This window comes from Silene latifolia, chromosome Y (genome assembly GCF_048544455.1).
Source record: "Silene latifolia isolate original U9 population chromosome Y, ASM4854445v1, whole genome shotgun sequence".
Classification (NCBI taxonomy): Eukaryota; Viridiplantae; Streptophyta; class Magnoliopsida; order Caryophyllales; family Caryophyllaceae; genus Silene; species Silene latifolia.
The window spans coordinates 471,438,898-471,510,986 of NC_133538.1; the positions used below are offsets into that span (position 1 = coordinate 471,438,898).

Genomic DNA, 72,089 nt, shown 5'->3' on the forward strand with positions numbered 1-72,089 from the left:
AGTCCATTTATTCCAGACCATTGTGCACCATTTAACTTTCTCACCCTTCTTACGGATGTATTCATATCCTTTTGCTATAGAGTAGTCTTGTTCTATATGAGGGTCCCAAAGCTTATTCTGATATGCCTCTGCAAAGTGGTCTTTTGTTTGACACACTTTCCTCCAATACCAACTGGCGGCATTTAAGGAGGAATAAGTGTGCCAATTTTTGTGTTTAATGTAGGTATGGTTAACCCATTTAACCCATAAGTGATCGGACTTTGAGGCAATTCATCAGACCAACTTACCCACTGCTGTCCTATTCCATAGTATATCATTTTTTAGGCCTAATCCCCCTTCCTCCTTAGGTTTGCAGGCCTTATCCAACGAGGCCAGTGGGGTTTTAGTATAATCCACTCCCCCATCCCATAGAAAATTCCTACAAATAGCTTCAACCCTGTGAATGACTCCACTGGGCAGAATAAACATAGAAACCCAGTAATTATGTAAGGTCTTTAAATCATACTCCCTCCTATTCTACATAAACTTCCCTCTTTCCTTTTTCATCTATTCACAATAACTTCTCTATTTCCTTATTTAGTAAAGTTTTATACTTATTTTAATCACCTTACCCCACAACAATACCCCACCTCAACCCACAACAATACTTATTTTAATCAACTTACCCCACAACGATACTTATTTTAATCACCTCACCCACAATAATACCCTACAATACCTTCCCTCTCTCCAATTACCAAACCCCACAATAATTCTTTACCTTATTTTAATCCCACTCCTTAATTCTAGTGCCCCCCATGAATAGGGAGGTTTATCTAGAATAGGAAGGAGTATTTGTATTTGATTCAACTATTAACAACCCACCCTTAAATTTATAAGGGTTTTTCTAACATATGCCCAAGAAAACCAAAAAAAGAAACAATTTAATGATGTCTTTATTGAAAATTGTAATATACAATTACTTTTACTTTTTTTTCAAGGAAAACATTTAAATCTTTCTATTTTTGCTTTCTTAATCTATGCCCACTGGGCATAGGATAGAAAACCCGAATTTATAATCATCATTGCAATTTCCAATTTCCGAGATGACAAATTAAAATCAGCAACCCGTAGACCTTGTCATTATTGCATAATTGTAGAAATGCTTCTTTTTCATGAATAACAAATACTCTTACCTTTTCCTAGTAAAATTATTCTTTAATAATGGTTCAGTAAGGACCGGAAAATAAAGAGCAGATATCAAAAGTACCCTCCAATTACCCCAATAACCGTCGCTCTGGGTTTCACTGTGAGCGGTTATTTTGTCCTGTTTTCCTGGTAATTCGTCCTCTTTTCGAGGTGGTGTTTTTCAGCAATCTCAGTAGTTTTTCATCTTGCCTTTTGCTTGAATGGCTGGGGAGGGCTCTGAGAATGAGTGTGTCGTGGAGGAGAGCTCTGCTTTTGTATGTGAAGTAGGAGAGGATGAAGAGAACACACAACCATCTAAGTCCACGCTAATAGGTAGATTATGGGGACCAAAGTCAGTCAACGTTAACGCTACGATCGAGACTGTGAAAATTGTGGAGTGCGAAGAAAGAAGTTAGAGGTAATATTCTTGATGCTAATTCTAAAACTTTTATGTTCCATTTTGAAGATCAGAAAGATAAGGAACGGGTGTTAGAAGGTCAACCGTGGCATTTTGATTCCTATGTTTGGTGCCTGAACGATCCTAATTCGAACGGTAACTTATGGGATGTTCCCCTATCTTTTGCACCGTTCTGGGTTCGGGTATATGATTTACCTCTTGAGGGGAGAGGTTTGGAGGATAACTGTCGAGAATTGGGAAACTTGATCGGTGTTTACGTGAGTAAGGACTCCTCCAGTTTCCCTGAACTGGACCGTGCTATCAGAATTCGTGTGTTGCTTGATGTGCGGACTAAATTAAAAAAGTCGGTAACGATTCGGATGAAGGGAGGTAAAATGGTGGAGTTTCCTGTCAAATATGAGTGCCTTCCACTCTTCTGCTATGGATGTGGTTTATTAGGGCACGGGGAAAAGGATTGTGAAGATGGGCCGTATGAGGAAGGAAGCCACTGTTATGGGGCTTGGATAAGGGCATCACCTTGGAAACCAGTTCGAAGAGAGGCTACTAACTCGATGCATTCAGGAGTGGCGAGAAACCTATGTAAATCTTTTGATAGGGTTGGTGCAAATGAGGAGTTGTTAGCTATTGAAAATATGGTCAGGAAGTTGCAAGATGTTTCGATACAACCGAAAGGAAAATTCCTGGTGAAATGTTCAGAGGGAAATAATTTGGCGAATCCTAATTCAAGTATTATTGTAAGCTCTCTTTCAAATACACTAGATGGTCTTCCTGGGCAAAGCATTGATGAAAGGGTTGCACTAACTGCTGATGGGAAAGACTGTAGAAAGTGGCGGCGTTTTGAAAGGGAGTCAATCCCAGAAAGTGTTGTTGAGAAGAAGGTAGAGAAGGGGAAACGTGATAGAAGGGATGAAGAGGATGTTATTCAACGAGAAGCTAAACAGATTAATGGAGCCGAGGATCCGTTTGATGTGGTTATGGGAGTAGCTAATAACAGAGTTTTGATGTGGGAGGAAGGAGGAAGAGAGGCAGGTAGTGTGGAGGACGCAGAGGTTGGTGTGCATTTCAATTCGGATATTAATGTTTCATCGGCGGAGGTTGCGACAATGCAGCCCCGCCGGGAGTCATGAGTCTTCTTTCCTACAACCGTCGGGGATTAGGCAACGACCCGGCAGTTGTTAGGTTAAGGGGGTTGCTACGGGGGGTGAGGGCGGATGTGGTGGTGTTGTTGGAGACTAAATTAGGAAGCCAGGAAATGTTAGGAGTAATAAGTAGACTTGGTGGGGATTATGAGGGAATAGGCATTGATTCAATTGGGAGGTCTGCCGGGGTGGCTATTTTATGGAAGGAAGGGATTGAGGTGGAGCTCATTTCTTCGACGGCTCACCATGTGGATGTTGTGATAAGGGGCCTTTTTGGTTTACAGGAATGGAGACTCACTGATGTTTATGGGTGGGCGAGGATAGATGATAAATGGCGGACTTGGCAACTGATGCGGGACATTAAATTGCTATCTGACCTCCCTTGGGTTATGATAGGGGATTTCAATCAAATTTTATTTGAGCATGAAAAACAAGGGGGGGGTTCCAAGAGAACAGAGGGTGATGGACGAATTTTGGGAAGCAATGGATGACTGTGGTTTGGTGGATGTGGGTTACTGTGGTGAATCATATACGTGGTGGAATAGGAGGGGTGGTTCGGAAGCGATACATGAGAGGCTTGACAGGGCTCTTGTGTCTCCGTCTTTTTTGGAAGCGTGTCCAGCTACTACTCTGTTTCATCTTGATTATGACAAGTCGGATCATGTTCCCATAAAATTGGCTATGTTCGTGCCTACCATGCTGAAGAAGGGGAGGCGTTTCCGTTTTGAGGATATGTGGGCTGCTAGTGAAGCGTGTGAGGACGTAGTTCGTGGGGCTTGGGCAGAGGTGGTGGGTCATAACCGTGGCCATGTTTCCCCATACAAGCTGGATGTTTGTGCACGAAAGTTGGGGGAGTGGAGTAGGGTCCAGTTCGGGGATATTCGTAAGCAAATAGATGAGACTCGGAATCGTATGAATTTTCTGGGCTCGTGCTTTCATGACGATGAGGCCGCCGCTGAGAGGAAATTGATGTGTATAAAATTGGATGAGCTGTTGTTAGCTGAGGAGACTTATTGGCGGCAACGATCCCGGGTTAATTATTTAATGGAGGGTGATAAAAACACCAGGTTTTTCCATCTTCGAGCATCGAATCGTAAAAGGAGGAATAATATTACTCGGCTGCAGGATGAAGGAGGAGCATGGGTTACTGATGATAATTCGATGCGGAAAATGGCAATGGAATATTTTGATAAATTATTCACATCCTCTAACCCTGCTAGAATGGAGGATGCTTTGAGCTGTATTGCCCCGTGTGTGACTGATGCAATAAATGGTGAGCTCTTAAAGCCTTTCACGAAGGAGGAAGTTACGCAGGCTCTTTCCCAAATGAAACCGAGTAAGGCGCCGGGTCCGGATGGTTTAAATGCTAATTTTTTTTAGAAAGTTTGGCATATTATAGGAGATGATGTTGCCGATTATGTGATACGATGTCTTGATGGGAGGGAGGATATCTCTAATGTGAACCATACCCATATTGTTCGTATTCCAAAAATCAAGCAGGCGATGAATTTGAATAATTACAGACCTATTTCTCTTTGCAATGTTGTCTATAAATTAATATCAAAGGTTTTGGTGGGTAGGCTTAAGGTTTTTTTGGATGGTTTGATTGAAGCAGAGCAGAGTGCGTTCATCCCGGGCCGTCTAATTTCGGATAATGCGATAATTGCCTTTGAAAGCTTTCATTTCCTTAAGTCACATTCTCACAGCATGAAGGGGTATATGTCTTTAAAGTTGGATATGAGCAAGGCCTATGACAGAGTTGAATGGGCTTTTTTGGAGCGGGTTATGGTCAAGATGGGGTTTGCTCCTCGTTGGGTCGAGATGATTATGGGATGTGTCCGTACTGTAAGGTCGGCTGTAGTGGTAAATGGTGTCCCGTCTGATTACTTTAAGCCTCGACGGGGCCTCCGTCAAGGATATCCGTTATCACCATACCTATTTATTTTATGTGCTAATGTCTTTTCGAGGCTTCTTTCTAGGGAGGTAGAGCGGAAGAATTTACATGGAATACGGATTTGTCGAGCTGCTCCTGTAATATCGCATTTATTTTTTGCTGACGATTCACTTATTTTATGTCGGGCTGATAGGCGAAACGCAGAAACGATTCATGAGGTTATTGATATTTATCAGGCGGCCTCGGGACAACGTTTGAATATGCAGAAATCCGAGCTTTTTTTTAGCCTGAGTACAAGTGATGTGGACCGAAATTTAGTATGTGATATTCTTGATGCTGCGATTGTTGAGCTACCTGGTAAGTATCTTGGACTCCCTGCGGTTGTTGGTCGTAATAAGTCGGTGGCTTTTAATCCCATAAAGGAACGAATTTGGAAAAAGTTAAAGGGGTGGAAAGGAAAATTGCTCTCATATTCGGGTAGAGAAATTCTTATAAAGGCCATTGCCCAATCGATTCCTACCTATCATATAGGACTTTTTTAATTTCCGTCTACTTTCTGCTCTAGGATTGAAGGCGGCCTGGCTCGCTTTTGGTGGGGTCATAGTGGGGAGAAAAGGCAGATTTATTGGGTTTCCTGGGATAAGCTGTGTTGTGCCAAACAAGATGGCGGTCTGGGGTTTCGTCACTTTGAGTCTTTTAACCTTGCAATGTTAACAAAGCAATTATGGAGGTTATATGATAGGCCCCAATCTCTTGTTTCGCGATTACTTTCTGCAAGATATTATCCCTCGGGTGATTTTTTGGAGGCGACTATTGGGCATCATCCGTCTTTCATTTGGAGAAGTCTCATGGATGCTCTTCCTATCTTTCGTAATGGGAGTAGATGGCTTATTGGGGATGGTAGGAAAGTCAGATTTTGGCAGGACCAGTGGTGCATTTCGGAGTCGACGTCTCGGTTAATCTCACCCATTTCCTGAATGCATAATAGTATGGTGGCGGACTGGTTTTTAGCTGACCCGGTTAGATGGAATGAGGAGCTTCTACGGCAACATTTGTATGAGTTTGAGGTACGTGATATCCTCCGAATTCCGTTATGCTCATCCCACGATTCTGATAGGCTGGTGTGGAGTCCTTCGAAAAACGGGTTATATACTGTGAGGTCGGGTTACCACTTTATTCGTGGCCAAGAAGAAATCAGACGGGATAGGGGTGCGACAAGCGACATGCCTGTTTTGTGGTCACATATCTGGGGTCTTAAGCTCCCTCCAAAAATTAAAAACTTCATTTGGAGGGCTTGTAGAGGGGTGTTACCTTGTGGTCTCAATGTGCAAAAACGAGTCAAGGATGCAGACCCGACTTGTAAGCGCTGTCTTTCCTTTATTGAAACCGAGACACATGCTCTTTTGGACTACCCTTTTGCTCGTCAAATATGGGAAGCTGCGAGTGTGGATGAGGAGGTGATCACGGAGTGGATGGGAGCGAATATAGTGGACTGGGTGGACGGAATTCTAAGGAGTGCACGGGGTGGGGTGGAGTGTAAGTTCCTGGTTATCTTATGGGCTAACTGGAATGGTCGAAATGAGGTGTATTATGGGGATGTTAGGGTGGTGCCTCAACGAGTTGTGGAACGTGCATTAAGTTTTTTTAATGCTTGGATGGAAGTTCAGCCGAAGGGTGGAGTGCGCAAAACTGGAGCTAGCGAAGATAGGGTGCGGTGGATTCCGCCTGGGATAGGAGAATGGAAGATCAATGTTGATGCGGGTATTTTAGGGGAGTTGGGGTGTGGTCTCGGGCTGGTTGTGAGGGATAGCATGGGAAGGGTGGAAAGGGTGGGTGTTCAACAAGATCGGGATAGATGGAGTCCGGACATTGCTGAAGCAAAAGCGGCCGAATTCGGGTTAAGATCAGCGTTGCAAATGGGGTTGGATAATGTGGTGCTTGAATCGGATTCATCAATCTTGATTACTATGTTGAAGTCGAAGAGTACCCCGGCTAACTACTTTGGCAGGGTCGGTGATACTATCCTCGAGATTGCTACTTCCTTTGCTTGTATTCGATTTAGTTTTGTTCGTAGGGATGGTAATAGTGTGGCTCATGGGATGGCTCATCTTTTGCCGGTTGATTACTCGACACGGTTTTGGGTGGGTGCGATTCCTGAGCATATTGTTCCTCTTGTAGAATTGGACTCTGCTCTTTCGTTTTAGTAATATTACTATCCTTTTCCTTCAAAAAAAAAATTATTCTTTAATGGGGGCCTCCATCATTCCTTTTAATTAATCAATTAGTCTTGCCGAAGACGGGTCGGAACAAATGACGGGTAATATCACTCACAAAACGGATAGGGGGACAAGGTGGGGGCACTTCCATGTGCTTCCCTCTCTCCCCTATTTGGGTCATTTGTGAGAGGAAATGGTATCCGTCACTCTAAAGTGACGGATACGTGCCGTCTTCAATGAGATTTTGTGTTAATGTTTTGACTAACTGTGCCCACTAATTTAGGTATTTACAAACCCCACTTCACTATCATATACTACCATTATTTGTTGCTTTAAAGGTCTTCCCTACAAACTTCACATTTTCTTTCCTTATATTAAATAAAAATTTAGTTGTTTTGATCTAACTTAATATTTCCTCCATTCAACTCCACTCTACCACTCTACTTTTTCACATTTGTCAACACACATGTTTTACGTAGTAAATATCGTTAGCTACGTACTTGCAAAAATTATAAAAGTTAGATATTTTTAATGTACTCGTAAAGACGGATCAAACAAGATCCCACATGAATGTATTTTCACTTATGTATTGAGAGAAAATCGAAATTGAATGTGCACTTGTGAATAGTGTAGAAAATGGAAATAGGTAGACGGAGTTGCATGGAGGAAGTATTATACATAACCCCATAACATGTGTCAGGAGGTGATTGCTAGCATTATCTCTTCTGATTTTTGTGTCGTAGTATAAAAATATTTACTTTTTTTTCTTTTACTGTTTTTTTAACATGTATCTAGTGGACAATTGAACACATGTTAGAAAGACCTTTTATACCATTGTGGATGACATCGTAAATTAAACGATTAAATTTCGCTCTTTAAAAGTGTCATCTTATTATTAGTAATAGGAAAATGAGTTAGCGCCACCCGGTGGTACCCAATCTCCACAAATAAGATCCTACAACCTGTTGTACATTAGCATTGTACAACAGGCCCATATATAATATATATCAAACTATTTAGGCCCAATAAAAGAAAAATTCTATACAACTCTTTTTCCCCCTAATTTTGGTTTCTCTCCGGTCGAGAAACCCTCCTCTTTCTTTTCTCTAAATTTCTCTTAAACGACAGTCGACAAACCTCTCTTTTCCGTAATTCTGATTCTAATATGATGAAAGGGAAGCAATTAACATCATAATCAAAGAGGAAAAACGCATCTAGCAATATTTTGGTGAACGAGAAGCAATTTAGATCATCATCATCATCAAGAAGGAAAAATCGATCTAACAATACTTTGAGGTAAATTTCTACATCAATCATACGAACTATTATTAGAAGAATACAAGCTAAAAAATACGAGTACATAAGAATACGAGCTATTATGATAAGAATACGAGCTAATGTAAAAAGAATACGAGCTTAAAAGAATCACGAACTTAAAAATACGAGCACATAGGATACGAGCTATTAAGATAAGAATATGAGCTAATGTAAAAAGAAAACGAGCTTAAAAGGATCAAGAGTTTTAAAATACGAGCACATATGAATACGAGCTAATATAAAAAGAATACGAGCTTAAAAGGATCAAGAGCTTTAAAATATGAGCACATAAGAATACGAGCTATTAAGATAAGAATACGAGTAAATGTAAAAAAGAATACGAATTTAAAAGGATCAAGAGCTTTAAAATATGAGCACATAAGAATACGAGCTATAAAGATAAGAATACAAGCTAATGTAAAAAGAATACGAGCTTCAACTATTTTCGTGCATTATAAATTTTGGATAAAAAAATTCCTTTCTCACGAGTCATGTCATATGATTTGTTCCGCATAGTCAATTAATTATAATAATTTAAGGGAGAATATGATTCATTAACTGGATGATAGAGGAAGATGGAGAGGAGTTAGCAGAAAAATATGGAAGCAGTCAAAGGAGAATAAGGGGATTGGATTGAAAATTAGATTACGTTATTTTATTTTTTTTGTAAAAGTATTTAAAAAAAAGACTAAAATATCCTTAGATGTACAATAGCATTGTAAATCCAGTTGTATAGTCTTGGAACTACCCAATCTCGGCGCCACCCTCTCACAAGCAATAAATGTGGACCCCCAAAATAATGGATAAATCCCATAAAATAAGTAGGGACCCCAATAATAAGAGATGTATGTGAGAGGGTGGCGCCGAAATTGAGCGCCACCTGGTAGCGCCATATCATTGTCCTGGCTTTTGTTTTTTCAAGCGTTGATGTCATCTCAACTTTATTCTTCCGTTTCCGTTACACTTTTGAATTATGCCTTTGATTTAAAAAAAAAAAAGTTTTTTCTTTCAAAACAATGTGTCTCTTGATTTGTAATTAGGCATATTCCAAATTTTATACTTTTCAATCATATATTGTAAATTATATTAAAGAGATAAATAAATGAGTTTCTTAAAATTAAAAATGACATAAATAAATAAATAAAATAAAGTTGAAAGACTGGTTCCCATATTTGTCATCTAATAAATGGGGTACATTAACTTTAGAGTCTTCTTGTTATATTAAAAGCAAAGGACCGAAGTTTGTTAAGAAAAAGGGTTAATTCATACAAAAATTCTACCGTCTTCTGAGGACGGTACTCCTCACACACAAACACAATCCACCCAAGTAGAATATTATAATGGCTTGTGTGTGAAAAGTATCGTTCTCCGGGAAGACGGTAGAATCACTTTAATTCATAAGTGTGAGAAGGCTAACTGTCCTTACATGTGTTGTTTTCAACTATAGCCCACATGGTTTCTTAATGGTAGTGATTATGAATTATTTATTATTATTTTATGATAATACCTTTTTCAACTACAAGAAAATCATTTGACTTTTTAGACTAAACATACTCCGTAATATATAAGGAGTGAAGAAAGCATAGGTGTATGTAGCCAACTTAAAAAAATAAATGGAGAGACTAAGGGAATACCTTTGCTTCAAAACCTCGTCATCCCTTCTCTTCCCAACTACAACCATCTTCACTAAGCTACCATCTAGATTATGGCTTAAGGATAAAGGTACCCTTTCTTTTTACCATCTTTAATTTCTTTTTATGACCATTAATACGCTCTTCATCCAGCTAGTAGCAAAGGGTAGCACTTGCTACCCCAAATTTTCGAAAAATGGTTAAGATTATCGATTTTTACTACCCAAAATTCTTATATATAAATCTTAACATAAGTATTAAGCAACATGAGGAAAATTTGCTACCCAAAATTTTAATTCTAGGTTCGTTCATGTGACTTCATCCTTTTCATTTCCATACGTTTGTTAAAAAAACTCATGTAATTTGAACAAACGTATGGAAATGAAATGAATAGACGAAGTATGAAGTAATCCATTTTATTACAATTGAAGGAAACTACTTCTGGAGCCAAGCAAGGTACAAGTTTATATATATTTCTTTGTACATATTGTTTGATTGATTTGTATAATTAAACGCATGGAAATGAAATGAAAAACTTATGTTTTTCCCTTGTTAAACTATGTAGGATATTCTACTTCTGGAGTCAAGCAAGGTACAAGTTCATATATATAATCTTTAATTAAATATTGTTTGATTGTTTGCCGGTACCGAAGTGAGAAAGTAAGGTTCTGGTAAAAAGAGTATGGTTTTACAAAATGGAGAAAGGGCAACCGTCCCTACTAGCCCCCTTGCTCTGTCACTGTTTCCGGTGGTTCTATAGCATAGAATTTGTTTTTTGCACATGTTATTAAATTATAAGAAAATTAAGATGTCTTCCTGTCATAACTTGTGTCACACAGCTACTAAGAAAAAGGAGCTGATAAGCCATACAAAGACAAGGAGTTGTGCGCAGGATATGGTGACGTAGAAATTATGTGGAAAATGATTCATTCAACCTGTACTAGAGATGTTCCTAGAAATGTTAATTGCAAGAGACCTCGCTACTCGATACTCTGCTTCAAGTCTAGATGATGATAACAACAACAACAACAAAGCCTCAGCTGTAAAATGATTTGAGGTCGGCCAACGGGAACCATAAACAGTTGAATGGAACCTTCATTTTGAGCCGGGTATTGGGTTAGTATTTGTTAAATAGGCTAGATGTCGCTTACAATCTTACATGATGTGAAGAAAATAGGTATGCTTGATTAGGTTTGGTCCACAGACACCACAGTGTTTGTGTTTATTAAATCAATGAATGCTTCGAGCTATATGTGCATGTTTATTATTGGACGCGAAAACTTCTAAATTTTGAGATACGGAGGATAATGTGTCACTCCAGAATGAAAGAATTGAAGTAAGATCACCTGATTCTAAACAAGGTTACTCCGTCTAGATAGCGTATCAGGCTGGAGTACCGACATACTGTCGTATTTTCAGGTGGACTGTTGTCTGAGAAAATCATGTTTGATATTCGTATTAATTGAGTGGCAATAAGATTATTATTATTATTATTATTATTAAAGCTTGATATCATAATATGCCGAACATGATTCTACAATTCAAAGTTTTACAGTACTTTCACCCCAATAACTCTAAGCTAAAGGTGAACTTATTCAGAAACAAACGTCATTCATTCATACAGCTGCGAAGAAAATTCCACTTGAGTTCAGTCCCATCCACTCCCCTTGCTTTGGAGCATTTGATCAAAGTGCCATACCCCTGAAAGTAAATTTATCCGATTTTAGAACCCACATTACAACAAGTTAACAGCATTTGAGACTCGAGAGGATACTGCGCTAATGCACTCAACAGCACAGAGGAAGCTAAGTCAATTAGTAAGAGTGTAACTCATACCATATCCTTTGCCAATCATTCTCAATTGACTGACATATTCAGAAATCATCTTGATCGACGTAACCTATGGAAATGGGAAACCAGTATTGATTCATCAGCCACAATAGTACTAGCAGTTTGCCATTTGCATACAAGGTAACTTCATTAAGATTACCTGCTCCGTCAGGAATTCGCCTGCTATAAAACCTTGTAGCTGATGATCATTGTTTTTCTGTGCAACCTGTAATATACATAATCGGTAGCAAAATATAAATGATGGATCATTGTTTTTTTGTGTTGTTTTTTTCCTTTTATTGTTCACGGGCACGGCTTGACGATACCCAACCCGAGAACTATTTTGGAATGAAGGGTTTGTTGTTGTTTAGACAGGGTGTATAACTTACACTGTGCAAGTACAGAAGTTTCTCATGCACAAGCTTCTCCATTGACAATGTGAGCTCCATTGCTGCAACAAGATTCCAGCAAAAGTTTGTCTTAAAAGAAAAGCACTTAGTATATACAGTGTGAGACGGTCTCTTACAGTCAGTCAGAATTTTGGGAAGAGAAGAATGAGAATAAGAGGTATAGTACCATGTAATGCATCTCCTTTTTGAGGATGGTCAAACTCGGACGATGGCATCAAAATGGAGTGCAATTTAACCTTTCCTCCTCTCTTGTTCTAGCAAACATACATTAAGAAGATAAACACTGATAGTAACAGCTCAAGCAAGTCTGTCAGTGTAGAGCGGGCGGCATGGCTATTACCTGATATATCATCAGCCTATCAGCATGGTTCCTTTCTTCCAAACTAGAGTTCTTGAAAAATCTAAACAATGTCAAAGATGAGAGCATGTTACAATGATAAATGAATGCGATACGATCTTCAGATTTAGAAACTTGATGCTACAATAATGTGTACTTACTTGGCAAAGCCTTTGAGACCAATATTGTCCCTGTCAAAGTATGCAAACATAGAATGGTACACATAGGATACACTGTACTCCACACTGAAATTTTAATTACACCAATCAAAACCCGTTAGCGTTGAATAGAATGGCATGAATATTAGTACATAACTCATAAGTCTTAGTTGAACCAGCGATTGAAGATTTAACTCTTAGAGTTATAAGGTCGTAAGGACTTGGTAGATCGTAAAACAACCCAACATAGAACAATAATGAGGATGGAGGCCCGTCCATCATTATTGATGTAGGGAAGTTTAAGCCTCCATTTTCCTACTGTATTAGCTAATCGCACTAAACTACTCTCTACTCTACAACAAATTAACAAACTTATCTCACGCATTTTTCTAAGTACACAAATTATAAAACAAGACGGTTTCTGTAAAACGATCCTGTTCCGGGTGTAATTCCGGAGCAGGATTGTGACCACTTGAGCTTGTTGAATGATGTCGTTGCTCGTCTCTTCCTTTCACTCTTTCCTGTAAAGATGAACAAACTGAGGGCTCGGCTTGGTACCGAGCGTACTCACTCCGACGCTCAAGTCAGTAAACTTAGAGAGATAAGTTGTATGTTAACTTGGCAAAGTATATTGTAAATGTGACACCCTCACTTATCGCGGAAAAGTAAACACGTAATTCTAGAATAAAACTGCATGAATATGTTTGTAATAGGTTCAATTGGGTAAAAACCTGTAATTTTAAAACCTGAACCTGTTATAAAGATATCCAAATTGGAAGGTGTCAAACATACAAGGTCTAACTAGAAGTGTCATAACATAACCATCGCTACAGTCGCGAATAGCAAATTATACAACCAAATGTAAAGAGGGAGACATATGTCCCTAAAATGTATGTGACATAAAAAGTGTATAAGGGTCACAATAAAATAAAACCAATCTAGGTTCCAAGGTTACTTTGCTCGCTAGCTCGTCCATGTACCCCATATATGCATCACCTACCTGTCATTCGCATTTTATACAAATACGAAAGCCACAGTCAGTGGGGAGTAACTCGAGTTCTCCCGACCACGAAATGTCATAATTAATATAACATGTAAACATAAGAATATGAATACGAATCACACAATGCCTTAGCATATAGATGCTAGACAATCGTGCTTATCATGTGAACAACAATATAACAACACATAGTCCTAGCATGTGAATACTAGACCGACTCAAGCTACACTATCATGTGAATCACGTAACATCCGGGAATCCAAACTCTATCAACCATAGCCGGCTTGCATCTCACCTTCTATGATTCATAGAATCATCAAACAAGAAAGGGCAATATATCAAAGACAGGCATAAGTTCTTAGTACGGTCAATAGTCACTCAGAACTCGAGTCTATACCACGAGGTAGGGAAGGTAATCGAACCGGTATCTTGGCTCGGAGGTTCTATCAAAACATGGCCAAGACACAACACAACCCTAGCCTAAAAAATCTGAGACCTAGACATGCAGATACACACCACCGCACCCAAGACCCACAATTGTATAAAACCATGTGAGTACCCTAAGGAGTCCACCAAAGGGTTGGCTAGTACTTAAGCTGACCACTTACTCTCAAAATAAGTAACGAGGTCATGCCCCAACTTGGATATAAACCCACCAAGTCAGGAACACAGAGGCTATTAAGCAGTGAACATACACTCGTCAAAGACTATAATGACCTATCTATGATGAAGGCCGAAATACTCACCTAGGACCTAGTCCCGACTAGTCCCACTTGAATACTTTAGCCCACACCACATAAGACAAGTAGGATACCCAATTAACCATAAGAGGGGCAAAGAGTCCAACTTACCAACATAAATGCTAACATTCTATCATGTGAAAGGCTATATAAATGTCTATTCAACAGACAATCCAACCATATCCTCAATGTCATCAATAACCAAATTATAGCTAACCATCAATATCATAGTCCATGAGAATAAACTACAATGGCTAAAGGCAAACAAGACTCAAGCATAAAGCATCCAAAGCATCCAACAACCAACATGTGAAATGATAATTACAAATATCATGGCATAACATAAAACCTCCAATAACAACCAATCTTACCTCAAAGACAAACCCTCGACCCGAGTCCCGCGACGGGTCATCGGTCAAATCGAGGTTGACCGGTTTAAACCTAGTTTGACCAAACTCGTTCGGGTCAATCCGCCCCCTGACTCGAGTCTTTGCCTACTTTGGCCCAAATCATAAAATTTATCACAATATAATTCTCATGCTATTTCTAATTTCTATCATGTGAAAAACGAAAGTAACACATTATCAATCATCTAAACACTTAACAAACAACAGGCACAACATTAACTACTAATGTGACATTGATTCGTCGAGTAACTCGGAATAGTTACCTTAAACTAGCAAAGAGACGAGCAATAAACTTGAGAAAGCTTCTAAAACCCAAAATTACTCTTCATCTTCAACCACATATGAGTCACCTAAAATAATTATATGAAAGGACGATATTAACGAATTATCTTTATATAAAATATGAGACGGAAATTAATTTAATTATATTTTAAATAAACCAAACTAGCGTCAAAACAATTTATAGACACGGCTCAAAAGTTATTTTGACAACCTCAAACTCGGCCTAACCACCAACTACACATGGCCTCAAACTCGTGACTTAGCTAGGCCACGACCAGGCCACAGCTAGGCCACTGGGAGTCCGACACGACCACCACCCGACTACCCATAGCCACCCTTCACCCTACTTCATAACCTCGACCCAAAAATCGGTCAAAAAGAACCCAAAAGATGCCTAAGTTCGACCCCAACTCCAGTCCTCAAATGCAAAGTGAAAACCCACGATGATGACGGCTCTCGTCCCCGCCAAAACAGAGTACCAATCGTCCCCTTAAGACTCCATTCTCGCGCCTAAAACAGTCTGGAATGAGCCAACTAAGTCGCATTTAAAACGGTTTTAGAGCGGAAATCCACAAGTATAAAGCAACTCAAAAACAGTCCCTAAAGACTACAAAAATTGCCCCAACACAGAGTCCAAATTAGTCCAAAACAATCCCTACATGTCAATATACACCGTCTTAAATATACCACTTACTAGCTAGCATCCCAAATGATCCCTAGAGGTCAGTATACACCGTCTCAATCATCTCCACATATCAGTATACACCGTCTCAACTATACAACCGACTAATTAACATCCATAAGGATCCCTATATATAATTATACACCGTCTTAATTATAAAAAGACTAACCAAAGACATTCGAAATAAACATATTTTACAAGTAATATTGAGTAACCAATCATTGTTACCTTTTTCCGATTGAACTAATCATTTATGACTAACAAATCTTCTACCAAACCCGTCTATCTCAAAGACTTACAACCGTCTTATAATAAATAAAGTGAAAGTATAAATTGGGTTTGTAAAAATACATGACGAAAATGAATGTTACTTACATCGGAATGACGAGAACGACGAAAGGAGCGCTATGGAACAAAAATAGTAGAAAACGGATGAGAAACGGAGGGATGGAATCAATTTAAAATTAAAAAATTAAAAAGCGAACGTAAAAGAAGAAAGAAGAAGGGAGAAGAAGAAATGTTACGTGAGAAATGAGGGAGCGACTTGCTGCACCGCTATTTATTATACGTACGTTTCTTCATCGTTAAGAAACTTCGATAGTTATTAAAACCGTTTTGAGTTAAATTTAACCGGTTTAAGTAAAAGTTTGATAATAAAACGGAATCAATAATAAATAAATTTAATGAGTGAAAACAAAATAAACTCAGCTAGTTAACGTAAATAATAAGAAATCGGCTTGAATCGGAATTATTAGCGATTTTTACAAAACTAACGGATATTAATAAAAATTGCTAATTTAGTGAAATAAGCTCAAAATAGCTAATTGGACGGTTTTGTTCCCCAAAATCCATATCGGGTTCACTTAAAACAACTTTCATAAGGACTCGTAAAGAAACGGAAATTATTAAATAAATAAACTCGAACTACTTCAATAAACTCGAACTAACTTTAAATAAACTTATTAATGATTATTAAAATTAACGTATCGAATTATGATGAAATTAATTAATTAGCTAAGCATAAATATATAAATCGTTAAATGATGTAATTAAATTCAAAATAGCAATTAAAAGAATTTTATCCAACTTAATAAAATACGGGGTGTTACAATCACCCCATCTTTTAAAAAGTTTCGTCCTCGAAACTTGAAAGTATAAATGAAAGGTTATAAAAATAAAACTGAAATTGGAATCGGTAACCAAAACATTTAAAAGGTCACTTATCGTAAGAATCAAAATTCTTTCAAAAGTTTCAAATAAAATTTTAAAATGAACAGATTCTCATCAAAGGGACGGAAGTGCTCTCGTTGCGCATTCAAGAACATCACATTCCAAATCAAAGATAAGGTCAAAAGGCAAATCATTTGTATATATCAAAAATCAAAATACCTTCAAAAACATTAATGAAGAGTTTTCAAAAATATAAATCTCATTCATGGAACGAAATTGCTCTTGTTGTGCACACAAGAACGCTAACCTTCCAAGTCAAAGACAAATTTAAAACCGAAAATCACTCGTCGACAAGAGTAGAACAAGTTATTAAACGTTTCTAATAACGAGTTCTAACATCCGATCAACGTTAAAATCAAAAGAAAAGGTAATCTACTCAAATTTTCTTTTGCAAAAAGCCAAAATAGAAATAAAGGTTTCACTTTTAAACTCAATTGGGGTCAAATCCCTGAAAGTGTAACATTAAACTTTGACAAAGAAGTCATAAATAGATCAAAGTTAACATAAATTGGATAAAACTTAACGAAATCTCGGGTCTAGTAATTAAAATTACGATAAATGAGTTTATATTTAAGGAATGAATAGGGAACTAAATCAAATTTTCATTTTCAGATCTTTAAAAATAGGTTAGGTTTGCAGAAGTGACATAAACTTTTAAAAATGAATCGAAACTGGTAGCTTGAAAGTTTAGAAGTTGTACAAAAAGGAAAGTAACTTAGATAGCATAGAAACAAAGTATGTTAAGAGAGCTCAAACTTAAGCAACAAGAGAGCTATAATGAATTTCATAGGGTAGAAATTGAAGTCAAAATTACAAGGATGTCAAAGATAGAGTTTCACAAGATACGAGTGTCAAACTTAAAGGAGGAGCAAGATGAAGCGAGGAAATGAGGTATGAACGGTAACGCTTATGATCAAGGAGAAAGGAAAATTAGACAACAAGGAAACTTAAGCAACATGTCAGGGTGTGAGACTAAAAGAGTCGAATCATAAAGATAACTAGTTAACAACCAGTAAGAGATATTAGAATTAGGGAGGTATTCAAGACAAGGAAATAACGAGTAAACTTTTATACTTAAGAATTAAATCCAACCAATGTATGAACGAAAGGGAGGAAAACGATTAAAGGTATGAAAGAGGATTTTAAGGCTTAATCCATACGCTTCCTAAAACTTAAGGTTCTCTCTAACAAGGTCACGTCTATTAGGGTATTGTACCTTCATAACAAAACGACCAAATCCCAAACAAGGGTCAAGGTAAAATAAATGCTCGCTTAAGGGGTGATAAATCGGTTAGATACTTCTTCCACCTATCTTATCACATATTAGGATTTCCCTAAAGCAAATCTACCACACAAGTATAAAAGCATCTCTGTATCTCAAGCACTCGACACAACCTCAATGTTTTAAAAACTAAAGAATGAATTGACAAAGACTTCTCAACAAAGTTCTCAAGAAACAACTAACACCAAATCACATTCCCAATCTATACGGGATTGTTAACATCTAAAAATGGGTTTTCTTCCAAATTCATATTCTAAACTTATCTCATGTTTACTCCTAAGGTGACTACGCTCAACCTACTAAGCTTTCAAATCCCAAACATAAACAACAAGGCCAAGTTCTATAACTTTAATTACATAGGCAACTCATTCCTAACACAAAGAATCCACCAATCGATTATACTCACTTTGTCAAGGAACTAGGTATAAGAATCACTAAATATGTCTCATCACATTACCTAAGTCTTTCTAACATCACATCCTCTCAAAACCAGGGTTAAGGGTCAGACACAAACAATCTCCTCAAAAGTCGAATTTTCCAACCAAGGTCAACATTCCTCACAAGAAAGAGTACTATCTAATGGCGTTAAGGAAGGATAAGCAAGGAACAAAGAACAAGTTAGAAGTACAAGAGTAGCTTTTAAAGTAAAACAGAAGGGAGTTTAGAAGGAGGATAAGCACCAAGAGATTAAGAATAAGGCGAGATACAAAAAGAACGAGAAACATCTTCAAGGAAGTAGAAGCATTCTTCAAAGGTTGAACAAATCTTCAATCCTCAGCAATAGGCACTAAATCTTGATCTTCTTAAAATATAAGTGTCCTTTCAATGGAACGGAGATACTCTTGGCGATCACTCAAGAACATCAATATTCCAATTCAAAGACATAAAAATACATTTTTACACCAACAAATGATAAAACTAATTATCAGACGTCTCCAATAACAAGCTTTAACACTAATTGACGTTAAAACCAGTGAAAAACATTAAAATATTTTCAAAACCTTTAGTTCAAATTTTTTTTTATAATAAGGGTAATAACTCCATTAGCTATAGATAAGCTCACGGTCATTGATCCAAGAACGCAACAATTATCAAATGACACTCAACAAACAGGTTAGTACCTAACAAAGAGCAAACACAAAGAGACTACAACATAAGATCCTAAATCTACCCATCTTACCCATCTCTCAAGTTTATTATTTTAAGGTCAAGTTATTTATATTAGGGTGCACAAACGTGCGTCGGGAGCAAATATGCTCTGATACCAACTGTGACACCCTCACTTATCGCGGAAAAGTAAACACGTAATTCTAGAATAAAACTGCATGAATATGTTTGTAATAGGTTCAATTGGGTAAAAACCTGTAATTTTAAAACTGAACTGTTATAAAGATATCCAAATTGGAAGGTGTCAAACATACAAGGTCTAACTAGAAGTTTCATAACATAACCATCGCTACAAATCGCGAATAGCAAATTATACAACCAAATGTAAAGAGGGAGACATATGTCCCTAAAATGTATGTGACATAAAAAGTGTATAAGGGTCACAATAAAATAAAACCAATCTAGGTTCCAAGGTTACTTTGCTCGCTAGCTCGTCCATGTACCCCATATATGCATCACCTACCTGTCATTCGCATTTTATACAAATACGAAAGCCACAGTCAGTGGGGAGTAACTCCGAGTTCTCCCAGCCACGAAATGTCATAATTAATATAACATGTAAACATAAGAATATGAATACAAATCACACAATGCCTTAGCATATAGATGCTAGACAATCGTGCTTATCATGTGAACAACAATATAACAACACATAGTCCTAGCATGTGAATACTAGACCGACTCAAGCTACACTATCATGTGAATCACGTAACATCCAGGAATCCAAACTCTATCAACCATAGCCGGCTTGCATCTCACCTTCTATGATTTATAGAATCATCAAACAAGAAAGGGCAATATATCAAAGACAGGCATAAGTTCTTAGTACGGTCAATAGTCACTCAGAACTCGAGTCTATACCACGAGGTAGGGAAGGTAATCGAACCGGTATCTTGGCTCAGAGGTTCTATCAAAACATGGCCAAGACACAACACAACCCTAGCCTAAATCTGCGCAGACCTAGACATGCGGATACACACCACCGCACCCAAGACCCACAATTGTATAAAACCATGTGAGTACCCTAAGGAGTCCACCAAAGGGTTGGCTAGTACTTAAAGCTTCGACCACTTACTCTCAAAATAAGTAATGAGGTCATGCCCCAACTTGGATATAAACCCACCAAGTCAGGAACACAGAGGCTATTAAGCAGTGAACATACACTCGTCAAAGACTATAATGACCTATCTATGATGAAGGCCGAAATACTCACCTAGGACCTAGTCCCAGCTAGTCCCAACTTGAATACTTTAGCCCACACCACATAAGACAAGTAGGATACCCAATTAACCATAAGAGGGGCAAAGAGTCCAACTTACCAACATAAATGCTAACATTCTATCATGTGAAAGGCTATATAAATGTCTATTCAAATGAGACAATCCAACCATATCCTCAATGTCATCAATAACCAAATTATAGCTAACCATCAATATCATAGTCCATGAGAATAAACTACAATGGCTAAAGGCAAACAAGACTCAAGCATAAAGCATCCAAAGCATCCAACAACCAACATGTGAAATGATAATTACAAATATCATGGCATAACATAAAACCTCCAATAACAACCAATCTTACCTCAAAGACAAACCCTCGACCCGAGTCCCGCGACGGGTCATCGGTCAAATCGAGGCTGACCGGTTTAAACCTAGTTTGACCAAACTCGTTTCGGGTCAACGGCCCACTCGAGTCTTTGCCTACTTTGGCCGAAATCATAAAATTTATCACAATATAATTCTCATGCTATTTCTAATTTCTATCATGTGAAAAACGAAAGTAACACATTATCAATCATCTAAACACTTAACAAACAACAGGCACAACATTAACTACTAATGTGACATTGATTCGTCGAGTAACTCGGAATAGTTACCTTAAGCTAGCAAAGAGACGAGCAATAAACTTGAGAAAGCTTCTAAAACCCAAAATTACTCTTCATCTTCAACCACATATGAGTCACCTAAAATAATTATATGATAGGACGATATTAACGAATTATCTTTATATAAAATATGAGACGGAAATTAATTTAATTATATTTTAAATAAACCAAACTAGCGTCAAAACAATTTATAGACACGGCTCAAAAGTTATTATGACAACCTCAAACTCGGCCTAACCACCAACTACACATGGCCTCAAACTCGTGACTTAGCTAGGCCACGACCAGGCCACAGCTAGGCCACTGGGAGTCCGACACGACCACCACCCGACTACCCATAGTCACCCTTCACCCTACTTCATAACCTGACCCAAAAATCAGTCCAAAACAGAACCCAAAAGATGCCTAAGTTCGACCCCAACTCCAGTCCTCAAATGCAAAGTGAAAACCCACGATGACAGCTCTCGTCCCTGCCCAAAACAGAGTATCAATCGTCCCCTTAAGACTCCATTCTCGCGCCTAAAAACAGTCTTAGCTGAGCCAACTAAGTCAGCATTTAAAACGGTTTTAGAGCGGAAATCCACAAGTATAAAGCAACTCAAAAACAGTCCCTAAAGACTACAAAAATTGCCCCAACACAGAGTCCAAATTAGTCCAAAACAATCCCTACATGTCAGTATACACCGTCTTAAATATACCACTTACTAGCTAGCATCCCAAATGATCCCTAGAGGTCAGTATACACCGTCTCAATCATCTCCACATATCAGTATACACCGTCTCAACTATACAACTGACTAATTAACATCCATAAGGATCCCTATATATAATTATACACCGTCTTAATTATAAAACAGACTAACCAGCATTCGAAATAAACATATTTTACAAGTAATATTGAGTAACCAATCATTGTTACCTTTTTCCGATTGAACTAATCATTTATGACTAACAAATCTTCTACCAGCCCGTCTATCTCAGCAATTACAACCGTCTTATAATAAATAAAGCTGAAAGTATAAATTGGGTTTGTAAAAATACATGACGAAAATGAATGTTACTTACATCGGAATGACGAGAACGACGAAAGGAGCGCTATGGAACAAAAATAGTAGAAAACGGATGAGAAACGGAGGGATGGAATCAATTTAAAATTAAAAAAATTAAAACAGAACGTAAAAGAAGAAAGAAGAAGGGAGAAGAAGAAATGTTACGTGAGAAATGAGGGAGCAGCTTGCCTGCCTGCTATTTATTATACGTACGTTTCTTCATCGTTAAGAAACTTCGATAGTTATTAAAACCGTTTCGAGTTAAATTTAACCGGTTTAAGTAAAAGTTTCAGTAATAAAACGGAATCAATAATAAATAAATTTAATGAGTGAAAACAAAATAAACTCAGCTAGTTAACGTAAATAATAAGAAATCGGCTTGAATCGGAATTATTAGCGATTTTTACAAAACTAACGGATATTAATAAAAATTGCTAATTTAGTGAAATAAGCTCAAAATAGCTAATTGGACGGTTTTGTTCCCCAAAATCCATATCGGGTTCACTTAAAACAACTTTCATAAGGACTCGTAAAGAAACGGAAATTATTAAATAAATAAACTCGAACTACTTCAATAAACTCGAACTAACTTTAAATAAACTTATTAATGATTATTAAAATTAACGTATCGAATTATGATGAAATTAATTAATTAGCTAAGCATAAATATATAAATCGTTAAATGATGTAATTAAATTCAAAATAGCAATTAAAAGAATTTTATCCAACTTAATAAAATACGGGGTGTTACAATCACCCCATCTTTTAAAAAGTTTCGTCCTCGAAACTTGAAAGTATAAATGAAAGGTTATAAAAATAAAACTGAAATTGGAATCGGTAACCAAAACATTTAAAAGGTCACTTATCGTAAGAATCAAAATTCTTTCAAAAGTTTCAAATAAAATTTTAAAATGTAACGATTCTCATCAAAGGAACGGAAGTGCTCTCGTTGCGCATTCAAGAACATCACATTCCAAATCAAAGATAAGGTCAAAAGGCAAATCATTTGTATATATCAAAAATCAAAATACCTTCAAAAACATTAATGAAGAGTTTTCAAAAATATAAATCTCATTCATGGAACGAAATTGCTCTTGTTGTGCACACAAGAACGCTAACCTTCCAAGTCAAAGACAAATTTAAAACCGAAAATCACTCGTCGACAAGAGTAGAACAAGTTATTAAACGTTTCTAATAACGAGTTCTAACATCCGATCAACGTTAAAATCAAAAGAAAAGGTAATCTACTCAAATTTTCTTTTGCAAAAAGCCAAAATAGAAATAAAGGTTTCACTTTTAAACTCAATTGGGGTCAAATCCCTGAAAGTGTAACATTAAACTTTGACAAAGAAGTCATAAATAGATCAAAGTTAACAGAAATTGGATAAAACTTAACGAAATCTCGGGTCTAGTAATTAAAATTACGATAAATGAGTTTATATTTAAGGAAGGAATAGGGAACTAAATCAAATTTTCATTTTCAGATCTTTTAAAATAGGTTAGGTTTGCAGAAGTGACATAAACTTTTAAAAATGAATCGAAACTGGTAGCTTGAAAGTTTAGAAGTTGTACAAAAAGGAAAGTAACTTAGATAGCATAGAAACAAAGTATGTTAAGAGAGCTCAAACTTAAGCAACAAGAGAGCTATAATGAATTTCATAGGGTAGAAATTGAAGTCAAAATTACAAGGATGTCAAAGATAGAGTTTCACAAGATACGAGTGTCAAACTTAAAGGAGGAGCAAGATGAAGCGAGGAAATGAGGTATGAACGGTAACGCTTATGATCAAGGAGAAAGGAAAATTAGACAACAAGGAAACTTAAGCAACATGTCAGGGTGTGAGACTAAAAGAGTCGAATCATAAAGATAACTAGTTAACAACCAGTAAGAGATATTAGAATTAGGGAGGTATTCAAGACAAGGAAATAACGAGTAAACTTTTATACTTAAGAATTAAATCCAACCAATGTATGAACGAAAGGGAGGAAAACGATTAAAGGTATGAAAGAGGATTTTAAGGCTTAATCCATACGCTTCCTAAAACTTAAGGTTCTCTCTAACAAGGTCACGTCTATTAGGGTATTGTACCTTCATAACAAAACGACCAAATCCCAAACAAGGGTCAAGGTAAAATAAATGCTCGCTTAAGGGGTGATAAATCGGTTAGATACTTCTTCCACCTATCTTATCACATATTAGGATTTCCCTAAAGCAAATCTACCACTCAAGTATAAAAGCATCTCTGTATCTCAAGCACTCGACACAACCTCAATGTTTTAAAAACCAAAGAATGAATTGACAAAGACTTCTCAATAAAGTTCTCAAGAAACAACTAACACCAAATCACATTCCCAATCTATACGGGATTGTTAACATCTAAAAATGGGTTTTCTTCCAAATTCATATTCTAAACTTATCTCATGTTTACTCCTAAGGTGACGACGCTCAACCTACTAAGCTTTCAAATCCCAAACATAAACAACAAGGCCAAGTTCTATAACTTTAATTACATAGGCAACTCATTCCTAACACAAAGAATCCACCAATCGATTATACTCACTTTGTCAAGGAACTAGGTATAAGAATCACTAAATATGTCTCATCACATTACCTAAGTCTTTCTAACATCACATCCTCTCAAAACCAGGGTTAAGGGTCAGACACAAACAATCTCCTCAAAAGTCGAATTTTCCAACCAAGGTCAACATTCCTCACAAGAAAGAGTACTATCTAATGGCGTTAAGGAAGGATAAGCAAGGAACAAAGAACAAGTTAGAAGTACAAGAGTAGCTTTTAAAGTAAAACAGAAGGGAGTTTAGAAGGAGGATAAGCACCAAGAGATTAAGAATAAGGCGAGATACAAAAAGAACGAGAAACATCTTCAAGGAAGTAGAAGCATTCTTCAAAGGTTGAACAAATCTTCAATCCTCAAAGAATAGGCACTAAATCTTGATCTTCTTAAAATATAAGTGTCCTTTCAATGGAACGGAGATACTCTTGGCGATCACTCAAGAACATCAATATTCCAATTCAAAGACATAAAAATACATTTTTACACCAACAAATGATAAAACTAATTATCAGACGTCTCCAATAACAAGCTTTAACACTAATTGACGTTAAAACCAGTGAAAAACATTAAAATATTTTCAAAACCTTTAGTTCAAATTTTTTTTTATAATAAGGGTAATAACTCCATTAGCTATAGATAAGCTCACGGTCATTGATCCAAGAACGCAACAATTATCAAATGACACTCAACAAACAAAGTTAGTACCTAACAAAGAGCAAACACAAAGAGACTACAACATAAGATCCTAAATCTACCCATCTTACCCATCTCTCAAGTTTATTATTTTAAGGTCAAGTTATTTATATTAGGGTGCACAAACGTGCGTCGGGAGCAAATATGCTCTGATACCAACTGTGACACCCTCACTTATCGCGGAAAAGTAAACACGTAATTCTAGAATAAAACTGCATGAATATGTTTGTAATAGGTTCAATTGGGTAAAAACCTGTAATTTTAAAACCTGAACCTGTTATAAAGATATCCAAATTGGAAGGTGTCAAACATACAAGGTCTAACTAGAAGTGTCATAACATAACCATCGCTACAGTCGCGAATAGCAAATTATACAACCAAATGTAAAGAGGGAGACATATGTCCCTAAAATGTATGTGACATAAAAAGTGTATAAGGGTCACAATAAAATAAAACCAATCTAGGTTCCAAGGTTACTTTGCTCGCTAGCTCGTCCATGTACCCCATATATGCATCACCTACCTGTCATTCGCATTTTATACAAATACGAAAGCCACGGTCGGTGGGGAATAACTCGAGTTCTCCCACCACGAAATGTCATAATTAATATAACATGTAAACATAAGAATATGAATACAAATCACACAATGCCTTAGCATATAGATGCTAGACAATCGTGCTTATCATGTGAACAACAATATAACAACACATAGTCCTAGCATGTGAATACTAGACCGACTCAAGCTACACTATCATGTGAATCACGTAACATCCAGGAATCCAAACTCTATCAACCATAGCCGGCTTGCATCTCACCTTCTATGATTTATAGAATCATCAAACAAGAAAGGGCAATATATCAAAGACAGGCATAAGTTCTTAGTACGATCAATAGTCACTCTGTAACTCGAGTCTATACCACGAGGTAGGGAAGGTAATCGAACCGGTATCTTGGCTCAGAGGTTCTATCAAAACATGGCCAAGACACAACACAACCCTAGCCTAAATCTGCGCAGACCTAGACATGCGGATACACACCACCGCACCCAAGACCCACAATTGTATAAAACCATGTGAGTACCCTAAGGAGTTCACCAAAGGGTTGGCTAGTACTTAAGCTGACCACTTACTCTCAAAATAAGTAACGAGGTCATGCCCCAACTTGGATATAAACCCACCAAGTCAGGAACACAGAGGCTATTAAGCAGTGAACATACACTCGTCAAAGACTATAATGACCTATCTATGATGAAGGCCGAAATACTCACCTAGGACCTAGTCCCAGCTAGTCCCAACTTGAATACTTTAGCCCACACCACATAAGACAAGTAGGATACCCAATTAACCATAAGAGGGGCAAAGAGTCCAACTTACCAACATAAATGCTAACATTCTATCATGTGAAAGGCTATATAAATGTCTATTCAGCAGACAATCCAACCATATCCTCAATGTCATCAATAACCAAATTATAGCTAACCATCAATATCATAGTCCATGAGAATAAACTACAATGGCTAAAGGCAAACAAGACTCAAGCATAAAGCATCCAAAGCATCCAACAACCAACATGTGAAATGATAATTACAAATATCATGGCATAACATAAAACCTCCAATAACAACCAATCTTACCTCAAAGACAAACCCTCGACCCGAGTCCCGCGACGGGTCATCGGTCAAATCGAGGCCGACGGTTTAAACCTAGTTTGACCAAACTCGTTTGGTCAATCGGCCCACTCGAGTCTTTGCCTACTTTGGCCCAAATCATAAAATTTATCACAATATAATTCTCATGCTATTTCTAATTTCTATCATGTGAAAAACGAAAGTAACACATTATCAATCATCTAAACACTTAACAAACAACAGGCACAACATTAACTACTAATGTGATATTGATTCGTCGAGTAACTCGGAATAGTTACCTTAAGCTAGCAAAGAGACGAGCAATAAACTTGAGAAAGCTTCTAAAACCCAAAATTACTCTTCATCTTCAACCACATATGAGTCACCTAAAATAATTATATGAAAGGACGATATTAACGAATTATCTTTATATAAAATATGAGACGGAAATTAATTTAATTATATTTTAAATAAACCAAACTAGCGTCAAAACAATTTATAGACACGGCTCAAAAGTTATTATGACAACCTCAAACTCGGCCTAACCACCAACTACACATGGCCTCAAACTCGTGACGTAGCTAGGCCACGGCCAGGCCACAGCTAGGCCACTGGGAGTCCGACACGACCACCACCCGACTACCCATAGTCACCCTTCACCCTACTTCATAACCTGACCCAAAAATCAGTCCAAAACAGAACCCAAAAGATGCCTAAGTTCGACCCCAACTCCAGTCCTCAAATGCAAAGTGAAAACCCACGATGACAGCTCTCGTCCCTGCCCAAAACAGAGTACCAATCGTCCCCTTAAGACTCCATTCTCGCGCCTAAAAAACAGTCTAGCCGAGCCAACTAAGTCAAAGCATTTAAAACGGTTTTAGAGCGGAAATCCACAAGTATAAAGCAACTCAAAAACAGTCCTAAAGACTACAAAAATTGCCCCAACACGAGTCCAAATTAGTCCAAAACAATCCCTACATGTCAAGTATACACCGTCTTAAATATACCACTTACTAGCTAGCATCCCAAATGATCCCTAGAGGTCAGTATACACCGTCTCAATCATCTCCACATATCAGTATACACCGTCTCAACTATACAACTGACTAATTAACATCCATAAGGATCCCTATATATAATTATACACCGTCTTAATTATAAAAAAGACTAACCAAAGATTCGAAATAAACATATTTTACAAGTAATATTGAGTAACCAATCATTGTTACCTTTTTCCGATTGAACTAATCATTTATGACTAACAAATCTTCTACACCCGTCTATCTCAAAGACTTACAACCGTCTTATAATAAATAAAGTGAAAGTATAAATTGGGTTTGTAAAAATACATGACGAAAATGAATGTTACTTACATCGGAATGACGAGAACGACGAAAGGAGCGCTATGGAACAAAAATAGTAGAAAACGGATGAGAAACGGAGGGATGGAATCAATTTAAAATTAAAAAAAATTAAAACAGAACGTAAAAGAAGAAAGAAGAAGGGAGAAGAAGAAATGTTACGTGAGAAATGAGGGAGCAGCTTGCCTGCCTGCTATTTATTATACGTACGTTTCTTCATCGTTAAGAAACTTCGATAGTTATTAAAACCGTTTCGAGTTAAATTTAACCGGTTTAAGTAAAAGTTTCAGTAATAAAACGGAATCAATAATAAATAAATTTAATGAGTGAAAACAAAATAAACTCAGCTAGTTAACGTAAATAATAAAAAATCGGCTTGAATCGGAATTATTAGCGATTTTTACAAAACTAACGGATATTAATAAAAATTGCTAATTTAGTGAAATAAGCTCAAAATAGCTAATTGGACGGTTTTGTTCCCCAAAATCCATCTCGGGTTCACTTAAAACAACTTTCATAAGGACTCGTAAAGAAACGGAAATTATTAAATAAATAAACTCGAACTACTTCAATAAACTCGAACTAACTTTAAATAAACTTATTAATGATTATTAAAATTAACGTATCGAATTATGATGAAATTAATTAATTAGCTAAGCATAAATATATAAATCGTTAAATGATGTAATTAAATTCAAAATAGCAATTAAAAGAATTTTATCCAACTTAATAAAATACGGGGTGTTACAGTAGAGACATAAGGGAGTTTATACCAGATATTCCCGTTAGTTTCTCAATGAGAGATGATGAGTATTTATAGACTTTCACCTTTTGTCACGTAGTGGCCAAGTGGCCAAGTGGCGTAGCAGGTGAAAAGACTGTTTTACCCTCGGCCGAGGGACCCATGACAGGCCGGCAGGCCTGGTTGACTCCATGCCGAGGGGACTGGATGTGAGTACGCGGATATGCCTCTCGGCCGGCTAGTTGCCGAGCCGAGACCCAGTGACAGCCGATGGGCTTTGTCGGTTAGAACATTAATATGTTGACTTGCTGTCTTTTAGCTTTGACCTTGCTCAATATGTTGACTCGGTCAGCGGGTGCAGAATATGCCCCATCAATTTGCCCCCAGCGTAGTCTATGCCGTGGTATGGACATTCGATGCGTGTTGAGCCTATTCTGCGCATGTCGACCTTCTTCCTAGGCTTGGTTCTGTTTAGGCCGTACCATATCCCCCCTCCACATGGTTGTGTAATGGACATCGAATGTGGAAAAGAAAATGGCGCTGGCCGAGACCAAGGTTGAGAGTGCCGTGTGCTTTTGATTGCCCCCGGCCGGTGCTGCCAAGCTTTGTTGATCAGCTGGCCGTTAGCAAGTAGATACCAAGGAGCGTGTCAAAGAAGATTTGTCACTGTATGTCGATTGACATTCCGTGGCTGCATGCTTGACACGTGGCCTGCTGCTGATTGGTGGACGCTTCATGGGCTTTGCTCTGATTGGTCCACTGAATGGGCTTTGCTCTATAAATAGAGCAGTATGCCCCTCATTTTGACCTGCAAACTTCTTTTTCTCAAAAAATTTCCTCTTTCTAGTTTTCGAAGCGTTTTCTCTCTCTAATTTTCGAAGCGTTACTCGGCGTAACACTTTCTTTCAAGGTAAACAAACAAATTCTTCCCCAACTTTTATTTGTTAATTAATTGTTGCCACCATGTCTGCTGCTGATGCTCTGCCTAGTACCTCAACTACGGGGGGCGAACCGTCGCGTCCCGATGAACAGGAGCCACTGGTTGTCACCCCGATAGGGTTCGGGGGTCGCAAGTCGACTTCTCCTGAAATTGATGAGAAATTTTTGGAGGATTTTGATGATGATGAAAAGACTCAATCTGACTCGGAGAGGCCGCATTACTTGTGGCACGACGAAGCCTGCTCGATTAAACCCGATCGTGTTTGGACGAACAAGTTCGCTAGTGTCTCCGGGCCTGAACTTTTTGAAGACCATTACTCCTTCGGCAGGGGGTATAGAATTATTGTCCCTGAGGGTGATCAGGCAGTCTGTTGCCCTCCCGAAGGCTGTACCGGCGTGTATATTAGACATCTGGAGTATGGGCTCCGATTTCCTCTTAATGAACACGTCGCGGCCATAATCAAAGCCATGAATGTCGCCGTGGCACAACTGCATCCGTTGGCCATTAGGACGATTATTGGCTTCGTATGGCTTTGTCTTTTTAAAGGGGAGGCCCCAACGGTGAACCTTTTCCGCCGGCTCCACCATCTTCGGCAGTCTACCCTAGGCGGCACGGGGTGGTACAGCGTGCAGACCGAGCCGGGTTACGTGACCGTCTCAGTGACATCCTGCAAAGGCGGAAGGAGCGGTGGGTATATGTCGAGGTTCCGGAGGACTATCCTTTGCCCGGTCCTTCGGCGCCGCGTCAATTTGCGGTGTGAGAGTCAGGGGGAGCATGAAAGATATGTCTCCCGTAATAAGATTAAGATGGACGCCAAGAAGGTCTATCTTAAGGACGACAAAGTGCGGGCAATGAGCCTGTTCGAGGCTGAGAGGGATGGCACGCCGAAGGGTTGGATGCCTCCGACGCAGATCGTCCTTCAAGACGAGCCGCTTTGTCACGTCGGCCTCATACCGGCCCTCAGCCAGGGTGAGTGGGGTCGGTATGAGGCCCTCCTTTGCTTTTATGCTCCTGTATTTGAGCCTTGGTTTACTTCTTTTGCTTAACTCTTGACTTTGTTTCTTGCAGATCGATTTGGCCGGGATCTCTCTGTCTCCATCCTAAACAAGTTGGGACTTGACCAGGACGGGAGAGTTGTTGAGCTTCACCCTAAGGCCGCGCCGCGTGATCGCAGACAGGCCCCGCACGAACTCATGGAGCAGGCGTTGAAGGCAATGGATGTGGGGAAGACTCAAGCAGAGATTGGCGGTAACGTGCCGCGCCAGAGACCAAAAAACAACGTCTACGGTGGCTACGACGTCAACTCCAACTCGATCTCCAATCCCCGTAGTCCAAAAGGATAAGGTGGTCGTCAATGTTGACGAGGACATCACCGTTCTGGAGGGTCCTCCTCCCTCTAGTAAGAGGAAAGAAACATCGCCTGCTGCTACTGTTACCGAGGCAGGGAGAGAGGTGGGGTTAGCCGGCCCTCAATCCAAGAAGGCCAGGACTGGTACGGATCTAACCCATGGCTCGGATTTAGCAGGTTCCTTATGCATTCCTGATGACAGGCTTTCTGATATGTCGATGAATGTTGACATGGACGCTTTGTTTGGGTTTTTGATAGATCAGCCGTCGCCAGCTGTTGTTCTCACCGAACGGCAATTGGAGAAGCAGCCTGTGCAGACGGGCGACAAAAATGCCGCCGCCGACTCCTCGTCCGAGAAGGTTTCCTCCGTTCAGCTCAGGGCGGACGGCATAAGGTTGGCCAAAAGGCTGGTGAAGTGGGCTGAACTAGCCGGCACTCATCTTATCGAGCAAGAAAAGCTCGTGGCTCAAACTGCCCCTACGCTCGAACGGCTTAGGCTTGAGCTTGCCGCTGCTAGGAAGGAGGCCGAGAAGACGAAGAAGGACTTCCTGGCCACCATGAAGGACTTCCTCGCTGAGCGAAAGCTTAAGGAGGACGCTGAGAAGGTGGTCCTGGCCGAGAGAGCTAAGGTTGAGTCTGCGTTGGCTGATGCCGCTAAGCTGCGGGAGGAGAGAAACAAGCTTGAGGGTGGTTATAAGGCCATGGTTGAGCAGAGGGAAAGATGGAAGTCCCTGCATTTGGCCGAGGCGAAGGAGCATAAGGGCACAAAGGCTATCCTTGCTCAGAGGGAGAAGGATATTGAGATGCTGAAAACCGTCATCATCCCTGAGATGTGTGCCCGGTACCGGGACCAAGCTGAAGATGCTACCAGGGATGCGATTAAAGAGCTCCTTCCTGAAGGCACCTTTCCGTGGCAAGATTTTGACAGGCTTCTGGATGAGAAGGCGGCTGCTGCGGAGGCCAAGGCCGCGGCCGAGGCGAAGGCGGCGAAGGCTGCTCAGGAAGCTGCGGCCAAGGCGGCCCATGATGATAAGGTGAAGGAGGCTAGAGAGGAGGCTGAGAGGGCAAAGGCAAGTGAAGCGCAAGTCGTCCTCTAGGCCGCCCACCGTTGGTGATCTTTGCCTCGCTGCCGGTGGCGAGCAAAGCAACAAGCATAGGGAGACGGGGCGGTCGTCACCAGATTCACCGGCCCTTCGGACAGACTTCGGTTTGTTCGGGGCCAACTATTGAGCCTTTCCTCCCTGTCATCCTTTTGGCGCTTCATGTCTTAATGTTGTAATCTTTTGTTGTTCCTTCTTTTTTGTTAAACTTTGGTAGGTTGTGTTTAGGCTATCCCTATGGGGACGGCCGTCGACTTGATTTTGTCTCACTTGTAAACATTTTTAATAAAGTTTGTTTATTTGCCCTCGGCTTGGCCGAGGCTTTAATCTCATCCTCCATTCAGTTGTCCTCTTACGTTTTTTTAAACATATTGAGCGCTTTTTCGTTTTACCTTCGGCTTGGCCGAGGCAGTTAGATTGCGTATCTCAACTGTACTTAAACGTTTTTAGCATATTGGTCGTGTTCTTTGCTGCAACTGAACAGGCCGAGGTAGCAAGGTTCACGTTTCCCAATTTGCTTAGCAACATGTTGGCATGTCGGTCGCTTCCTCCTCCACTCCTAGCTTTGGCCGAGGCAGTAAGATTTGCGCTTCCCAACTGCTGTTGTAAACATGTTAGCATATCGGTCGTTTCCCCGTCACTCCCGGCTTTGGCCGAGGCAATCGAGGTTACGGCTCGACTGCATTCGTATCTATAGACATATTGATCGCTTCCTCTTCCACTCCCGGATTGGCCGGGGTAGTCAGATTTGCGTTTCTCAACTGTACTTATACGTTCTTAAGCATGTTGGTCGCTTTCGCGAGTATCAACTGCATTTGTAGTGAATGCCCGGCTTTGGCCGTGGCGTCTACTAGTGACTACCCGGCTTTGGCCGTGGCGTCTACTTTGGTACGACTACGGAGGGGACAAGCATTTCGATGGAAAACTTGGATCACTCTTCATAAGATATAATCACGCGTTGGGGTGCCCACAACGGTCTCGGACACCTCCGCCGCTATACGAAATACTTCCTAAGGTTGTCTGTGTTCCAGTGGCTCATTAGAGGCACACCCTCCATGTCTGTCAGCCGGTATGTCCCCGGCCTCATTTCTTCAACCACCCTGTAGGGTCCCTCCGAGTTGGCTGTCATTTTACCATGGATGTTTCCTTTGTTGGTTGCGGCCGACTTTCTCAGGATTAGATCTCCTACTCTTAAGTCCCTTTTGTGGACCCTACGGTTGTATGCTCTTCTCATTCAGTTTTGATATACTGCCAAGTTGAGCCGTACCGTATCTCGACTTTCTTCGACCAGGTCTAGGGAGGCTCTCAGGCCTTCTTCATTTTCGGCTGGGTTAAAGGTTTGCGTTCTGAATGTCGGCACCGCTGCTTCAATTGGCAGGACGGCCTCAGACCCATAGACTAGGTGGAATGAACTGTACCTTGTTGCTTCTTTCTCCGTGGTTCGATGGGACCACAGGACACCGGGTAGTTCATCAGCCCATCTTCCCTTTAGATCTTCAACCTTCTTCTTCAACCCGTTCAGTATTGTTTTTTATTAGCCGCCTCTCCTTTGCCCGTTGCTCGAGGGTGGCGGACGGAGGGAGTATGCAAATTTGATACCGAGCTCTTCCAACCAATTCATCACCATGTCGCTCCAAAACTCTCGGCCGTGGTCAAATACAATGACTTGGGGTAACCCAAAACGAGTTATGATGTTCTCCCAAATCACCTTTCTTACGGCCGCCGTGGTCTTGGCAGGTACCGCGACAGCCTCGACCCATTTGGTGAAGTAGTCAACGGCGACGATCAGGTACTTCCTTCCTCCGGAGGCCGTCGAAAATGGTCCTAATAAATCCATCCCCCACTGTGCAAATGGTAGGGGACTAAATGCGGTTGCGAGGTCTTGGGAAGGTGCATGTATTACGGAGCATGCATCGACAATTCTTGCACTTCTTGGTTTTTGCCCTGGAATCTTTCAGCATGGTAGGCCAGAAGTAGCCGGCTCGGAGAGCTTTGTGGGCTAGCGTTCTCGCCCCCATGTGATGTCCGTAGATGCCTTCGTGAATCTCTGTCAGTATAAGCTCCGCGTCGGCTGGGCCGACACATTTCAAGAGTGGTCTTATTACGGACCTTCTGTACAATTCTCCTTCGAACACTAAGTACCTTGCAGCGATCCTTCTTATCTTCTGAGACAGACTGCGGTCCTCCGGCAACTCTTTTGTCAGCTTGTATTTCATTATCGGAGTCATCCACGTCGTCCCGGCTTTAATGTCGCTCACCATGCCGACGGTCTCAGTTATGCTTTTAGCATTTCTGATATCCACCAGCACGGTTCGACTGACATTTTTGATGCTTGAACTGGCAAGTTTTGAGAGAGCGTCGGCTCGGTTGTTCTCACACCTGGGGATGCACTGTATTTGGAAAGATTCAATTTTGAGGTGTCAGCTTTTACCCTCTCTAGGTACCTTACCATCCCATCGTCTCGAGTCTCATACTCTCCTCTAATTTGATTAGTCACTAAGAGCGAGTCTGTTTTCAACACAATATGCTCCGCCCCGGCAGCTCTAGCTAACTCGACTCCAGTTATCACCGCCTCATATTCGGATTCGTTATTTGAGGCCGAGAAGGTAAACTTCAAGGCGTACTCAAACTCGTCTCCGTTAGGGCTGATGATAAGGATGCCGGCTCCTGAGCTGTTTGCCGTGGAGGACCCGTCGGTATACACTTCCCACACGTCGGGATGTGATTCTTCTTGATATGTGCACTCGGCCAGAAAGTCTGCAAGCGCTTGCCCCTTTATCGAAGGCCTCGGCTTGCACTGAATGCCAAAGCCGGATAGCTCCACTGCCCATTTGATAAGTCTGCCGGATTTTTCGAATTTTTCTAATGCTTTCTCCAATGGCTGGTCGGTTAAGACCGTCACGGGATGTGCGTCGAAGTAGGGTTTCAGCTTCCTTGCGGCAACGACGACGGCGAGGGCTGCCTTTTCGATTAGTGGGTAATTTCTTTCGGCGGCCAGCAGTGTATGGATGATAAAGTAAATTGGGTGTTGCTTTGCTTATTTTCTTCCTCGACGATTACGGGCGACCGTGGCCGAGGTAAGCGCTAAGTATAGATATAGCGTCTCCCCGGTGTCCGCTGGACGGGGTCGGTAGTGTCGAAGGTGGGCTTTCGGTTGCACGAAAGTCATGCTCTGTTCCTCCCCCAGCTAAAGTTTTTATTCCCTTTCAGCACTTTAAAGAACGGAGTGCTCTTGTCGGCCGACCGAGAGATGAAACGGGCGAGAGCCGCCATCCTTCCGGTCAGCATCATAACCTCTTTTCGATTTCTCGGCTCCGGTAGGTCTAGTATTGCTTGGACTTTCTCTGGATTGGCATCAATTCCCGGCGCGACAAGCACGCCGAGGAACTTGCCGGCCCGGACACCGAAGTTGCATTTCTTTGGGTTAAGCTTCATTTCATATTTCCTTAGTGAACAAAATGTTTCGCTCAAATCGGCTAAGTGCTCGCTGTCAGACTTGCTTTTTACAATAGCATCGTCGACGTAAGCCTCGATGTTTCGCCCTTTTTGATCTTGGAACACTTTGTCCACCAACCTAGTGTAAGTTGCGCCAACGTTCTTCAAACCGAACGACATCATTTTATACATGAATGTGCCGTGTATGGTGATGAATGCGCATTTAGGCATATCTTCCTCGGCCATAAATACCTGATGATACCCTGAGAAGGCGTCTAGCAGGCTTAGCATAGTGTAGCCTGCCGTGGCGTCAATTAAACTATCTATTCGAGGCAAGGGATAGAAATATTTAGGGCACGCTTTATTAAGATTGGTAAAATCAACCCACATCCTCCACGCCCCTGACGACTTCCTCACCATTACAACATTTGCTGGCCACTCAGGGTAAGTACAAGGCATGATAAAGCCCGCCGCTAATAATTTGTCTACTTGACTTTGATGGCCTCATCCTTCTCGGCCGAGGGGTTCCTCATCTTACGCTTGACGGGCCGAGCGGTGGAGAGTACGTTCGGCTTGTGAACGATCACCTCCGCTCACGCCCGGCATCTCGGCACCTGAGTATGCGAAGACATCTTTGTTCTTCCTCGGTCGCAGGTCTAGGAGATCGCTCGAATTTTGGCTCCGGTCGACAGAAACGATTACGGTGCGCTCTGGGTCAATTTCCACTTCCTCGGTCTCGGCTCCTTCGACCATGCCGACGTTAGTGTTCATCAGATCGCCCTCCTGCTGCAAGGATGGGCTCTTCCCTTTCTCCGACTTCTTCGCCACTTTGAGGGATTGCATGTTGCACCCCCTAGCCGACACTTGGATATTGACTATTTCATCTCTCTCGTCCTTTGAGACGAGCTTTTGTGCTTCCCCTCGGTCCGAGACGTACATCAATGTCAGGGTCCGGATGGACATCACTGCATCGGCCTCGCTCAAAGTGACTCGGCCTATGAGAACATTGTAGGCAGACGAACCATCGATAACCACGAACTCAGATAAAACATTTTTAGCCGCATCCGCTTGGCCCAACATCACCGGCACTCGATTGACCCCGGGGTACCAGTAGGCCCCGCAGAGAAGAAAAGCGTATAGCGGGTTAGTGCGGGGCTCGGGTCTCCAATTTTCGACCGAGATTAAGAAAGCACTCCCTGAACATGATGTTCGTGTAGGCGCCTGTGTCAATCAGGCACCTTTTGACCAAGTGGTTGGCTATATCCAGGTGGACTACAAGCGGGTCGCTGTGCGGGGCGACGACTCCCTCGTAGTCCTTCTTTCCAATGGTTATATCGGGGATGGTGGAAGCGGGGATCGCTGTTTTGGGCACAAAGTTGATGGCTTGGTATAACTCATTTAGGTGCCGTTTGTGCCCATTAGCTGACCCACCGTTCTCGTTTCCCCCGATGACAACCTGGATCACTCCCATCCGTTGGAATACTGATTTTCTATTCGCCGCGTCGGCACTTGTTCCTGGGCCTCCAGCTACATACTTGCTGAGGCTCCCCCTTCCGGATTAGCTCTTCGATTGCGTTCCTTAGATGCCGACAGTTGTCAGTTTTATGGCCGGTGTGGCCGTGGTACTCGCAAAACTGGCTTGCGTCACCGTCCCCCCTCGCCTTGGGGGGCCTTGCCCACTTCTGTCCATCATTCTTGCTTAGGGTGAAGACCTCGGGCCGGAGAGGCGACCGGGGGGTGAGACTGCCTGCCGCTTCGGTTGTATGGTCCCGAACTCCCCGGCGCCCGCCGAGTGCATTTCTATTAAATCTCTCGGGCCGTGACCTATTCCCGTCACGGCGGCCTTCATCTATGTTGTCCCGGCGGCTCTTCCTCTCTGGGTGCCCAGCTTCACTGTGGCCTACCCAGGTTTTGTCATAGTCCTCCACCTTTACGGCTCGGTCGGCCATCTTTCTGGCGGAGTCTAAGTTGAGGTCTTCGCACTTGATCAGCTCGTTTTTGAACTCGCCTTTCGGGAGGCCTTTCCTCAGTGCGAAGGCCGCCAGTTCGGTGTTCAGCTTACGGATCTGCTGAACCTTAGCGTCGAATCTTTTCACGTAGCTCCGGAGGGACTCGTCCTCCCCCTGTCGGATAGTTAGGAGATCTGATGTCTCCACGGCCCTTCTCTTGTTGCAAGCATACTGGGCTATGAAATTGTCTCTCAGGTCGGCATAACAGTATACCGAGCCATTAGGTAGCCCCTTGTACCAACTCGAGCCATCCCATGCGGGGTCGTTGGGAAGACTCGGCACCACACCTCATCGAGTTGCTCCCATACCGACATGTACGACTCGAAAGCCTCGGCATGGTCGGTTGGGTCGCTATCCCCTTTGTATGATAAGGGCGGCAGCTTCAGCTTAGTCGGCACAGGGATCTCTAGGACATAGGTACTAAGGGGCTGTCTGACCATGTATCGAATGACACGCGGCGATTGGCTCCTCGCAACCTTAGTCCGGCTTCTCTCCCTCTGGCGGGAAGGGCTTCTTGTCCGACTTTGGTGAGTCGGACTTCTTTCATTCCTTCTGGCCGGCCTCGTTGTTCTTGCGGCGACGCCTGTCCTCCCGCGAGTGGGGGAAGGACTCGGTCCGCACAGCAGCTCTGCTGGCGTTCTAGCATGCCCAGCTCCTTGTATCGCTCCGGTCAAGTTGTTCGGAGTCACTTTATGGGCCCTGGTCACTGTGGATGCTTGCCTTATTCGTCGTCGTGACAAGGGTAATCGACGTACTACCCATCAGGTCCAGGAATAGCTTTAATTTGGCCGCATCGACCACATGTCCCATGACGGTGACTTGGTCGGTCGGCAGCGGTGTTTCTGGCTCTTTCGGCATCCCGAACATCACCGGCTCAGTGACTCGGCCGTTGGGGGACTGCCCGATCTCAGAATTACGGAACGTGTCATCCTGGAAGAATGCAGTTCCTTCAATCACAGTTTCTTGTTGCTTTGACATCTTCTTAGCTCGCTGAATGGTTTTTCTCTTTTTTTTTTTTTGTAAGGTTGGTGACTAGCTTTTAGTATCGTCTCCCCACAGACGGCGCCAATTGTTCCGGGTGTAATTCCGGAGCAGGATTGTGACCACTTGAGCTTGTTGAATGATGTCGTTGCTCGTCTCTTCCTTTCACTCTTTCCTGTAAAGATGAACAAACTGAGGGCTCGGCTTGGTACCGAGCGTACTCACTCCGACGCTCAAGTCAGTAAACTTAGAGAGATAAGTTGTATGTTAACTTGGCAAAGTATATTGTAGAGACATAAGGGAGTTTATACCAGATATTCCCGTTAGTTTCTCAATGAGAGATGATGAGTATTTATAGACTTTCACCTTTTGTCACGTAGTGGTCAAGTGGCGTAGCAGGTGAAAAGACTGTTTTACCCTCGGCCGAGGGACCCATGACAGGCCGGCAGGCCTGGTTGACTCCATGCCGAGGGGACTGGATGTGAGTACGCGGATATGCCTCTCGGTAGCTGTTCGAGCCGAGACCCAGTGACAGCCGACTGGGCTTTGTCGGTTAGGCTGTTAATATGTTGACTTGCTGTCTTTTAGCTTTGACCTTGCTCAATATGTTGACTCGGTCAGCGGGTGTAGAATATGCCCCATCAGATCCATTTTTATAAAATAAAATTATTCATTTAATGTTAATAAATGAATTATCTTTTCACATAATAGAACTGTCTCGATCAAGATGTGAGATCGTCTCATTCAGTAACTATTGTTCTAAACAATATTGATGCAATCCATACCTATTGACATTCACTTAAAACATCACTAGTTTAGACCCCGTACATTATATGCACGGTACTTAAAATTTAATATTTTTATAAAATTACTTATATAATATTGGTACCTTGTAATTGTTTACATTTCTCATAATTGTATTTTGCTTTGATAAATACAAGTTAGAGTTGAAAATTAGTTAAGAGAATTTAGTAATGAATTGAAATATATTTTAATGAAAGTATTTTTTATAGCATAAATAAAGCTAATGAGTTTCAATTTATATATTTTTTCCAATATTTTTTGTTATGAAAGTAATAACAACGATTTCTAGTTTTGGTTTTATACAAATATGAGTCAACTCATCATAAAAAAATAGGATCAATAATAAAAGATTTAGCAATTTATAGTTTTATATCAATTTTATTTTATTTAATTAAATATTATAGTTTAGAATTTAGTGAAAATAATATAATTTGATGAAAAGATTAATTTTAATGAAAATATAATAGATAAATTAAATTGTAATTGCTAGTTTCCTTATTTAGTGAATAAACATAATTACCATTAGTTTCTTTATTTTGAGAATGTGCTTTTTACCGGGAAATAGAAATAATTTATTCTTTTAGTAGATAGGGGATTACATAAAAACAAGACAATAAGCTTGACCAAACGAACTCATACAGGGGCCGCCAATGGAATGTTGAGGCCTTGTTCCAAATATTAGATGGAGACCCTTCCGATGATTATCTCGTATTTTTTTTATAGTTACAAGAACATATGAGATCTTTAATATATGAGGAGGCGCAGTATTCAAAATCTCGAATACTATGAATACAAAAAAAGCACGTTATTGTGTTGATTTTAATCATAAACTTTAATCGTGCTTGTATTATTCTATTTTTCGTAAAACATTTATTCCCCCCATTTCTTCACTTATTCCATTTAGATAATTTGTTTCTAAGACTAATTTAAAAAATAAGGATATACGGGAAAATTTAAGTAATGGCATTAAACTGTTAACATAAATTATAGATCAAGACGGTCTCATACCGTGAGGCGGTTTATTTCAATTTAAAAATATTCATTCAATTTTTATAGATGAGTTGTAATTTACATAATAAGGACAATCTCGCAGTATGAGGCCGTCTCGCTCAATAGTTATTGGCTGATTAGTTTCATGCAGATGATTTTTTTGAATTTATAAATGAAAATCATTAGAGAGATTAAAAGAAAGAATGAAACCAAAATTTTTAATTTAAAGTAAGTAATAAAGAAAAGCAAAAATATTAAGTGAGAGCAAAAAAAAAAAGATCATGTAAAAACGACAGCAAGGGGAATCGATATGTGAACGTCAAGTGGAGGTTATGTAAGTGACTACCACTATACCAAAAGAAGCCCAATTAATATTAATGAACAGTCAAATTTAATATAATGACGTGTGTACCAGATGAGGCCCCAACCATGTTGGCCCCTGGTTCCGCGGGCCGAATTGCTCTAGTTATGGGCCGCCCCTGAACTCGTATAATTCACATGTGACAACTGAAAACTGACAACCTAACGAACTTGTACAATTCCCATGTGACAATTAACAAACCTAACGAACTCATACAATTTACATGTGACAACTGACAACTTAACGAACTTGTACAATTCACATGTGACAACTGACAACAAAATTGCTATATTCCGCCCCTATATTGCTCATTTTGCCCCTATTTTTTATTTAACTTTCTGATGTGTTCATTTTATATATACTTTTACCCCTCATTTTAGCTCGGTTTTGATTGCATATCATACTTTAATTAGTATATTTGTGAGCTAATCTTGTGTTCTAGGTGTATTGTTTGTATTTGTTACATTTTGTAGGAATCTAAGCATTTAGAAGCTTTTTCCTATCACATTAGCAAGCATCAAGTTCATTAAGTTAAGTATGAAAGCTAAATGGACCAAAGAAGAAATTACAAGGCCAAGCATGAAGAAATGTAAAATGTAAAATGCTAATTAAATCACAAAATGAAGCCCATATTACAAGTCCACAAAATTCTACATAAGATGCTCAACTTGGGATGCTCTTAGGATTCTCATGGGATGCTAAATTGTGTGATTAACCGAAGGCCTAAAGATGAGATTAATGGCTCACATTGGATCCCCTTGGCAATTACTCAAGAATTGAAGGAAAATTAAGAGTGTGCTTAGGATGCCAATTTGGATTCCTTTGCAACTTTTACTCCCTTATTCTTATATATAAAGGGTGTTGATCAACACACTTCTGACACACCTTTTTTTTCCACACAATTCCCATTACGTTCTAGTTCACAAAATCCTCTAAATTTCAGATTAGTTTTAGTCATTAGGTTAGGTTTAGATTAGTTTAGTTTTTATTTATGTTATTCACATTTCCCTTTAAACATTTCTAGTTATAATTCAATTACAAGTTATTTACATTTCATTCCTTATTCTCATTTGCAAGTTCTTCCATTATCATGGTAATTTCATTTCTTGCTACTTTTATTATTCGTTTGTCTTTAGATAATTTATATTATGTTTGAGTAATTTCCTTAGTCTAGGGACTAGGGAAGCCATTCAATATCTAATATATGTAAAATGATAAATTAGGTAGATATAATATTGTCTAATTGTTTCTATCACATGTTTGGATTGTCACGTTTAATCTTTGCTTAAAGACCTTATTCATGATTAAGTTTGTTAAATCGTTCTATAAGTCGAGAGGCACGGAATTGAATTAGACTAAGCATGTGTAGTAGGACGACCTAGTCATAAATGAGAGTTTCTCTAGGACCCGGTCTATGGTTGACACTAATATCGATAGGTAAGTGTCTTTAAGCCTAAATAATTGACAATGTTATTATTTCCGAGTTTAACATGAATATATATTTACAATTGCATGTGTGACCCTACTCCCCTAGACTCCTCTAATCATATAGTTTACAACGTTTTATTTGCATAACCAACCAACCAACAACCGATAAACCAACCTCGATAGAATTCAATCCATAGAAACTTGTTTAGCAAACTCCCCTCTCATTGTGGTTCGACCCCTATTACTACATTTATTTGTGTTTAAGGAATTTATCTTTGCATAGGTGTGCGATAGCCTATCACTTTCCTACTTTGCCCTTCTCTCTCTACAATATATTTCTAACATTACTTTGTATCGATTAATCGAAAATAAGTGACGGTAACCTAAATTAGATATGAATTATCGTATTAATTATCGATGAATTAACAAAAAAAATAATAAAACTAACGAATTAATGAACTTTTTACCTATGTTAGACGATGATTGATAACATAAACGATAAATAATGACGATTTAAATTGGGACAAAAATTGATTATTAAGAACGAAAAACTTTATGCGTCCATAACTTTGTGCTCGGTGTTCGTTTCCGACGATTTTTTTTTCAAATTGCTTTTTTCGACAAGACGAAAGCAATGGAAAAAAATGAAATGGTCCATTCATGTAAAACACACGAATTGACCTAGGCCGATTCATGTGGTTTAAACGAACCAGCCATGGCTAGTTCGTGTAATCCACATGAACTGGCCTAGACCCATTCGCGTGATTTACACAAACTGGTCATGGATGGTTCGTGTAAATCACATGAACTGACATAGGCCAGTTCGTGTTTTTTCACACGAATGGCCCACCTTCAATTTTTTTACTATTGTGTTTGTCTTGTAAACTTAAGCGATTTGAAAAAAATTCGTCGGACACCTGAGCACAAAGTTATGGCCGTTTGAAATTTTTTTCGTTTCTACCTTTCATTTTTGTTTGTAACTTAATCGTTTTTTATTTTTAATTATCGTTGTTATTAATTATCGTTTAATAATATACGAAAATCAACATTACTAAAATACGTAAAGAACGAAAAGTGATATGTGGGGTTTTGATTTCTTGAAGCGGTTTTTGATTTTGTTAATTTTGAAGGGGTTTTTAAAATTTTGAAATCGGAATTCGAATATTAGAAAAAAACAAGGAAGTAGTATATAATGTAATTTTAATAACTCAAGGGACTTCTTAGTATTTTATTTGTGTCACATTGAAAAATAATGTATGTGTGGTTAATATATAATGTAGTCGAATCGTCCCACATCGGAATTTTACCATAAGGTGGGGTGACCCTATGATTATAAATAAGTGTCATTTTTTAAACATAGATATCAACCCAAAATCTTTTGAGTCTCTTAAGTATTGTCTTAGAGATTTCTCATTAAAGTTTCTATTATTATCTGTACAATAACAAAATTTATTTATTATTTATTTTTCTCGCATAATTAATAAATGGTAGGCGTGTATGTATTATCTTTTATTTTATTTGAAAAATATTTTTTAATCACATGTAAACAAATGATTAGATGTAAATATTAAAGTCTTATAACAATTTTTTTCATTATAACTAAGTTAATTACCCCGTTGCAACGCACAGGCTTTCATCCTAATAAGGTACAGTAATATTTTAGGGGCGGAATAAGTAAAATTAGGGGCGGAATATAGCAAAATCCACTGACAACCTAACATACACGCAAAATTATGTGAAGTTAACCATAAGACGAGGACCTAACCTTTTACTTTTTTTTATTAAGGACCTCAACTTTTATTTCCTACGTTTTAGAACTTGAGTAGATGAATCCATCAACTTTTCTACTATCTTCAATATTACTCTCTCTCTCTCTCTCTCTCTCTCTCTCTCTCTCTCTCTCTCTCTCTCTCTCTCTCTCTCTCTCTCATGTGCTCCTACCTTCTTCTATGTCTTTTCATATCTATCTAATGGAGATCATAGAACGAAGACTAATGTAAGGGTTAAGTAACTATAAGATCAATGTAAGGGTTAACTAACTATAAGAGTTAGTTAAGGGTAGTTATATGTGGTTAAATAGGCCGGTTTATAGTTAGTATATAGTAAACCAACTGAATACCAGATTTACAATTATCTTTAGAAATATCCAATTACAACGATTACTTTCATAATCAATAAAATGATCATATTCATCTTCTCCAAGATCTAATATAATCAACTATTATTTTGTTCATTGCTATGCAGCCATCAATGGAAATCCGATCTTATCCATTCAAATGCTTACGGTATTCACTTTTCACCAAACTAAATTCATCACCACCCTTTGAAATACCAAATTTAAGTAAAATGTATTGCCCAATTACTCGCTCTTAAGACAAAGCGAACTAAAAGCTCCAAAAAATTCTATTTACCAAATACAAGAATCCTAACTGATCCTGCCAAGCCCAAAAATATTTTACAATAAACTTATTTGTATTCACTTTTCACCAAACTATATTCATCAACACCCTTTCAACTACCAAATTTAAGTAAAATGTACTCCGTATTGCCCAATTACTCGATCTTAAGACAAAGCCAACTAAAAGCTCCAAGAAATTTTCTATACTGAATACAAGTGATAAGTATTTCATGAATCTCGTATTATTGAGTTGTGTTTCGATTGATACCATACAATATATTTATAACCATAGTAGTAGGAACCCTAATACTCTAAACCCTAGACACGATAGCCTTCATATCTCGTAACCTAACCCTAATGGGCCTAATATCCTAATACCCTCCCACAATCGTAAAGGCAGTACATAGTACGAACTTTACGATTGAAGAAATACAAGAAAAACATAAGAAAAAAATCATTCTTCGTCAACTTCTTCATCAGAATACAAGAAGAAAAAATCACAACTCTTCATTTTTCTTCGTCTTCATCAAACTTCTTCATCTTCGCATCACAAGGTAGGTACGAGAAACGAGCATAAGACTCGCTGGAAAATTTTTGAACAAGAACGTTAATTTTTTCGGACTTGTCGGAAGTATGAGTTAGTTTGCAGGAACCCTAATCGAACCTGACAAATATCAATAAAACGGAAGATTATCCGTTAATTTTAAGATCTGGAGAACGTTAAGCTTTTCGAACTCCAAATAAACGAATTTAGGTACCACCTTGAACGAATTTGAAGAATTTTAATTAAGATTTCAAAGAAGATAAAATATGATTATCTTTTGTTTTCCTTCTCAACGTGGATACATAAATGACCAAGCATGAGATGTATAGCTATGTAAGGCTACGTACGAACACACATGTAGTGTGCCAGCCATTATTAAAAAAAGAAAACAATTTTTTTTTTTAGATTTTGAATCAAATTTAAAATTAATAAACGACATCCTGCCGGTGGGTGCTATACATTAATCATAACCCCACCGACAGGTAGCGGAATTTTGTGTGTTTTAGGCCTCAAGAGCGTGAGGCTCTGATACCATGATAAGTATTTCATGAATCTCGTATTATTGAGTTGTGTTTCGATTGATACCATACAATATATTTATAACCATAGTAGTAGGAACCCTAATACTCTAAACCCTAGACACGATAGCCGTCATATCTCGTAACCTAACCCTAATGGGCCTAATATCCTAAATGGTATCAGAACCTCTTTCTTGAGGACTCTAAAAACCGTTTCCGCACTCTTACCGGTGGGTGGCCGGAAATCTACCCCCACCGGTAGGATACTCCATCAAAATCTTATAATACTTTTTTTTTTTTTGCAAAGAACTTAAAAAAATAAGAAAATAAAATGAAAGAGGGAAATCAGGAGTTCATGATGGCAGATCAAAGCAATTTGAGGGCTTATGAAACTCCGTATTTAAATAATCAGGCGCACCAATGCACTACGCATAGATAGCCTTTGGAAAATTCTTCATTAACAAATTATCTTTTTTTGACAAATGGTTTCATGCCTCTTGTTGAATTGAAAGAAAAAAAAAATTACCCAAATTTCTTCGTCTTTGAAATTATTCAAAGTTTTCGAATTTTTATCAAGGTGGTACAAAAATGAAATGTTATCTGGCGAGACCAATACACACTAAAAAAACGGGCGAGTTACGCACTGAAAAAAAACTGGCGAGTTACACACTGAAAAAAAACTGGCGAGTTATGCAATGAAAGTTGTCTGGCGAGTCCTATACGCAATGAAGGTTGTCTGGCGAATCCTATACGCACCCCTTACCACCTTGTGAAGATGAGAAGCTGCTTTATGAAGAAAGATCGAGATGAAGACGTTTTTTTATTGATTATGATGATTTTTTTTGTAATTCTCCAATCGCAAAGTTCGTACTATGTACTACCTTTACGATTGCGGGAGGGTAATAGGATATTAAGCCCATTAGAGCCGTCTATCATTAGGGTAAGTTATGAGTTACGGTGGCTACCGTCTAGGGTTTAGACTAATGTGGTTTACTATATAATCGTCATCTATTCAATGAGATACACAACTCAATAATACAATTACGTTTATGAAATATTCTCTCCTCTATAATCTTATCAACAAGAATCCTAATTGATCATGTCAAACCTAAAAATATTTTACAAGAGTTATTACTAAATTAACTTGAACAAAAATTTCTACAAGACTATCAAACTCCTCTTCCCCGGCCCTCCTAGTAGAAATAAAATATTCCCTCCTATTCAATTAGTTGTTTATGCTCATTAAAATATTCCTTACAAAAGAATAAAAATATAAGCATCTATTATAATCAAAGGCAATTCTAGAGTTTCAATAATGAGGGTTCGAGTTTGACTTGTACTACTTTACTCATTGTAGTACATTTTTGACAATTCTACCTTTCCCATGTAGTGCATCTAAAGAAAAGGAAAAAGAAAAAAAGCACCACAAACTAATTGCAGTACACACAATCAACCCCACCACCAAGTCCAACCACAACCCATAAACCCGTTGTCAGATCTCGAGCGGCTGACGACTGACGGCGGGCCGCCAAGGCAAGCCACACCATCCCCTCGTTAGACCACCTGTTCCCATCCCTACTTACGCACATGCATCCACGACTACCGAGCTCCCTCACTCCGCCCCTCGCGGACGAAACCTCACAATCCGTCTTTACTCGGCGGCCCTCTTCACCCTCCCCTTCACCGGCGACGGCACAAACTCCACCTCCCTTCATGGACAGCAAAGTTGTCCTCCTTCCCCTACTAGCCTACCTCCTCTCTCTTGCTGCACAACTGAGCCCACGATATTCCCTCTCGTTACGCTCTATCTACGCTGCCTCCGTCTACGCAGCCTTTCCTCCGCTGTCCCCTACCCAAGCCACCAGGGACCACCACCAACAATCAATCTCTTTATAAAAATCGGTTTTCAAGAAAAACTAACCCTAAATTAAAAAAGAAAATCCTAAAAAAACAATAATTTGATTCATAGATTTGTATTAACAAATTAAACAGTTTTAACTCAATTTTTGTCTATAGTAAAAGAAATTTGATTAATGGGTAAAAAACTAGTGAAAATAACTTATGTTTTGTTAATTATGTTCATTATAAACAAACAATGTTAAGAGTCATAAAATATCTCCTTAAAATGATCATATGGAGTATTTTCTATACTCGGTAAAATTGGTTTCATTTAATTAAGGGACTTGCTAAATTCTCCACATGATTTTACTAAATACCGCACTAATATCCCGTCTTTCCCGACTTTACCCCTCCCATATCCACCACACAATCCTAAACTAATTTAGAATAGAGAGAAGGGAGAACACCAATGTGTGACAGCCACAAGCAGGGACATGGACCAACGGCAATGACGCGGGCCCACTGACACCAGCGATAATTTGGGTGCACAGGACACAGGCGACAACTCGACTGTAGACTACTAGTTCGACGCCCTAACGACTACAGTTGGGCCCACATACCCTAGGCAGCCGGTTCGACCACTGGTTCGACGCGCTGACGACTATAGCGTGGGATCAAGGATATAAGACGACGGTGACGAGTGTAGTTGGGCCCAAAGACCACGGCGATAACTCGATCATAGACTACCGGTCGTTCGACACGCAGGTGTTGAAAATGGGGGAGGGAAGTTGGGTAAATGCGCGGCCATACGGGGGATGGGGAGGGTGATGCAGTCGATGACTTGATGGCCGATGGTGCCGGGATGAGTAAGGGGGAATAGGGCTGAGGTGAGGGGCGGTCAGGGTGGTGACTCTTGAGGGAGATGAGGGTTGGGGGAAGAGGCTGTTAGTTTTAGGTTTTATATTAATTTTTTTAATTTTTTTTTTTGTTAGAGGAAGGGTAGGAAAGGAATAAATTGACAAATTGTGTAGGATATAGTAAAAGCTTGTGTAGGATTTAGCAATTACGTTAATTAATTACGCATGCTAAAAAAATGGAAGATAAAAGTTTTATAAAATTATAGGGAACGAGTGCATGATAAAAATGAAATACATAGAGTAATTTATACGGTCAAATATCAAAAGAAAATCCCAAATTTAGAGGAGTGGAAAGGAAAAATAAACGGGCAGACTAAAAAGATAAAATGTAAAATAAAAAACTTTCAAAAATATGAAAAAAAGAACATTTAAAAGAGAAATATGGGAAAAATGCATATGATGGGAATCGAACCCCAAATTAGTAGACACTACTTGATGTTTTTATTGCTTTTTACTTGACATAAGTTTTACATATATTTTCTAATGGTCGGTCAATTGAACCTAGACCTGTCAAAACATGACCCAACCCGACTCAACCCAATGTTTAGGGGCAAAGACCCGTAAATCTTGACTCGCGTCCTGAAATAACTCAAACCCGAAATGACTCATTATTTTAGGGTCGAAAGCCAACCCGACCCGTTCGACCCGATGGGTCAATAATAAATCAAAATATTATTAAAATATAAATATTTTAAATTATATTTGAAATAATAGATATAAAATTAATTATTTAATTATTTTATAATTAAAAATTAATTTAAAAATCAATTTTATATAACTTTTATATTATTAAATAATAAAATAAATATTAAAATAATTTTATTTCTATAAATTTCATAATATAAGTACAATAAATAATCAATGTGATCATATTATTAATAATGGGAAATAATAAATACGGTTTAATTTTAAAAGGTACAGTATGTTTTTTAGTTGAAAATTGATAAAATAAAAGATGTCATAAACTATTTTCTGAGCCGTATTCTAACCTTAACCCGACCTTAGACCTGTATGACCCGACCCGTGACGCAACCAATCCGCCAAGTCTAATTGAACCTCATTAACTCCCATTAAAAATGCCACAAATTGAGTAGAATGGGGTAAAAAAATTTATTCAAATGATCTTGTCCTCCCCATCTATCAACACAAATGCTATTATCTACACTGAGAAATTGAAGGAGATGAGCTAGGTTTGAATAAAGAATGTTGCTTTATTTTATTTTGATTTGATGAAAAAGGTAGTGGTCTTTAATTTAAATTCCCTTCGTGGAATTGATTTGAAGAGTTGGTGAAGGCAGGGGCGAATCTACAGGAACCCTCACCCCCATTAATTTTAGAAAAAAATAAATTAAAATAGTTATAGCAATAGGGCGCCACCCTAATTAAAAAATGGAAAAAAGAAAACATATTAAACTGACTATTCATTTTAGCGCGAAACACATTTGGGTAAAATTATAATATCATTAGGAGAATTATCTTATCTCTTAGATTTATCGATTTCAACTACTTCGATGTTAATACAGGTATACTTGTTTGATGCAAATTGTGGATTGCTTTTAACACTGATTGATTGATTGTTATAGTAAAAAAAAGGATTGATTGATTGTTCAATACTTAACATTAACTAGGATCGGAGTGTTGAAATATGTGTCCTCCGACAATAATGCGATCACAACTGTTGATCATGATGATCACATATTTAAGTCTCATTATAAAGAATACAATTGGGAAGTAATATTTTTACTGTCAACTGATCAACATATATCGGTAATGATTGGCTGACTAGAGTTTGACATTACTGTCGTGCGACGGTGGTGATCAGTTGATCCCCTAGGTCATACCTATAGGGCAACACTCTTAATTGATCATTTAATTAATCGTATAACGTTACGAGTTAATTAAATTACTTGAAAATTGACGGACGATTTTGGAAGTAAAATTTACGTATCACATTGAAATTTGATTAAATGAGATACGGTCTGAGTAATTGAATTGTATCATTACTCAGATGAAATTATTGTTTAAGGAAACAATTAAATTTGAATGAATTATTATAAATACAATTTATTGTGATTTATAATTGGAGAAACATTTTGGTACAAGTAATTATGAATTACTAAGTCGATTTTTGTATATGACGTATTTTATTAATACGTTGATTTTTAATATGTTAAAAATACATAACAAATTATGTAACATATGACATGTGACATATTGACAAATTTGACAAAAATAAAATGGGTTCCATTTTATGAAGGTACCGAAATTAGGGAGGATTAGGCTAAATATTGTGTTGTTTAAATTAGTGGAAAACATAATCATTCACTAATAGCCTAGCCATGCAACCCTAGTTTGCATTGTGAAGATAAACAAAGGCATGCATTGGCTCCCCTCCACACCTCCTACCCGGTTTTACCACAAGAAAAGGCAAAGGGTTTTTGTCTTATATTTTTTATATACACTACATGCATGAGTGTGTATTATTCATTCATACTAACTCATCTAAAAATAAGAATTTTTAGAAAGATAAAATACTTCCTCTCCTCTCCTCTCTCAACCGGTTTTTGGGAGATTTAAAACCAAATTATTTTGGGTCAATTTTCATACAAAAATTAATATTATCTAGTATTCATAGTATTAATTTTATTAAGAGTAAGCTTTGGGTATAAATCCTTGGGAGAGATCCTACACTTGGGTCTTTGTTCATTCAAAAGGAAAGCTTAAGAACAAGAGAGAAAGGTGATCTCTCTTGTGCCCATTTGAACCGAAAATCCAATGTAAGAATGGATGTTTCTTCCTTATTTTGTTTATTTGTTTGCATGCATAAGATCATTAGTTAATTTTATGACAAATTAAATTAAAACATATATGAGTATGTTAAGTATATAGATCTACTTTTCTTTCACGGAGTACATCATAGGAAGGAAAATTTGGATTGATTTGATGTGTACTTTCAGATTGGCAGCATGTTCATCGTCATTGTTAAGTTTATCATCATCATCACTAATTATCATACATCTGAACATCCCTTGCGGAAACGCATACTCCGCAACATAATTTTGCTTCTAGTTTTTGGCGGCACAATCAAATCACCATAGAAATTTAATCAGCATCTCACAAATTTCATGGAAAGTGGAAAGATGGTGCATCAATCTTATTTGAATTATTGTGAAAATAAATTTATAAATTGAATTTCTTAAAACACCTTTCATTGTTAATTATTTTAAAATTCAAATTTTGGAGGAGGGGAATGAAAATTTATGTATAATTTACCTTAACGCCCTCGGTGGTACTCAAAATGAGTTTTTTTTTTTTTTTTTTTTTTTTTTTTTTTTTTTTTTTTTTTTTTTGACTCGCTTGTTTTTGACATTCTTATTAATTAGTATTGGTATCTGGACTCGTTCGGGCTACCTTAATTTAGCATTAAAATTATTTTTAATTGAATAAAACTACTTTAAAGTTGCATAACTCATAAATTTATCGTTAATATATTTTTGTATGACATATCTTAAAATTACGATGAAATAAATTACTCTCGCTATTAATATTTTTCTTAAATCGATTGATTAGATAATTATTCATATATATACCTTCTTTTGTTGTTAGTATTGTTACTTTTATTTCATTCGTTATTACTACGGTTACTTTCACTACTCTCACCGTAATTATTGCTACTTTCACTAATGTCGCATTAATATTGATAATTTTACTATTCCCGTTGTTACATCTATTACTTTCACTACTCCCGCTCGCTGCTAATATTGTTACTTTGACTATTCAAATGAGTGATTACTAACATATTACTATATCCAATGTTACTACAATTTTTTTCACTAGTAACAAAACTACCAATTACTTTTACTATCATATTACTATATCGACCGAGATTTTCATCATACTATTAATAACGTTATTTTACCCGTATTTAGACATAATATAACATTAGAAATATATATAAATAAAAATATTGCCAAAAAACCTTGTAAACAAAAATCAACCGCGACTAGTAATTTTGGTCCACGACAAGTGGTTCGGGAGCGATTCCGTGAAACCGCGATCGCAACCGATACCAACATTTAAACTCTGGCACCCACCATCCGGCAACCGTCACCTCCATTTCATAAATCCTAGATTTGTCACTGGGCGAAAGAGAAGAAGATTTATAGGATCATAATCCTTGTTGTTGAAATGAGTGAGAATAAAAAAAATAAAAGAGTAAAGGAAATAAATAAAAGAATAACTAATATATCAAAGTGTCTTGCTTGTGACAGGCTACCGGAAGACCTCTCACAAAAAGGGAGAGTTGACAAGGTGGGGCACCCCCATGTGCTTTCCGCTCACCTCTCAATGGGTATTTTGTGAGAGAAAACGGTATTCGTCACAAGCTTGTGACGAATATCGCCCGTTTTCAATGAGATTTTGTGTTAATATATAGTGAAGGAGAAACAAATAAACAATGAAAATTCTTTTCATAGTCTATTTCTCTCTTGCATAACAATGTGAAGTTAACGTCAAGAGTGACGGAAGTGAAGTATGAGGTCCTTAACCGTATTAAATAAAAGTTGAGATCCTTAACAGAAAAAAGTGTGAAAATTTACGTCCTTATCTTATGATTAGCACCCTCTTTTTAAATCCATATTAGGAGTATGTTTTAGTCACCTCCCTCCATATTAGTCTCTACTCCGTCTTGTTCAATTAATTATATGAAGTACCTTTTATTTTTTTTGCGAGGTTTATTTTAATCGGACATACTGTACAAAATTAGCTGAATGGAAGAATTAATTAACACTAAATTTATTCGATTTGTATAGTACGGATGAGTATATTCTTTGTAGCCATTTGTAACATTATTGTCAGTAAACCTCTTACATCATCCATGCACAACTAAACCAACGGACGGGTTTATCGTTTATCAATATGACATTTACGGAAGGACACCACGTAGTGTCTACGTGGAGCAATAAATTTTCTTCTAGGAAAAGCGGGAGGTTCATTACCTTCTAAGTGGTCCAGATTTAATTCTAGATCGATCGATCGATCGAATGATTGTATATTGACTGAAATGAAATTACGTAAGACATCATTCGTAGACGAAAGATGATCCTCTTCTGTCTACGAGTGTCTTAGGTAACAAACATGGAATGAACTATTACTACTCCGTAGTTTACTATTTATAATAACAAGTTGGTCAATTTAGAGACTGATTTTAGTTTATCTCATCATAAGTCGAAATCAAAGACTCGATTTCAAAATGTTAAGTAACATAGTCACCTTTAAAAAAAAGTCAACATTAGTGAACTTAGTAAGTCTCATAAAAGACGGTCTGAAAAAAGAGTGAGAAAAATAGTTCGTACTTGATTTGCTTATTAATAGCAGATTCACTGTCATCAACAAAATTTTGACGAGCGAGTGAAAGCTGTTGAAGAATAGGCGTTGTCAAATTATTAGTCTTAACCTCCTCAAACGGCTGGAACACAATCCCCGTCACCGGTCCACCATTTTGAATCGCAGCCACTACTGCCAACCCATTACTCTTCACCTTTCTCCTCCTCACTCCAATGCCGAACCGGGACGGTTTGAGTGACCGGGGTGGGTATGGTGCTGAAGAGTGGAGCTCCTAACATCAGCATTTCTTAGTTTGTTTGAGGGGTAAAATAATAATGGGAAAAGTGGAAATGGTGAGGAGATGAGAGGAAAGCAGGGGATATATATATAGGAGATAGACGAGTGTGTGACTTGGATTCGGGAGTGGTTTGGACCGTTGGATGAGATCATAACGTGGACAGTGGACATAGTGGTGGAGTTAGGGAGGGCTAGCAGTAGCGGTTGCTGTAACACCCCCTCATACCAAGGTACCTTACCAGGACTACCCCAGCATGAAAGGTTGTTACCATCTCGGTTGCCCGAGGTTAGTATATATATCAAAAGCAACAGTCCAAACACATTTATTAATGTACGGTAATTATAAAAGTTATATAGTCTCCAAAATCTAATAAACGAATTATCCAAATGGCAACAACTACCAAAATAATAACTAAGGCTCGTGATGGTGTCTTCTAATCCAGCGTGGTGACTCTCCCATGACTGCCCCAAGCTCAATAAATGTATCACCTGTCACAATCTGCTCACCATCCCCGAATGGATCACCGCAGGTTTTACAAAACAACAACACGGGGTCAGTACTACTCAATCAATATAAAACAACAAACATTACCACCAGCTGATCATCGATCTCACACAGTAACCGACTACACACCGAAGTGTGTAGCCCTGCCAGATTACCCATCGCAACAGGTAATCCTCGCCACCAGTGGGTGACCGCAGCCCATCCCCACCTAGTCCAGCTCATCAACGAGCGACTAACCATCCCTGTCCTTTAATGTTCACATCCCCTCCCGTGACGGGTTCCACGGAGGTCGAACTAGGGTGTGAAGCCACTCCCGCAAGTGACTCCACCACAATCACAATCACATGACATCACAGCCATCTCAATCCCCTCACACCAACATCGTCACAACAATCTCCCTACTCCGATGATCAACAGATAACAATAATCACAACAAACATGTCTTACAAAGAACAGTAAACCGAGTAGGGAAACCCTACCTTTTCGCAATCCGATATGCACTACTCAATCATACATTATGCATAGCAATTACCACATCGTCACCTACAACAATTATAATCAACAATCAACACACATATAATGACCAAACCCTAAACCCCCAAATTAACCCAAAACAATAATTAGGGCAAAACCCTAAAAGACAACTTAATGAGACTCATGAAATCAGAGACTTACCGACATGATCGACGCAAGGCAAGATTCGTTAGACTCACGAACAATCCACGCAAATGAGAGGGAGATTTGGAGAGGATTAGAGTTACGTTGTGTAGTTTAGGTTTTGTAAAATGTTTTAGAAACTGTAAAATGCGTCTCAATATAACTCTAATCCTTTCTAAATCAACCGCGGAAAATATTACCCGTCAGACCGGATACTCGGTCGAGTATAGAGTATACTCGGCCGAGTATACTCGGCCGAGTATCCTCTACTCGGTCGAGTATTACCCATACTCGGCCGAGTATTCCTGGGCAGTAGCCAAACAGAATACCCAACACACTTTACTCGATCGAGTAGGCCATACTCGGTCGAGTACCTGCCTATAAAATCCGTAGTGTTACAATCTTCCCCCCTTAAAAAGAACTTCGTCCCCGAAGTTCCAACCCAACCTATAAAACATGAACACCTAACACTAGCTCCACTATCCACGCTTACTAGATGACATATCCTCTCGATATTGACTCCATAATATTATAAAATAACCACAATTTAACGTTGCCAACCTTGTCTCACTTCCATAACACTCACTAGCAACTCAATACCAAGACAATCCACAAACAAGATCAACCATCGAAACGGAATGTTACATTCTACCACTTTTAAAAGGAACTTCGTCCTCGAAATTTACTCACACTCATCAACATCATCATCCAGCTGCCAAAACTCTCGAACTCATAAATATCATCATCCACTTTTATCAACACTATCGAAAAAAAAAATTCTCACACTCCTAAACATCGAACTACTACAAGCACAACCATGGCCTTTTAACACTATCAACCACTATATGTACCCATCCATTCCTTATGCTACACCAACACTCTACGTCCAATAATATTACAACATGCACAACCCTCAAACGCTCTTTGCCGCATCCTACTCCTCTTAAGACACATGTTACGTCCTCGTAACTTACTAATACTAGATCCTTAGCTATACCTCTCATTATCTTCATCACCACCACATGTGAAAGATACCCGCCTATAATCTAAACATTTACTATACCTATATCCAAGGCTCTCTTACTTAAACAGTTCTCATACCTCAACTCATTCTGCACTCCATCTAACCAAAACCACACAATCCTGATCATAACAAACACTCTAACTCTTCCACATTACCGCGACATGACATATCTCTCTATATAAACTATATAAAACTCTTATCGCCAAAAGCATAACTCACGATCCACACTTGTTACGTACACTCACACTCGATCCTCAAGTTCCTTTCTTTCATTACCGCAAGACTCATACATAACTTAACACGACACTAATTACCCAACACCCTACACTCCTTTGTCTCAACAAAGGATTATGAACCACCTGCATATATCAGATCATTACCACACATGTTCTACAAATCACTTGCCATTAACATGTCTACCAAAGCCTCATCTAGAACAAGATCAAAATTATTGTAACAACATATCCCAACTGTGTCCCATCAACAAAATATCACTATACCATGACAACAACGAAACATATACAACTCTCTTTCATATCATACTCTACCCTCATTCCCAAACTGAAACTGGTAAGAAACATCAACAAACAACCAACAGTCTACATGTCTAACCAAAACTCACAAGAAACAAGAGCAACAAAACAACAATCTGTGCATAACTGGTCTGTACTTTCGAAACTCATATCGTAACCACCCCGTATACTCCACCACAACCGGTGACGGCATCGCAACACCGCCACCAACAGCCGCACCGCAGCGCGAAAATGCCCGCATCACAACACGAAGTACCGTGCCCGGATCACCACCCGAGGCACAACAACCACATCGATAAACATCACGCCCACATATAATTCCCACAAACACTGACTCAGTATAACTCTCCGGACAAGAAAACTTACTCAAAACTGCTTTTCTCGACCATAACGCAACATTTTATGCGGAATAAACATACAAGAATCTCATGCCTATCATCCATACCTTTTCACGGAATAAACATGTATCATCAATACACATACGATTTTAACTATCCATGCCAGATCAATCAAATTATTACCTTTTGAACCTTATTCCAATAGATTGTCGTACCCAACATATATCACAAACATTCATATAACAACTTTATGACTATCACACCCTACCGCTTCTCGTGAGGTCAGAACCTCACACAAACATTTATACACATCATAGACCCATAATCACATCTAACTAGTCAATCCTTATCACGTAAGTTACCACCTGTTAAAAGTTACCTCTCACCCGAGCTTAACTCGTACACCCCTCATAACATATTCTCCCATTCGCATAATCATCACCCCCTGCCAAATGTAACCATACCGTTAATACTCAACTACTAACAACCGCCTCATATAACCACATCTTATACTCTCTCACAACCATACATATCTATCTGGTCTCTAAAAAATCAACCTCATTAGAACAACTAGTTTCCCTAAAGTAACATCATCCTCAACCACTAATGACAATACTATGGCACCAACATCCTTCATGTGACCACTCTCTTACTATCACTTCGTAATATCACAATCCGTTTTCTCTCTTTGTTTATCATCCCAAATAACGAACATCCAATCCATCAACAAGATTTACCACAACATTATTCCCAATTATATCCTTTATCATATCGTTACCTAACTCTCCACCAAAATCTCAGATCGTGCAAACACTCTACAAGCTCCTTATTCCCTTAATACCTCGAAACTCACGGCTAACACGTCGTCCTGCTCTCCTATATAACCATTTACTCACACCCTCTATTGGGGATATCGTACATTTCATAATTTCCTACCTTCATGCTCCTTAACTCCGGTCAACGTTCTCTCAACTTACTTCCATCCCTCTTTCCCTCCTTTTACTCAATAATGCCAATTAATAAGTCATCTCCTTTCTCTTTCTACCTAACTCTTTAGTCATTTGTTTATTTTCCATAGCTCCACAACTCTAATTCCATTAATTCATCTCAATATCTTATCATTCTTCTTATCATTTATCATCTCTCATCTGGCTTCACACTCACCCTTGTCACCATCAAGTCCGCACACTAACAGTTACTCTTCAATTAGTCGTATCTCCCTTTCGCATCTCTAGAAACCAAAATTCACTTCATACCGTTTGTCCAAAGAATTACACACTAGGCTCACCCTTTTGATATTCCAACTTCCCAAATTTAGCCACTATCTACAAATCCACATTGCGACATAACTTCCTTTAAGTTCACTATATACCTCTCTTTCCTATCTTCTTACAACAACCTTCCATTACATATATCCTTAAGCAACTCTATCCTATTTTGTCTTCCTCCATAAATCCTTACACATCCAAATATGCCACTATTCGTGTCCCTTATCTCAATCTTTCATTCTCATGCTTCTTTACACTTACATCACCCTTGTCCATATACACTTACTTTTATACTACTCAACACACGACTATATCACTCATCATATCTCACAAAACATGCTCTTTGCCTCAATTAGCTCACATTCTTCCTTTTTCTTTTTCCACTATCTCTCACATGTCTTCCTTATCCAACACATGTCCCTCATGTGGCATTCTCCCTATCATAGTATTTGGTAACTTACGTATCAAGACCGTCTCACATATAAAAGAATGCGTTAAGACTCAAAACATACATGTGTATATACCCTACGACTCAAAACAATGTAAAAACATAGCCACCGACTCAAAACAAAAGTAAGAACATAGCCACCGACTCAAAGTGGCCATCCAATGAGGTACTCGGTCGAGTACATAACATACTAGGTCGAGTACAAGGTACTCGGTCGAGTAACTATATTACTCGGTCGAGTTTTCGACTCCAGAAGCAAACTCATTTGTCGCAGAAGGATTACTCGGTCGAGTATTGGGAATACTCGGTCGAGTAGACCTTACTCGGTCGAGTATGAGACTACTCCGCCGAGTTCACGACTCCAGACGCTAAACAGTATCATCACAGAGAGATTACTCGGCCGAATATGGAATACTCGGTCGAGTATAAAAGATACTCGGCCGAGTAGGGACTACTCGGTCGAGTATCGGCGCAGTTCTCAGCACCGACCAGTTTTCGTAAAACAGTCATATCTCCCTCGTTACTAGGTCGTTTTGGGCGTGTGACCTATCGTTAGAATCGTAAGAAGACAAGCTATCACCTCAACTTGGAATCACAGCAATATCATTTCTAAAACTAGACTTATGACAGTTTTAAAACAACCCTTCCGTATTCGTTCTTTCTACAAATCAAGTTTCCTAAGCCAAAACAACTTGAACATACATAAGGCAACAATAACAATTCAATACTTCAAGAAACCAGTACATAGAGGCACTTTTATCATACTCACATTAAAATTAAACACGACATTCACATATATAGACGCATGACCTTAATCACATGCTTTTACCAACAATCAAGCATTAAAATCATCATGTTCACATGCACATGTACCACTACCATACTTCATGTTCAACATTGTATTAAACACGTAACATGATCACATTCTTCATGCTCAATATCAACCAGATACAATTTCACAATTCACCTTTCATATTTTACCATGTTCCAACACTTAACATGCCAACATATTCATGCTCAAAGTTTAACATCAACAATCCTCGATGCATCTTTCAACAACTATCACATTCCACTTCTTTCATCATTTCATCCAACCATGCACAAGATTCAAACTATAGATATCAAACTCACATGACTCAAACATACAAGCGTTTCCCCCCCATGTGACCGACTTGAGATCGTAAGGGCCTTAATGCGACTTCGGGACGTCTCCCAAGTTTTTGCGGCAGCTCCAAACAACTCTCCCCGGGTTCATTTTATTTGGACTCCCTAAGTTCATTGGGTTCATTTGTTTTAGGTGCCGGAATCGTCGAACTCGATACCACTTTGTAACACCCCCTCATACCAAGGTACCTTACCAGGACTACCCCAGCATGAAAGGTTGTTACCATCTCGGTTGCCCGAGGTTAGTATATATATCAAAAGCAACAGTCCAAACACATTTATTAATGTACGGTAATTATAAAAGTTACATAGTCCCCAAAATCTAATAAACGAATTATCCAAATGGCAACAACTACCAAAACAATAACTAAGGCTCGTGATGGTGTCATCTAATCCAGCGTGGTGACTCTCCCATGACTGCCCCAAGCTCAATAAATGTATCACCTGTCACAATCTACTCACCATCCCCGAATGGATCACAGCAGATTTTACAAAACAACAACACGGGGTCAGTACTACTCAATCAATATAAGACAACAAACATTATCACAAGGCGATCATCGATCTCACACGAAGAACCGACTACACACCGAAGTGTGTAGCCCCGCCAGATTACCCATCGCAACAGGTAATCCTCGCCACCAGTGGGTGACCGCAGCCCATCCCCACCTAGTCCAGCTCATCAACGAGCGACTAACCATCCCTGTCCCTTAATGTGCACATCCCCTCCCGTGACGAGTTCCACGGAGGGCGAACTAGGGTGTGAAGCCACTCCCGCAAGTGACTCCACCACAATCACAATCACATGACATCACAGCCATCTCAATCCCCTCACACCAACATCGTCACAACAATCTCCCTACTCCGATGATCAACAGATAACAATAATCACAACAAACATGTCTTACAAAGAACAGTAAACTGAGTAGGGAAACCCTACCTTTTCGCAATCCGATATGCTCTAATCAATCATACAATATGCATAGCAATTACCACATCGTCACCTACAACAATTATAATCAACAATCAACACACATATAATGACCAAACCCTAAACCCCCAAATTAACCCAAAACAATAATTAGGGCAAAACCCTAAAAGACAACTTAATGAGACTCGTGAAATCAGAGACTTACCGACATGATCGACGCAAGGCAAGATTCGTTAGACTCACGAACAATCCACGCAAATGAGAGGGAGATTTGGAGAGGATTAGAGTTACGTTGTGTAGTTTAGGTTTTGTAAAATGTTTTAAAAACTGTAAAATGCGTCTCAATATAACTCTAATCCTTTCTAAATCAACCGCGGAAAATATTACCCGTCAGACCGGATACTCGGTCGAGTATAGAGTATACTCGGCCGAGTATCCTCTACTCGGTCGAGTATTACCCATACTCGGCCGAGTATTCCTGGGTAGTAGCCAAACAGAATACCCAACACACTTTACTCGACCGAGTAGGCCATACTCGGTCGAGTACCAGCCTATAAAATCCTTAGTGTTACAGTTGCTCCCACTGGCGGATGGAAATTTCCAAGTTAGCGTTTTTAGTTAAAATTTGCCATTTTTTTCGAGTCTCCCTTAAAACATTACCCGTTCGCCCCCGCTGGGGTCAGTTCCTGGCTCCGCCACTGAGTGGAGATGGAAAGGTGGTTAGGGGTGTGTGGTGCGCTTGTGTTTCGGCCGATGAGAATACTATCTACCTTTTTTTTTAAGTCTTCTCTTCCAATATTCTCCGTTTATAATATTCGAAATTAGCTAATATTATAAGATGGTCTTAGAGGAGAAGGTTAAAAGGAGACGATTTGTAAAATCCCTCCGTGTTGATATATGCATTCAACGTTGTAATCATTTTGTTCCAATTTTGGGTTATGTTGTTTCATGGACATGATACTCAATCATGGACATGAAAGATCTTTATACCTTTTCATTTAACAAAAAAGAATTAAAAAAAAACGTAGCCCTCCCTTCCCCTACCCATTCGCCACCACTAGCACCACCTGCCGACACCACCCAGACGACCTCCCCACGTCACTATCGGCTCCTCCCCTTGGTCCCATACCACCCAAATTCGATATTAAAAAATATTGTGGAGTACGAATTATGAATTATTACTTGATTAATATGAGATTTAAGATTATAATTGAATTATAATTGAATGATTTGATAAAGATTTGACTGATTTTTAAGAGAAAGAAAAGGAGAAAGAATTTGATTACTTTTTTTCTTAAGAAGGGCAAGATATGAAAGTTTATGAAAAAAAACTCCATAAAAAACTAAATCCGTCTATAAAAGAGCAATTATATTTTTTTTTTGGCAAGCATTAATTCGACGGCCAAAATCTTTAGTATAAGCATGTACACTTATGGTATTAATTATTATCATCATAAAATTATATATTAAATTTAAAATCTATGCAATTTTATTAAATTTTATAGTTTATTATATGTATAGAAATGTTAATTATTTAACATACACAAATATATTATTGCATAATTCTTTCGATTTGATTGAATGCATATATGTAATATATTTATATAAATATATAATTCTCTTAAAATTGCATGCCTAAGTAGTAAAAGTAATTTCGTCAGTAAAGAAAAGAATTGTAGTAACATTGGACATAATTATATGATAGTAATCACTCATTTGAATAGTAAAATTAACAATTTTATCAACGAGATTAGTGAAAGTGGTAGAAACAACAGCGGGAATTGTGAAATAATCAATATTAATGCGGCAATAGTGAAAGTTATGAGTAGTGAAATTATCAATATTAATGCGGCAGTAGTGACAATAACAATAATTACGGCGGGAGTAGTGAAAGTAACAATGATTACGGGCAAGTAGTGAAATGTTATTACTATTGTTCCATTAATAAGAGTAAAATATTAATAGCGGGAGTAGTGAATTTGTCTCAAAATTTATTTAATCGTAATTTTAGGATATGTCATACAAAAATATATTAATGATAAATTTATAGGTTATGAAACTTTAAGTAATTTTATTTAATGAAAAGAAAATTTAATGGTAAGTAGAGGTAGCCCGGACGAAGCCGGGCACCAATACTAGTTTAATAAAATAGAGGAAGCAAAAAATTGGAAGTACTCCCTCCGTCCCAGTGATATGTTTATACTTACTTTATTTTTCCCTCACAAAATAAAGCAAGTAAACAAGTGTAAATATATCACTGGAACAAAGGGAGTAAATATTAAACCAAATAAAACATAACAAAATTTCATCTTGTCACAACACAAGTACTAATAAGAGCTTAACGAGTTAAGCTTTTGGATATTAGTCTAGTAAAGTAGTGAAATACTATTAATTAAATTTTAATTAAGAAGTGTTTTAATTAAATAAAGGATAGCGATATAGCGTTACCGGGTGGTACCGAATCTCGGCGCCACCACAATTAAAGAAAATTAAATATAAAAAACAAAATGTACATTTTCATTTTTAAGCCAAAGTTTTAAGGGTGCCTACGTAATTTTATATCAATTCAATTATAATTGAACTCTTAACTAAACTAAATTTTATCTAATATTTTACATCAAAACAATTTATTTAATATTAATCTAACTTACACTAAATTATTTTCATCGATAATTACATTTTGTCATCATCGTATTGTGTGTTTCATCTACTTCGTTTTTCATATGTTGGATTTTTCATCTATAAGCCGACGGAAGAAAAATTGCAAACGATCCCTCATTGAAGAAGATACTGAAATTAATTTTGTCTATCTTTCGAAGTCTAATACGGAGTACTCCATTACCCACTGCATTACCCATGAGTCAAAATTATCGAATAACACTCCACCAAGTTCTTATCTTATACTGAAGAGTTAAGAACGATTAACACCTAAAAGAGGGAGTGGGTGAATTATGTGTACCTTTTAAAATTTTCAACTTAACTTGGTTAGGAGATAACAAAAGTAAGATATTTAAGTAATAGTCTTGAGAAACTTAATGGATTGTAAGTTCATAAGAGGTACAACAGGTCTATGTCACAGTGTGATTGACTATGACATAGAGTAGATAGCAAAATTAAAACGAAATAAGCAAAGGTAATGAATCGTAAAAGTAAATAGACAAAAAAGACGATATTTAAAAAATTGGTTCAGCCTCTACTCCAAGGCCTACGTCCAACCGTTATTTTATTGCTTGTTTAGAAATTTACTCAGACTACTAAACTCCTTACAATGAAAATAACTCGCCAACCAACCCCGGTTGCAACTCAAACGTAAAGCTACTCCGTTTCAAGAGTTTATAAGTTCTATCTTACAGATTTACAGAGTCAGAATCTCAGTGGTTCACTTAAGAACATGGAGATTACAATTAAGGCTTAAACACGAGATCATGGAAAAAACTCAGATTTCACAGTGCAGCGAACTGTTACATGAAGACATTTTAGCACTTTTGAACAATTGAAGATTTTAAGACTTAAAACGTTTTTGCAAATACTTAAGAAAGACAAAGGTTTGACTCAGAAATGATTTTCAAAGTACTAAATAAATGCTCTTCAAAGTTTTAGCAATAAATGAGAAATTAGATGGCTATTTATAGAAGAAGAAGAAGAAGTATATAAAGGAAGAATCCTAAAAGTATTACTTCACTCTATTATCCAAGAGTCATCATAATTAATCTCATTTAAAAATATTTATAGAGAACAATCAGTTTGTAGGCTTAAGAAATATTTATTTTCAATGCAAAGAGTGTTCTCTATAATCTCTTATGGGTACTCACATTTTTGCTAAAAATAGAAAAGTAAATGACCCATTTTTGGAATTAAAATCAACTTGCAAAAACAAGATTAGTATGTTTTGAATCAACTAGCAAGCATATTGTTTTTATGCTTCAGATTTGTAAAATGATATCTTTTAAAAATAAGAAGTCTTATGAAAGTTTAAACTTTACATTTTTTGAAATTTATTTCATTTGTTAAAATTCTCCATTCGTTGTACCAGAAACCACAGTGCGTTGCACTGTTGCATGGTTTTGCTATCACTTGACAAATTGAGAATGTTACACTAACTCATTTACAACATTTGATTTAGGCTAGGGATATTCTTCATCTTGATCATTCTTGCACCATCTTGAGGAGTAATTTTAAGCTTCAAATGCTATTAACAATAACTAAGAAGCAAACCATTAAATGACAAAGAAACTTGGCATCATCAACCAAGTGTGGTCTAACAAATTTCCCCTTCGATGATGACAAGTTTTAAAATGTGTGATGATCCCCCTTAGCCCATGATTAGTCGGTCTTTAAGCATTCAACATATACAATATGATCAAGGAATGAAAGGGTCAAATTACTTAGCCTAAGTTGTGAACCCCCGCAATAACGCGGACAATATAACTTATAAATTCAAGCGGAAATTAGGAGATTTTTGAAACTTTTAAAATTTAAAGCGCGGGTTCATTAAAATCTAAAACACAAATAAAGAATGCGGAAATAAAGATTAAATTATACAAACGTAAAAATCAAGGTGAGAGAAAATATATCCTTCGAATGATAAAAAGATAAATGGTAAGTCTAAACAATCCTAATAAACCAACTACTAGTCCAAGGTTTAGTTCTCGCTAGCCCACACATCTTCCCCACGTAAGCATCTTCAGAACCTGTCATTCATGTAAACATGAACGCCACAGTCAGTGGGGAGTAACTCAAGGTTCTCCCAGCCACAAAATGTCGAAACACAGATAAACATGAACATATTAGAACATCATAAATATAACCATTTGATGCAAACACTGAGACATGAGACTAACATTCAAAACATGCGTAGTCAATCATAGATAAGGCATAAGATACATATAAATGAGACAATCCAACCAAAACGTTATAAATGATAATACAACTATAAACACGATAGAATATCACACATAAAGCAAAGCATCTGGCTCAGAGGCTACCTTTAAAGCAAGTCCGAGACACAAATCCTTAAGTACCTTGGCTCAGCGGTTACCTTTAAAACATGTCCAAGGCACGACCTCTAAAGTATCTGGCTCAGTGGTTACCATTAAAACATGTCCAAATACTACAAACAAGTGCCCAACTCAGAGGTTACCTTTAAAACATGTTCGAGGCACAACACATAAAGTATTTGGCTCAGCGGTTACCTTTAAAACATGTCCAAATACTACAAACAAGTGCCCGACTTAGAGGTTACCTTTAAAACATGTTCGAGGCATAACACATAAAGTATCTGGCTCAGCGGTTGCCTTTAAAACATGTCCAAATACTACTAACAAGTGCCCCACTCAGAGGTTACCTTTAAAACATGTTCGAGGCACAACACATAAAGTATCTGGCTCAGCGGTTACCTTTAAAACATGTCCAAATACTACACACAAGTGCCCGACTCAGAGGTTACCTTTAAAACATGTTCGAGGCACAACACATAAAGTATTTGGCTCAGCGGTTACCTTTAAAACATGTCCAAATACTACAAACAAGTGCCCGACTTAGAGGTTACCTTTAAAACATGTTCGAGGCATAACACATAAAGTATCTGGCTCAGCGGTTGCCTTTAAAACATGTCCAAATACTACTAACAAGTGCCCGACTCAGAGGTTACCTTTAAAACATGTTCGAGGCACAACACATAAAGTATCTGGCTTAGCGGTTACCTCTAAAACATGTCCAAATACTACAAACAAGTGCCCGACTCAGAGGTTACCTTTAAAACATGTTCTAGGCGCAACATATAAAGTATCTGGCTCAGCGGTTACCTTTAAAACATGTCCAAATACTACAAACAAGTGTCCGGCTCTGAGGCTACCTTTAAAGCATGTCCAAGACACGACACACAAGTATCCGGGACGTGATTACTAATGTCACATTCATACTTATGGCTTTCATCTCGCCATAAGTACGGATGGGAACATCAATCCCGACGATCATATCGCAACTAGAGGGCTTATAGCTCATCCCTAGTATCCGATAGGACCAAGTCTCTCACAACTGAACAATACTAGATATTATCTAGAATACGACCCTTCAAATAACTATTTATAATAAATATTTCATACATGTATTATATTAATAAATATTCCACTTCATAATTTAACATGCCGGTTAAATAAAATATAACAAGGGATAATGAATAATTTACGTTATGTGAAAATTTACGAAATGCAAACAAATCCAATACAAGTGACAAAATGAGCCCAACCATTAACTTGTGGTGAGCCTAACAATTTAATGGTGGTGAACCCAAACACACCAAGAAAATGAGTCCAATTAAAATAAGAAAGTGGGTCCAAATAGAATAAGAAATCGAGTCCAAAAGATACAAGAAATCAAGCCCAACAAACAAAATCAAATGAATCCAACAATTAATGCTTAATATGTAAAAGAACGATATTTACGAGTCACGTTATATAAAACACGAGACGAAAATTAATAATTCGAATAAACCAAACTTGCGCCCAAAACAATTCATGAAACGATTCAAACATGCCATATTTGGCAGCACTATACACGGCCTCTATACACAACCATACACGACTTCCGCAAGCTGCCATACCCGACCCTAATCAGTCCCGGTTACTACCTAAAACAGCCACCATTCAACCCACAACCAGCTACCAAAAACATGTCCAAACAGCCACCCAAAAATTGCCCAAACAGGCAGCCACGAGCAGCCCAACAACAGGCCGTGGGCAGCCCTTGGGCAGCCCGTGTTACAGCCCCCAAAATAGAGTAAACATGTGACGACCTTAGCGTAAAGGCACAAGCAGGAGAAACAGTCCTAAGGGACAGTTTAATCCGTCCCAAAACAGTCCTAGAAATGCATATAACTCGGCCCTAAAACTCCGCATGTGCCTGCCTAAATTTCAGCCTTTAAATACCTCTACTTCGACTGTTCACGGCGCTATACAAACCAGAACTAAAGACGGTACTCAAGACAGAGTTCACACCATAGTCACGGTATAACACCACATCCAATGACCCTGTTTTTGATTCAGTTTTTAGGACGAAACTAAAAATGGGGTTAGGACGGGGATGAGCAAGCTTGAGACATGAATAAAACCATCATTTTCAGCATAGATAAACTCAGGAAAATCCAGCAAGTACGAAAACACCAATTACTCAAAAAGCAGACAAGCATAGAAGTTAACCACAAGTACTACAAAAATTGATTCTATACACGAGGAAACATATAAAGGCTTAAACTTTACGATAAACGAGATAAAAACCGAGTAGGAAGGGCAAGTTTTCCGACATTTTGTCGAGTAACCTATCACCGTTACCTTAAATGCTCCTTATTCTTCTAATAAACGGTCCTCAAAGCTTGAGTCTTCCACCGGGTCTTCGAAACATTCATCAAGGAGCAAGAAAACGAAAGGATTGAGGCAAAAACCGAAACTTTTATAAGACGGCGAAAAACAAAACCATCACAAAAAAACGAGACTTTATTACCTTAAAAGAAGGGGGAAGGAAAGAGGAAGAGAATGGTACAAAAATTAAGAGGAATGGTGAAGAAATGAAGACGAAATCTTGGTTTGAAACTGACGAAAATGGTGTTTAAGGTCTCTGTATTACTGATGTTGTTTTGGTTGTGTTTGCTCGAAAAGGAAAAAAGAAGGAGGGTGGGGACGGGCATAATATTAATAATAATAATAATAAAATTATATAATAATAATAAGATTATATATATAAATGTAGAGTGTGTGAGGTGAGTGGTAATAAAGGTAGGAAGATATGTGTTGTCGATGCGGGATATATAGGTTGAGAATAGATTAGCCTCACATGTGAAAATGTGACGGTCTTAAGCTAGACGGGAAATATGTCTCAAGTCTATATTAACTTAAGACGGAAAACTATTATTATTGTCACTGTCATTACTATCCAACAAAAATACGTATTTTCATATAAATTAAGCCTTAAAATATTACTTTTATAAAAATCGAGTTTAAAATAAATTAATTAAATTAAATAATTATAAAATATAAAATAAAATAATTAAACGGCTAAATAAATTTTAAATGTCAAAATGAGAAATTCGCGGGTGTTACAATCACCCCATCTTTTAAAAAGTTTCGCCCTCCAAACTTGAAAGTAGAAAATGAAAGGTTAGAAAAATAAAGCCATACTTTTTGAAATCGGTAACTAAAATATTAAAAGGTTACTTATTGTAAAAATTGAAATACTTTCAAAATTTTCAAGTAAGATTTTTCAACAACACCAGATTCTTGTCAAAGGAACGGAAGTGTTCTCGTTGCGCATTCAAGAACATCACATTCCCAATCGAAGACAAGGTCAAATATCAAATCATTTGCAGAAAACCAAAATCAAAATACTTTCAAAAATATTTATGAAGAGTTTTCAAAAGTATAAATCTCTTTCATGGAACGAAATTGCTCTTGTCGTGCACACAAGAGCGCTAACTTTCCAAGTCAAAGGCAAGTTTAAAACAAAAAAATCATTCGCCGACAAGCGTAGAACAAGTTATTAAACGTCTCTAATAACGGGTTCTAACATCCTATCATCATTAAAACCAATTGAAAAAGATAATCCACTCAAATTTTCTTTTACAAAAGCCAAATGAAAATTAAAAGATTCACTGTTAAACTCGAAAAGGAGTCAAATTCTTTAATTATAACATTACGTTTTGACAAGGAATCGTAAATAGATCAATGTTAGTTAGAAATTGAGCAAAATTAAAAGTAACTCGGGTTTAGAAATTAAAAAAAAAAGTTATATTCAAAGAACAAAAGAGAATTAAATCAAATTTTCATTTTTCAAATCTTTACAAATAGGTAAAGTTTTATAATAGTAATATAAATATTTTTAACAAAAGACCAAAAATGGTAGTTTGAATAGTTTAGAAATCGTACGAAATGAAAAGTAACTTAGACATCACAAATACAAAGTATGCTAAATGGATCTAAACTTAACCAACAAAAGAGCTATGATGAAGTTCCTAGGGGTAAGTGTCGAAGTGAGTTCAACAAGGAGATCAAAGATAGAATTTTTCATAAGCCTCTAGACTAGAATAAAAAGGGGAAGCACAATGAAAAAGGGTAGGAGATGCATGAACGATGAAGCTTATGGTCAAGGAAAGAGGGAAGATCAGGTGACAAGGGAACGCCACTCTCTCAAACACAAACAACCACGTCATCCTAACGGTTCCTCAAACGTCCCTAGCAACAAAACTCATAACCACATCACTTCCAAGGATTTCCTCAAAACACTTACGTTACTTCATCCTAAGCTATTCCATGAAACCAGGTACTTCACTATAAGTGTGATTTCACCACTCCAAATCCTCAAACATCTACAAATAACCTCCACGAGATCAAGGTCAAAGCTTCTAACAAGGCTATACTCATATCCAACTAGTGTCAACTATGAGTTCTCAAAATGGTAAAACCCTCACTCAAAAATCAAAATTCAAAAGTTCTTTTGCACATTCTATCATCCCAAAGAGATCTTGTTATACTCTCGAAACCTCAAGCGTAGATGGTGACATTCTCCAAATTACGAGACAACCACCCCAAAACATCTAACTCATTTTAGCTCAACATCTCCCAACTTATAATTACATCTCAAGAACTCTGGCTACTAATCCTCATCACCGCAAAGTGAAAACCCAAATGAGATTCCAAAACTAGCAACAACTCTCGCCTAACATGGTCCTTACGTAATCATCACAACACTAAAAAAAGTATACCGACTATTCTAACCTCGAGCTCAACTCAAACTTCCAAGTAACACTTTCATCACCAATGACCAACAACGAGCTCTCATCATAAACTCTACTCCATGTCCAAACCCCAAGCAACAATATTCGAATTACCAAATTCTCAAATTCCAAGTATAAACAACAAGGTCAAGTCCCATAACCTTAGTATCATAGGCAACTCACACTTACAACACAGAATCCACCAATTAATTATACTCACTTTATCAAGGAACTAGGTATAAGAATCATTTGCAATTTTTCTTCCGCCGGCTTATAGATGAAAAATCCAACATATGAAAAACGAAGTAGATGAAACACACAATACGATAATGACAAAATGTATTTATCGATGAAGATAATTTAGTGTAAGTTAGATTAATATTAAATAAATTGTTTTGATGTAAAATATTAGATAAAATTTAGTTTAGTTAAGAGTTCAATTATAATTGAATTGATATAAAATTACGTAGACACCCTTAAAACTTTGGCGCAAAAATGAAAGTGAACATTTTATTTTTTTATATTTATTTTTCTTTAATTGTGGTGGCGCCGAGATTCGGTACCACCCGGTGGCGCTATATCGCTATCTTTATAAGTAATTATGAAATGTCAAGTTACTATATAACCCTTTTTATTAATTAGTTTAAAATTTAAGTTTTAAGGGAGGGAAATGAAAATTCCTATACAATTTTACTATAATGTCCCCGGTAATGCTCAATTTTAATGTCATCCGGTGGTGCTATCTCATTTTTCTAAATTAGATAAGGGTGAAAAAAATATTTGTAACTTGTATTTGAATGATTGAATCTAAACCATTCTCATAAGGGCATCCACAATAGATGAACCTCTAAAGAGGTTTGTCACATGACACATCACCAAATTAACAAACCTCTCCGATAACAAACTCATACATAACAATAGACAAACTTTTCAAGGTTCATGCTAGAGGACCCACTTCAAATTATCCAATTTTTTTTCTCTCATATG

At 38.3% G+C, this 72,089-nt stretch overlaps 1 protein-coding gene and 1 long non-coding RNA gene across 2 annotated transcripts; one reads left to right on the plus strand and one right to left on the minus strand.

The window, feature by feature from the left end:
* The first annotated feature begins 9,745 nt into the window (after positions 1–9,745).
* On the plus strand, positions 9,746–11,032 carry LOC141633516 (uncharacterized). The gene is made up of 3 exons (XR_012538309.1): positions 9,746–9,873; positions 10,348–10,374; positions 10,622–11,032. It is a non-coding gene; the product is annotated as an uncharacterized LOC141633516 (long non-coding RNA).
* Positions 11,033–11,362: 330 nt separating this feature from the next.
* On the minus strand, positions 11,363–54,530 carry LOC141633514 (ferritin-3, chloroplastic-like). Its single transcript, XM_074445971.1, has 8 exons — positions 54,204–54,530; positions 12,521–12,604; positions 12,363–12,423; positions 12,189–12,276; positions 12,002–12,063; positions 11,773–11,838; positions 11,619–11,682; positions 11,363–11,483 (listed from the first exon to the last, which is right to left on the minus strand). Exons 2-8 carry the CDS (start codon positions 12,568–12,570, stop codon positions 11,431–11,433), a joined length of 444 nt encoding a protein of 147 aa, XP_074302072.1. The 5' UTR covers positions 12,571–12,604; positions 54,204–54,530; the 3' UTR covers positions 11,363–11,430.
* Positions 54,531–72,089: the final 17,559 nt, after the last annotated feature.

Excerpts from the sequence above, each read along its gene's own strand:
- LOC141633514 (XM_074445971.1), bottom strand. The coding sequence starts at position 12,570 with ATGTTTGCATACTTTGACAGGGACAATATTGGTCTCAAAGGCTTTGCC. Across the intron at positions 12,424-12,520 it reads GGTCTCAAAGGCTTTGCCAA|ATTTTTCAAGAACTCTAGTT; the intron begins GTAAGTACACAT and ends GACATTGTTTAG. Across the intron at positions 11,484-11,618 it reads AATGATTGGCAAAGGATATG|GGGTATGGCACTTTGATCAA; the intron begins GTATGAGTTACA and ends ATTTACTTTCAG.